The sequence below is a fragment of the Dipodomys merriami genome, unplaced genomic scaffold, assembly GCF_024711535.1.
Source record: "Dipodomys merriami isolate MVZ:Mamm:240054 unplaced genomic scaffold, mDipMer1.0.p SCAF_173, whole genome shotgun sequence".
NCBI lineage: Eukaryota > Metazoa > Chordata > Mammalia > Rodentia > Heteromyidae > Dipodomys > Dipodomys merriami.
In genome coordinates, this window is record NW_027203082.1 from 2,337,038 (window position 1) to 2,408,925 (window position 71,888).

The 71,888-nt window shown below is 43.4% G+C and overlaps 1 protein-coding gene and 1 long non-coding RNA gene across 2 annotated transcripts; both read left to right on the plus strand.

The window, feature by feature from the left end:
• The first annotated feature begins 16,027 nt into the window (after positions 1-16,027).
• LOC138829502 (uncharacterized) lies at positions 16,028-58,864 on the plus strand. Its single transcript, XR_011372633.1, has 3 exons — positions 16,028-16,352; positions 31,526-31,633; positions 56,348-58,864. It is a non-coding gene; the product is annotated as an uncharacterized lncRNA (long non-coding RNA).
• Positions 28,122-30,755, plus strand: Sox2 (SRY-box transcription factor 2). Its single transcript, XM_070025873.1, has one exon. The coding sequence runs from the start codon at positions 28,629-28,631 to the stop codon at positions 29,592-29,594; it is 966 nt and encodes a 321-aa protein (XP_069881974.1). The 5' UTR covers positions 28,122-28,628; the 3' UTR covers positions 29,595-30,755.
• Positions 58,865-71,888: the final 13,024 nt, after the last annotated feature.

The following is a 71,888-nucleotide window of genomic DNA, read 5'->3' on the forward strand; positions in this document are numbered from 1 at the left end:
GAGCTACATCTCCACTTCTGGCTTTTTGGTGGTTAATTGGACGTGAATCTGATGACTTCCTCCTTGGGCTGGTTGACCCTCAGATCTCAGCCCCTGTGTAGCTAGGATTGTAGGATTTCACCACAAGTGCCCAGCTTGTTTTAGACTTTTTTGGGGGGAGGGGGTGCAGTCATGGGGCCTGAACTCTGTGCCTGGGAGCTGTCCCTCAGCTCTTCAGCTCAAGGTTAGCGCTCTACCATTGAGCCACAGCGCCACTTCCGGCTTTTTTCTTTTTGCTTATGTGGTGCTGAGGAATCAAACCCAGGGCCTCAGGCATGCAAGGCAAGTGCTCTACCACTGAGCCACCTTCCCAGCCCCTGTTTTAGACTTTTAAACACTTGCAGAAGTCAGGTACTACAGGTTCAGATCTGTAATCCCGGTTGCTCAAGAGGCTAAGATCTGAGCAGAGGTTGAAAGCCAGCCAGGCAGAAAATGAAAGGTGGAGTGGCACTGAGTAGAACTGAGATTCTTGCTAGTTTAGTGTGACAAAAAATTATTTATTCACTCCTTCATAAACCTACAGTATGCACCAAGCAGTATACTAGGTGCTGAGAATATCAAAAGGAAAAAAAAGATACTATCATTTCTTTAAAGATGAGACAGAACTATAGCCGTGCTAATGGCTCACACCTGTAATCCTAGCTTCTCAAGAAGCTGAGAACTAAATATTGCTGTTCAAAGCCAACCAGTGCAAGAGGGTCCAAGAGACCCTTATCTCCAATTAACTAGCAAAAACCCAGAAGTAGAACTATGGCACAAGTGTTAGAGCACCAGTCTTGAGGGAAGAAGCTAAGCAAGAGCTTTAAGGTCTGAGTTCAAAGAAAGAAAAAAGGAAGGAAGGAAGGAAAGAAAGAAAGAGAGAGAGAAAGAAAAGGAAAAAGAGAGAGGAGGTGGTGAGGGAGGAAGGAAGGGAGGGAGGGAGGAAGGGAGGGAGGAAGGGAGGGAGGAAGGGAGGGAGGAAGAAGGAAGGAAGGAAGGAAGGAAGGAAGGAAGGAAGGAAGGAAGGAAGGAAGGAAGGAAAGAAAGAAGGAAGGAAAAGAAGGGACAGAACTATAAACAAACAAATAGTGGGAAAACAATTTAAATGTAACATTTTTACAGGTACAGTAGTAACATCAAAAAAATAACCATTAAAAATTTCATTTTTGAGAGTCATTGCTAACCTGGCTTTCTATAGCTTTCTGAATATATCACTCATAAGACAAAACCAAAAGGAAAGAATATGTCTTAAGACTTTAGTATCTGAATACTTTATCATAGTTCTGTTGCTTGGAAAACTTCATTTTGACAACATGAAAAGCTCTCTAATATTTTGTTTTGTCTTGTGTCTGTGTGTGTGCCAGTACTGGGGCTAGAACTGAGCTTTTTTGCCCAAGTATGGAACTTTTCCTTTTTTGTGTCCTCATTCTCCAAGAACAAATGGAGGAAAGGATTTCCAAATAGTGGACTGGTGTTTCAACCAAGTTCCCAGTCTTCGCAAGACATACCAATTTGAAACAAAAGGAAAAAAAAGAGAAAAACTTTCTACTTACATTTAAAGCCCGAGTTGAGAAACTATGGAAAGAATCCCTCCTGTTGGACATCTGTGAGATACCTTAGCAAATAAAAGCACGCACGCCAGTGTTTCTTTTCCCTTACTCACTTTTGTTGTAGTTGCTGTAAATGGCTTGGAACATGCAAAATATGCTAAACAAGAAACCCAGACCATACCTGAAGAGTTAGCAGTTGAAAGGCGCAAAGACACAATGGATTTAAAAGCCTCTTGAAGAACAAACAGGCTTTTGCTCCACAGATGCCAGGCAGGTCAGTCTGTGGCAGGCAAAGAGTTGGAGAAACTGCTTTAAAAACCTATTAACTAGGAATGTGGAAATGCAGGGAACAATCCAGAAAGGAAGGAAGGTGCTCACTCTTCAAAAGGTTTTTAAATGTGACCATACTTTTGTTGTCTTTTTGCTACAATAGAAAATGAGGATGGTGCACTGAATGGCTAGCCAGCTATAGAAGGTAGAACAAATAGAAGCTGAGTAAAGAAGTCAAGGCTGCTAGACACCAGTGGCTCATGCCTGTAATCCTTCCTACTTAGGAGGCTGGGATCTGAGGATCTAGGTTTTAAGCTATCCTGGGCAAGAAAAAAAAAATCCCTGAAACTCTTATCTCCAATTAAATAGCAAAAAGCCGGAAGTGGCTAAAGTGTTAGAGCACTAGGTTTGAGAGAAAAAGCTCAGGGACAGCATCCAAGATCTAAGTTCAAGTTTCACTACTGCCTCCCTCAAAAAAGAAGAAAAAAAATAAAAGAAGGAAGGAAGGGAAGGGAGGGAGGGAGGGGATCAAGGAAGAAGGAAAGAGAGAGAGCGAGAAAGAAAGAAAGAAAGAAAGAAAGAAAGAAAGAAAGAAAGAAAGAAAGAAAGAAAGAAAGAAAGAAAGAGAGAGAGAGAGAAAGGGAGGGAGGGAGGGAGGAAGGAAGGAAGGAAGGAGAGAGAGATCAAAAAGAAGGAAGGAAGGAGAGAGAAAGAGAAAGAAAAGAAAGAAGGAAGGAAGGAAGGAAGGAAAAGAAAAGAAAAAGAAAGTTAATTTGTGCATTGGTTAGGGCAAATCATAGCAATGATTTCTGAGATAAGTATAAAATGTATTGCCCATGCTCAATGCTCTATCACTCTTTCGCTCATACATTTTTCACAATCCCACAAATACTTGTCTATGTTGTCTTGGCTTCAGATATTAAGGAGTTACTAAATTAGCCAGCCTACAAACAGGAATGGAGAAAAGGCATAGAACTTAGAACTGAACAGCTGACAGCAGATTCTGCAGGTGTAAGCTGGGACTCTGCTCTGCATTTTCTATGTAGCAGTTTTCTCAGTCTGGCCCACTGTGGCCTGATTTCCTGGCCGCTGGAGCATAAAACTGAGTAATATGGGAATGATTTTCAGAAATCTTGTTCTATGATCCTATGAACTCTGCCTTTTCAAAAAGAAGCAAGCTCTTTCTGTGTTGAAACTGATAATGATACGCATTGGCAGCAGCCTGGTTAAGATTCTGATTTCATGTTTGGAAAGGAAAATGCTCTAGATATTTAAATTAGAAGTGATGTACTAACCTTCATTGTACAAAGAATCAGCCTCCTGAAATTGGTGTTAAGACATGTATGAGTGTGTGTGTGCGTGCGCACACGTGTAAATATATAAAGTATCATGGCAAATAATAAGGATATGACAAGAGGAAAAGGAGAGAAGAGAGATATAGGCTATATTGGCATGCATGTTTCTGATAAACTAGTTTGTCGTATCCTCTAATTATTCCATTTGCCAGTAATGGACACTCACTTCAACATTATGGTAATTCTTCCAAATTTTTCTAGCTGTAAGGTAGTAAGAATATTAATTGTACCAATTGGAAACATTTGATCTGAAGCCTTAACAAAACATTGCATCTGTAAAGGACATCAGGATGTTTTTGCCTGCTGTGGTAACACTAGATGATTGGATTGATTATAGGATAATTCATTTGATTTATTTGACACTGGGAAATATGCCCTAAAAATGTAAGTCCTTTTGACCAAGCTGTATCTTGATGTTGGTATTTGTAAGAAGAACAGAAAAACTAAGAGGGCTTGGATTTTTTTTTCTAGATAAACTACAGAAAGGACAGGTAAATACCTTCAATAAGAAATGGTTAAAATAGGAGCTAGAATTGACTAGATTTAGGATCATCTCTTTCTTTCAGGACTCCTTTAAGACCCTAAAATTCTATACTCTCATTTGTCCAAGGCCAGAAAGTCTATCATTTTGAATAGCTGAAAGATTAGCTACTATCAAAAACACCAGGCCAATGTTTAGCTTACATTGTCTTCTCTCATCTTTTCTGTAGGGATCTAAAATTCCTAGGAATTTTATTGGTAAATTCCATTTCAGAACACAATAAAATTAAAGAAACAGAAAAATGAATGTATACCGTAAGTCTAACTGTCATGTGTTTATAGGCCAGAAGACAATATAGAAATCTAAGTTATTTATGCTTTAATGTGACCAGCTAACATACTGTTTTCTTTTTAAAAATTTCCTTTGAGGGGGCTGGGAAGGTGGCTCAGTGGTAGAGTGCTTGCATAAGTCCCTGTGTTCGATTCCTCAGCACCACATAAGCACAAAAAGCCCGAAGTGACACTATGGCTCAAGTGGTAGAGCGCTAGCTTAGAGCTGAAGAGCTGAGGGACAGCGCCCTGGCCCAGAGTTCAGGCCCCATGACTGACAAAAAAAAAAAAAAATCCTTTAATGTGCTTATAATCAATAGGGAAGAAAAATGACATTTTAAAGACTGATTTAACTAGATCACTGTATCTCTCTAACCAATAGAACCTAAAAATAAATATATGTTTTTAAACAAATAATGCTTACAATAGGATAATGCATGACTAGATTTAGGAAGACAGACATAAAACTCAGCAAATATTCACTCATAAGTCCATGGGGATTATAGGGAAGACACTTAGGTGGCACAGAGGACACAGAATGGCCAAGATCTGTGCCTCTTGTTCAAAGGCTTGATGGCACAACACTAGTTACTCTGAAGCAAGAACACATTATTATCTGTCATTAGTCCATTTCAGTGAATCCAATTTTTTTAGTCATTTGTTTCAGATTTTGAAAAGCAGAAGGCTAGGGCAAGCCAAGGAAGCTACCTGGAAGGGCCTCGCTTGGATTAGGGCATTTAATGAAGGAAGAGGAGGGCAGTGAGCACCAGCAGGGACAGGCAATCGCACAAAGGAGGAAAGAGATGAGAGCGTCCTGACTGCACACTGCGTGCGTTGCAGAGGGCGGATCAGAGCCGCTTCTCACGCCAAGAAAAGAATTTTCAAACTTTAAAGTGGACCTTAATGAAGTACTATTCTTATTAGCCAAGAATAACGTCTTACAAACATCAAGATAGATACACGTAGATAAATGTGGCTCTGATCCATGTACAAAGCCCGAAGTCACGTGTGTCTCCTTATAAGCACCCACCTGTGTGAAGTTTGTTGTAGTCCAATCATTTTTTAAATAATCTTATTGTTATTATTAAGATGTTGGACAGAGGAGCTGCCATTTCATAAGTCAGGTAATGAGTACAGTTCCTTTTTAAACAATATCACCCTTCTTTTACTTCCCTCCAGGTCTACCTCCCATCCCTGTCCAATCCATCACTGCTGAAGTTTGCCCTTATATCTGATGTTTCAGAAGTCCTGATTCTACTATTCTGTTCCAAATGTTTACAACATAATAGAGAGAGAAAGGGTAGTTGGATGTGTATACATACATATGTCCATAAATATATGTATATATCTGCATATATACATATATATGTATACACACATGCACATATATATATATATGAAAATAGAACTAGGAAAATTCAGGGGATGGGTGGTATTGGGAGAGATAGGGAGAATTATGAAAGGGTTGATACTGATCAAGATGCATTGTACTGACTAACAGATATGTTGAAACCCTTTTATACAATTACTTAAGAATAATTTTTTAATTAAAAAAAACTAACAGAAAAAGCAAGAAGTCTTTTCAGGAGTCAAATTCATTGCTCCTTAAGGAGTCAAATTCATTGCTCAAATATTTTCCAAGTTTGAAAAATTGTTTGTCCTTCTCTCCCCCTTTAAAACTTCCAACTCTGATGGCTTTTTCCTCATCAGTGAAAAATTACAACATGGAGAAATATCAACTGAACACACTTCAACAGATTTCAAATATGTTATTTGCTTCGTGTTTTTAATGTCTTTCAAAGACTCATTTCTTAAAACAGATCACTTTGTTTAGGAAGGACCAATACTCTCAAGCCCTAAGTCTGAATTCTGGTAACAATATTCTCTTTTGCCCCTTCCCAACCTTACAGAAAGCCCTTTTTTCTGTCACTATCTATGGAACTGTTATTTTTTTTTCAGTCATCTTTATGTTTCTTTCTGAACCCAGCTGTCTGCCTTTTATGCCCATGTTTACCTCTGGACACAGATTATAAATATTGAAATTTGTGACTCTGTTTTTGAGAAGTATCTATGCCTACACTTTACAAGGTTATCCTGAGAAAGGATGGTATCAAACATCTCCAACTATTGCTCGAATACACAGCCATTTAATTCAATTCTATATGTGTTAACTGAATGCATTCAAGAACACAATTCCCTACTCCTACTGTTATGGAGCATTTTCTGTTCCTCTTCTTTATTAATGCTTTCTGTGGCAACATGGGAACTTTAGCTATCTGTGGTCTAGGCTGAGCTGCACGTTGGACAGTGAGAATGACCTCTGCCCCTACAGTTCTTCCTGGCAGTGAGGAGAATTGACAGCACGTTTTCAATTTCTCCCTTGTCTTTGCTTGAACATACTGGAATTGCAACCTCTGACAAAGGTAGCACCCCTTTTGTAATGGAAACAAAAGGAGTGTGTAATGAATTGGTTAAGATTACATTGCATGTTTAGATGATGAAATCCTACGGCAGCTAACTTCTTTCTTTTCTGTAGCCCGTCCTAGTCTTTCAGTGAGACATTATTGACTAGCATCTTTCCCAAATCAGGTTCTTTGGAATACAGTTTCGCTGCTTTGGGTTTGTTTTTGTTTTTTTTTTAGGCTAAAAACAACTACAGTACAGGCAAAGAGAATCACATAAGACACAATAATTCCCAATATCTCAATACAACCATTGTAGATGAACTGTATGCATGAGACACAAGGAATTAAGGGTACTTGTACTTAAATGAGAGGTGAACCCTAAGATGGAAGGACTACAACTTTCTTTGCCATTTCTCTGCAAAGTTGTAGAGCTGAGGAAGAGTGGAAAAAGAAAGGCTATTTGTAAATAACCACTCATAGAAGGTGCTGGTGGCTCACACCTATAATCTTAGTGACTTAGGAGGACTGGATCTGAGGACCAAAGTTTAAACCAGCCTGGGCAGAAAAGTCTATAACATTCTTTTCTCCAATTAACCACTCAAAAGCTAGAACTGAGGCTCAAGTGGTAGAGCACCAGCCTTGAGTAAAGAAACTAAGGGGACAACTCCCAGACCATGAGTTCAAGTCTCAGTACCACACAGAAAGAAAGAAAGAAAGAAAGAGAGAGAGAGAGAAGAAAGAGAGAGAGAGAGAGAGAGAGAGAGAGAGAGAGAGAGAAAGAAAGAAAGGGCTATCATAAAATGAAATTTTAATTTTTATAGAGAGACAATCAATTAATGCCACCATTGTGTGGTAAGCGCAAGTGTTTTCTATTAATAACAAATCACATAACTTTTGGTTGTACTAAACACCAAATTATTAGCCTCATTCTTCTTTATCCCTAATTTTTCTTCTTTTGCTTGTTATTTAATCTGTATTTTCAAAAACAAAATTATTTATTTTTTTGCTTTAAAGATGATATATACACAAATTGGTAGCAGAAAATATTTTATATGTCTGTTTTTCACAGAATGATCAGATCATTTATTCAACTTTTAGATTAAAAAAAGAGTTATATTCATCTCAATTAGTTTTTTGCCAAGGACTGTAACACTAATTTTACTCTTTCTAAAAATTAAATAGCAAACAGTTTATATAAGGTGTTGATAATTACCTATATTATTGTGCTACTGTGACAGATGCTAGCAAAAAAAAGCCTCAAATGCCTACAGCTGTGCACTCCATGACATCTAGCTTCCACTCAGACAGAAGGCTAACAGATGTTCTGAACTGTCACTTTGCCTAAATGTTTTTAAAATCTAAGGACCTGCTTTCTAATTCACCAGGGTCTGGTTGGGTCTCACGGAGGTCCTCAGACTTCGCATCTGTGACAATCTGATGGCACTGATAGGTTAGCCCTTGTGTTCGTGCTCTTATTTAGTAAATAGACTAGCTTTTATGTGGCTTGTGGAGTGAACACCGCTTCTATAGGTATATATGTAAAATCCTTTTCTGAAACGCCTAGGGATTTGAATTATCAGTAAATATGGAAGTTTGCTGTGATATGTAAAGGAAGGCTAAATTTTATGCACCTTGGAGGTAAAATGTGAACAGTTTTCATTGATGATTTCCAAAAGTTGTATTTGGGGGAAGGGGGGGCAAGTAATGAACAAAGTAGTGTTCTATTTTTTTATCTGCATTTTAACAATACCGCTTGTAACAATAACTATTAATTGTTCATCCTTTTAGAATAATAGAAGAAAATACATGCCATTCAGAAAATGTGCAGCACATCTTCTCAAGCTTAACACCTTAATATGTCCTCTTTTCACGCTACCTTCAGATCCTTCCTACAGAATTCCTGCCCCATGCAAAGTCCATCAGTACCTGATTTGCTGCTGCTCTTAATTTTAACAAGCTGCATTCCTGTAGTACATTCATTTAATAGTTTAAACATTCTGTTAACAATCCGGTGTTTGGCCTATCCTGTTTCTCCTCCATTCTGTACAGAAATATAACTCCAAATACTACATCTTTCTGGGTTTGTTTCTAAATTAGTCCCCACACTTAATTATGAGGATGAGAGGGATGCCTTATTCCTCTTTGTTATAGGCTAAGCTCTCAGTAATCCCAAACAAAAGAGCCAGTTCTGGAAGATATAGGATTTGCTAGCAGGATTATGGTCTCATAGATAATGATGTGCAGTCAGCAGAAGCGAAGCTTTATTTTAATTCAAATAAGCTAGTAAACAAACCACTGGCGAGTCTGCTGGTGAGAGGAACTGTCTGCTATTGCCACATTGGCAGCGAAATTATAGAAAATCTATTATACCCTGTTCACCATATGTTTAATTTAATACAAGATACAAATTAAACTATCCATAGTGCCTATTAAATTAACAATTCTTTTTACATTTGAATGTCTTAAAATAATTCCTATTGACCTATTAAAGGGTAGTTGTGATATAGGTGATTATCTAGGGGGAAAGGTAGTTAATAGAAAGGAAATAAATTTTAATTACCTCCCTCTCTGAGAAAATACAAATATAAATGTTCACTGGTTTGCAGTTGTTAATTGGGTTAATTAGCAGTCATGTGCTGTGTTAGTGCTATATTTTCCTCCCACCCTTTTAGCTTCTGAGGCTGCGGTTTTGAGACTGGTATTCCATTTGACCTATGTGAATCTAAACTCATGAAATCATAACTTGATTCAGCCTAGCTAGCCAAAGGATAGCCTTGGGCCAGATGCCAATTGAAATCTATATTTAGAAAATTGAATTTAAAGCTTAAGCCCAATTTTGGACTGGAAAAAGGCAAAGATTTGCATTCCTACCTCCAGTTCATCTCCCCAAGGCCAAAGATCCTATGAAAAACCAGAATTTAAGAAGCTATTTTTAACCAGGTGCTAGTAGCTCATGCCTATAATCCTGGCTACTAAGGAGGCTAAGATCTGAGGATTGTAGTTAGAAGCTAGCCCAAGTCTCACAGTCAGTGAGACTTACCTCCAACTAACCACCAAAAATCCAGTAGTGGCTCAAGTGGTAGACTGATCAGCCTTGAGTAAAAAAGCCAAGCAAGAGCACAAGGCTCTGATTTCAAGCCCTAGTACTAGCACAATCAATCCATCCATAAATAAAACAAGAAACTGTTTTAGCTGAACTTTCTGGCATGTGGCTATAATTCCAGCACTCAGAAGACCGAGGTAGGAGGATAACAACTCTGAGGCTAGCATGGACAATATAGCAAGGCACTGTCAAGAAGAAGAGAAGAGAAACAAAAATAAAAAGCTATCTTCCAGAAAAGGAAAAATGTAGGCTCTATAGGCAGAAGCAATTTTCTCCTGAGCTCACACCCAGCTAGCCACCAATGATGCTTACTTGAGTCCATTTGAGTTCGGTCTCTAGATTCCAGAAAACAGACTGTGTTTCAGGGTTAGAGTAAAATTTGAAACGCAGATCTCCTATTTTTCAGCTGTGAAGCCATCAACATTTAACCCAGCTGGATCTTCCCTCACTCTGCTAAATAATGGTGAAGTGTAATAATTCCAGTTTTATTGAATTATTATGAGAAGTAAATAAGAGAAAGTATCTGATAAATAATAGATACTAATTAAAGATTCGTTTCTTTCTCTGTCACTCCCAAGCGAATAAGTGTTGCTCTTTCTTCAAGGGAAAGAGAGTGGTTGGTGGGATGGAAATGGGAGAGGTAAATAGCAATTCTCCCTGGAATCAGTTTTCCTGGATCATTAAATCCTTTCTAGACAAACCACAAAAGGCACAATCCTTTTCTGTCAACCTGTGCTGCAGTACACACTGCCTGTCCTTGCGTCTGTGAAAGAGAGAAGTAGGAAATAATCACTTTTTAACTTTCTACACCCAGATCATCACTGGACCTACAACTGTGTTCATGGCTTACATAGTATGTAAATCTGAGGACAGAGAATACAAGCTCATCAAATTCAATGATATACCAGTCATTATAATGGTGCATAAAATAGACATGTGGGGAAAGATCCTCACTTCAGATTATTCTTGAAATCTAACAGGTGATACTACTGTGTGTGTGTGTGTGTGTGTGTGTGTGTGTGTGTGTGTGTGTGTCCATCACAGGGCTTGAATTCAGGGCCTGAGTGCAAAAATGCTCAAGGACAGCACTCAACCACTTGAGTCACAGCTCCACTTCCAGTTTCCCGGTGATTAACTGGAGATAGGGTCTTACAGATTTTCCTGCCCAAACTAACTTTGAATCCAGATCCTTAGGTCCTAGCCTCATGAATAACTAAGATTACATGGAGTCACCAGAACCTGGCTTTTATTTTTAATTAATATTTTACACACATGCAAAAAAGTTAATTTATCTTAAACTAATGCAAAAAGCACAGTAAAAGATGAGTGAAATTAAGATAGTGCTCTCTCTCTCTCTCTCTCTCTCTCTCCCCCTCTCTCCCTCTCCCTCTCCCTGCCCCCCCCCCTCCCTCTGGGGTATATGTGTATACGCCAGTATGTGGGCTTGAACTCAGGACTTGGGCACTGTCCTTAGCATTTTCACTCAAGGCTAGTGCTCTACTACTTGAGCCATATTTCCACTTCCCACTTTTTGCTGGCTAATTGAAAATTAGAGTTTCAATACTTTCCTGCCCAGGCTGGCTTCAAACTGCGATCCTCAGATCTCAGCCTCCTGAGTAGCTAAGGATTATAGGCATGAGCCACCTGCACCTGGCTCACGTGGTCTCTTTCTCTTTCTCTCCTCACTATCATGTTACTCAGAAGTTGAGAGGAAACCTTGGTATTTATGGAAATATTAACTACATGGATAAATTAAGAAACTGAAAAAAAAGATCACAAACCTCATGCCCTATTTTCAATGCTTAATGCTTTGAAACTAATGTTTTAACACATAAAATGATAATATAGGGTTGTTTGTAAAACTTTGCTTTATCAACAACCAAATTTAAAGGAATCTATTGCCTTTGCCTCGTTACCACACAGTTATAAAGCGTGCCTTTCCACCGTCCCTGTTGTCTATCAACATATAACAAATAGAACCCCGAGTTCTAGAAATATAAGGGTGGTAGGAAGGCCTTGCTTGTCCTTGAGCCTGCCCTCACAGTGATCACGCTTTCCAAGGCCCTGTCTTGCAGTCCCTTGCTGATTCTTGTTTCTTGACTACCATCCCATGTCCCTGCTTCCCCAAGGGACCAAGTTTCAGCTCTCCCTGGACGATCTCTCCACACATCATGGACTAAGAACAAACCCAAGTGGCCACACTATGTGCGGAAATGGCCACACTGTGTGCTCGGAGGGGAACTAAACCTTCCCAGAGTCGCTGAGGGATTTAAGCATAGGGAGCTCCTATCCTCCTCACCCACCTGCGAAGGCTTGTAGGGAAATGTGGCAGGAAAGCCAGAGGTTGTCGATGGCAGCAGGATCCAGGTTTTTATTCCTAGGGTACCTGGGTGGAGGAGTCTCCAACTCCAAGCCGGGTTGACTAGGCCCCGCGGAGCCTGGCCAAAGTGGTGCAGAACTGTGCTTGCCGGCAGAGAGAGAGAGCTCCTGGAAGGGCGAGAAGAGGTAGGGGTGCAGTTTTTAGGGGCAAGAGGGAACCCAGCCTGGCGGCCTCCAGCCTCCACTTTTCGAGGCCAGACACGTTGGAGAAGGCTGCCTGTCCACAGGGTCCAGAGAACCCAGAAGGCTGGGCTTTGGGGGAACCGATGGACCAGCCTCAGCTCTGGGTGCTGGGTGTCTCGGGCTATCACTCGCTACGGGGAGGGAGATGAGGGAGGCTAGAAGGCCGAGGTTCGGGTTAGAGGTTTATTTAAGAGGCTCTGCAGAGCGAGGTGTGCAGGTCTCTCTGCACGCGACGCACACACGGTTCGGTTGTGGAATCTAGACTTGGGATTGGAGCAGCGTCTGGGGGCGGGGGGCCGCGGGTCGGGTCTTCAGGTGCTCGTCAAGTGGGGCGTTGGGTTGCTTTGTTTGGGGTCTAAGTGGATAATTGGATCGAGTTGGGCCAATTACTTGTCCTCAGTCCCGGGGCGTGTTTTAAGGCATCCTCACTTCTGACTTTGCTGCAGATGTGGGAAGCCACAGACCCTTTGATCTGGCGTTGCGGCTCCTCGGATTGGGTGCGGGTACGGGGTGCGGGGTGCGGGCTGAGGCGCCTGAGCTCGAGATGATCCGCCCTGCCCGCGTGCATTCCCCATCGAGACCCGAGACCCCCAGACCCCGCGCCCGCCAGCAAGCCGAGCCCGGGCCCCGACAGCCGAGCCCCGCTTCTTTCCACGTGGAGGGGTGGGTGGCGGCGGCGCATTGGCGGTGATTGGTTCCTTAGGAGAGGGGGGCTCCAGTTTGACAGCCGTGCCATCCCCCTGCGAACCTCCAGATCTGTGTGGTCCTCCGCGGTTTGCAGGAAAACCCAGACCCTGGTCGAGCGTATCGTGTTTCCGTGTAAGCAGCCTCGGCGGTTGAAAACGAGATCCCGGGGGCCGCTTTTGCTAATCCGCTCTGCCCGTGGTGTGCTTAAATCCTGTCTTTTAAAATCTCCTCTCTTCGCTCTACTTTTGTTGGTTGTTTCACTTCCTTCTTTTCTGCTTTCTTTCCTCCCTCCCCTCCTCGACTGCTCTCCTGAATGGCTCGTGCAGAATGGCACACACCTGCACCCCACTCTTCCCCAGGAAGGCATGCGTTCGCAGAAAGGAGGGAGGGGGTCAGTACGGACTGCAGTGCTCCTTTGAACAGTGACATTTCCATTTCAGTCACCTATAAACATCATAAATGGAGTCTCAAAAAAACTGATTCTGGCTCTTCCTCCCACCGGAGACAGGGCTGCAGATTCTCCTTTGGGCACACAGAAAATTGTCCTCCCCCACCCCTTCAAGTCCTCCTCCCCACCCTCCTCGTCCTCCTCGTCCTCCTCGTCCTCCTCGTCCTCGTCCTCCTCCTCCTCCTCCTCCTCCTCCTCCTCCTCCTCCTCCTCCTCCTCCTCTTCTCCTCCTTCTTCCTTCTTGTGTTCCCAAGGCAGTTTGTCAAGTTGGTCCTTTCTCTGACATGACACTTTATACATTAGTTAAAAGTTAGTCTTCTTCCAATATCAAGTAGAATGCCATTGCTTGACTGGTTTTCAGGTGCTATACCTAAAAACAAAACAAAGCCAAAAAAAAAAAACAAAAAAAAAAACTAGTCTTCTTTATCCCTCTCAAGAGACTGAGGCCCACAGATCTTAAACTCCCTTAGGACTAGGCCATGCCCCAGTAAGTATTCATTTGCTCATCTGGACTCCCTCCAGCTACCCACTGAGGCCTTCCTATCTTACAGTCTCAAGTCTAGCCCAGAACAGTAGTTCAGATTTGTCTTGCAATCCATTGTAAGAAGAAAGAGAGAGGGGGGAGAGGGGGAGAAAGAGTTATCAAATTGGAGTATTCTTCAATCTTAATACTAAATATGTATATATGTGTGTGTGTGTATATATACATATATATATATATATATGATAAAGGAGGCCAGAAGGAAACCCTCGGCTGTTTCAGTGGTCACACTTTTATGAAGACACTTGACATCCCACAGTTGCTTGGGGAAATGTTACTACCATGAACTTGAAAGTTTGCACAATGCTCCTCCTCCTTTCCCAATGCCCTAAGTAACAAATGGCACTGGACCCCATCCAGGAAAGGGCACTCGAGTTTCCTCTCAATTTTCCCCTTACCTCCAACACTCACAAAGGCACAGGGTTATGAAATGACTAACTTTTTTATTTTTAGTATTTCTCTGACTTTCTTTTTTGTGACTGATATTAAACTGTTTATCTTAAAATACACAATGAGTTGTTGAAAAACAAATCACCAAAAATGGTCTAATTTCCTATTTTGTTGCCTTTGTTGCCTTTCTTCTTCAAGTTTTATAGGAAAAGCTTTCCTGGGTGATCATCTCCCTTCCTAAATGATGTGTTGTAAACCAATAACATCATTTTTTTTCCCAAGGGGACAGTAGAAGTTGCTATCAGCTTTGTTGAGACACTCATTTAAATGTTGATCTTTCTTTTCTAGGGAAGGTTTGTGGGAAGAAGAGGAGGAGGAATTTGAGCAGAGATGGGGATGGGGCAGAGGTAGAGAACCCATTGAAAACTTTTTTTTTTAAGATGAAAGGCATTTCTCCAGACTATTATCTTGCCACAAATAACAACATACAGAGCAGAAGTCAAGAAAGTGGATTGCTTGTCTTTGTGGCCTATTGGAGGCCCAGAGAACCTTGGCACTAATTCCTACAGAAAGGTAGACAAACCTAGTCAGAAACTAACAACTTCCCCTGCAGTAACCCCATTGGGTGGTGAGGGCTTACTCAGAGTTGACCTGGAGCCTCAGCTGGCTTGAGGTATAGGGGACCCCAGTGAAAGGAAACTGCAGGATTGTGAGGGGAGCAAGCCTGTGGGACTTGGGGAGCTGCCACTTGTAAGTGACCACCAGCCCATCCCCACTTCTAGCACAGCTACAGCCAATGAGTCAAAGCTAGCAGAGGGATGAGTCAAGGAGGAACAAAAGTAGGCCCTATTGGATAGCAGAGACTCACCTTTAACTTGTTCGACTCACCCTGGGCTCCATCCTAGGTTTTTCTAAAACTGGAGACTTTTAGCCAAAAGGAGGGTGAGCATGACCTGAAAATAGGCCTCACTCCCGCCCCCCACCCCCAACACACACAGCCCATCCAGCCTGCATACACTAGTAAAAGCTCACAGAGATGAGAAGAGACATCTCAGATGAAAGAGGTCCAGCGCTGTGTGTCTGGCTCATCCAGCTGTGTATGGCCAACCAGGGAGCTGGGGGGAGAAAGAGGAAAAGCCTCCTTTTCCTCAGTCACTCCAGCTGAGGCTGCAGTCTCTCCTACCCTCCCCCCCCCCATGCCCCAATCAGAACCAAATAGAATTGAAACTCCGTTGCATTTGCCTGTACTGAGCCTAACAAGTCAGAATTTGATAAGGTTACTGCACCACTGATACAATTGTGGGTTTTTTAAGCTTCCTCCAACAGACAGATGTTAGAGCTGATTAAGAATCGGGGAGAAAACCTGCAGCTGCACCAAGGAATAATCTACTGGACAAATATTTTAATAAAAAAATATGAAGAGATCAGCCCGACCTTGCAAGGTCTTCTGCTTAAAAAAAAAAATCTTTATCAAACCCCTATTCTATGGCTTTAATAAACAGAACCCATTACCTCACGCATCTTTTGTTGGCCCCTATACAAGAGAGAACAAAATGGTTATTCAGGGGAACGCTTTCGATTTTTATTGTGGGTACCCGGCACAAAGAGCCGTGTTATTGTATTTAAAAGAACCATCTGTAGCAGAAACAATGGCATCAAATTATCTTTGAATACCCACTGAAAAAACATAAAGCTTTTTTTTTATTCTTCTTCTGTGCGGTGGGGGGACAGAGCAGTGTTAGGATAACTGACTTTTTTGTTGTTCTCTGGGTGCATTCTTCTCCCCCTCTGTCTCCCCCTCACCCTCTCTCCTCTCTCTCCCTCTCCCTCTCCCTCTCCCTCTCTCTCTCTCCCTCTCTCTCTCTCTCTCTTTTAAAAAATCAGCCATTTGGGGTTTTAAGCCATAAACGATTTTTCTTGTTGCAGGGGATTGCTGTGCAAAGCTAGGCTAGGTCTGGAGGCTGGTGTAAGGCGATGCGGGTGGAGGCAGGAGGCTGATGGAGAGGGAGACTGGGGGGAAGAAAAGCCGAAATGGATTCGCGGTGCCTGGGATAGAGGACGAGAAGGGGAACTGCTAGCTCCTTCAACTCGTTCTGTCCGGTGAGAAGTGATCAAGCCTGGCTGACAAGAGGCTCAGGGAGCCCTCACGTACTTTGCTTTTTTACCTGCCAATCAAACTGCTACAAGACAACACCCTGATCTGGCATGGACATGTAAGTAGCTTGGAACCCAACTTTGACATTCACGGCTAACTCACTCCTCCCCATCCCCCCCAACACACACACACACACACACACACACACACACACACACACACACACACACTCACCTTCTCTCATTCCGCTTTCCTTCTTTCTGTCTTTTTCTTTCTTTCCTTTTTTTTTGACCTTTAAGGGATCTGGAAATATACTCTGTGTGGCAGTCATTTAACACAGGGAGGCTTAAGTCTAAAAGCATTAAGTTTGGGAATTAAATGCTAATTGAGATTTCTTTAACAAATGCAGAAATGAAATGATGTTATTTTATTCTCTTGGAACAGTTTTAGTACTGAACCTAAATGCTAAGGGTATCTGTGTCTTTCTTTTCTCTATTTTTGTTCTTATAAAAATGGAGAAATAGCTCTATGGAGTCCCCAGAGATAAACCCTATGAAGAACATTTCAGGCTTCCATCTTTAAAATGTTAAACTAGCATTGCACCCCTACAAAGAGTCTTCTCCAGACCCAGTGTGGCTGAGAATGAGTGATTTGAGTCAAGAGGTATATATCATTCGTGGAGTTTCTGCTATTGCAACCGTCAGCTTACTATTTTAGGTTGGTAAGGGGTGGGAGGGCGCTTGCAAAAAAAAAAAGAGAGAGAGAGCAAGGGGGCCATGGCGAAATCTCGTTCTTTATGAGAGACTGACATAGAAAGAGAGGGAAACGCAAGGGGGCAGGATATGCAGGAAATATTACCTGAGAGGAGGAATTACAGAGCTTGACGAAGCTGGAAGCTGAGAGGGCTTCTGTGGGATTGGGGAGGGGGGAAACGATGGGGGGGGGGGGGCTTGCTCCCTGGCGCCCTCTAATGGCAACTTGGGCGATGTTTTACTTTCACAATTCTGTGCTGAGAAGGGCAGCTGGGTTTTTGTTGCTCTCGCTAGAATTTTTTTTTTCCCCTCCAAAAACTAAAGACTGTGAGTTGAGTAAATTGATTGTTTGCAGCTCGGAAACGTATGTCTATGCCTTTAAAATCATCCATGCTCTCTCTCGACCATCACCCTCCTCCCACAACTCTCTAAGTCTTAGACTTTAGTAGAGGTGGAGAGGCAAAGGGCAAATTGATGTATGGATGGGTGGTCCACACCCAATTGGGAGAATGGGATCCATTTCCTACCTGAGCCACTGTTCTGACTCTCCTGAGTGGGATGTGGAGGATGATGTGGAAATTGCGTATTCTGACACTGACTCATTATAATCCAATTTAAAGGGGCTTCTTGTAAACTATGTTATTTCGACATGTGGTGGTCAGAGGGCTGTCCTTCATGCCTCCTTTTTCTTTTCCGTTTTTCCCCTCTTTTTCTTCTTTCTTTTCTTCCTCTTCATTTTTTCTGTTTTTTTTTTTTAACTTTTGGTAGATAAAGGTTAATCTTGGGCTGAATGATAGAGCTATGATTGGCAAGGGAAAAGGTGTTGAGGGCAGGTCGCGCTGTCTTATTTACAACCCACTGCTTGCTGTCGAGTCTTTGTGAGGACTGGAAGGCTAATTTAGTGCACCACAGAGTTAAAGGACTGGTAATGACTGCTAATTTTATTTCAGCCTCATGCATCCCCGACTGCTGTAATTAAAGACACGCTATTTAAATACAGGTGAAGCTTTTTTTTTAAGGTGGGGGGGTGGATTACAATTTTATTTAGAATTCTTCTCTTACTTAGGTGCTATACAATCCAACATCACACTCAGATTATTATTGTTGCTGTTCTTAGTTAGATTTGCCTCTTATCATTTATACCTGGCTTTGAAAAATCCCAAGTATGAAATGTCTCCATCCCATAAGAGCCCCTGTTTAAAGAAAGCAGGAGAAAGGGAGGCAGAAGAGTAAGTATTTAGGGGCATTTAAATATTTGAGTTTCTTCCCCCACCCCACCCCCTTCAAATTAATAGAAGGGCCTTTCGACATAGCTAAAAATACTTGAAATTTGGGACAGGGTTAACAGGCCAAGGGGATCAGTGCCAGCTTTTAAAGTACTTCTAAAAAGATCCTGTGAGCAGATGGAAAAAATATATTTTTTAAATTAAATAATTTGCCCACACACACTATAGCTGCAGTATTAAAATTTTCTCAACCGACAGGAGTTTCTTTATAAGAACATCAAAGAACAAAAAGCTCTACAGTTTCATAGTTGGTTAAAATTGATAACACCCCCCCACATACACACACACACACACACACACACACACACACACACACACACACACACACACACACACACAGAATTCAGTCTTTAATCTCTTTGTATCCAGGAAGACTAAAGCTCTGTACTCGACCCCGCGCGCGGCTCTCGCCTTCCGGGGCTGGAACCCGGCTCAGATGAGAAGCGACACTGAGCCGCAGCGCAGGTTCGTGCCCAGCGCCCCCTGTCGGACACAGTAGGAGATGCAGAGCTCCAGTTCAGGAAATCGCTAGAATCTTGCTTTAGGGTTAGAGAAAACTCTTTATTACCCTCGAAAAAGGAAACGAGGTGTCTACACCAGTTTTTCTATCCTTACAGAATAATATGATCTTAATTCGATAAAAAAAACTAAGCACTCTTTTAATTCCATTTTTAAAAGATACAATCTTCCTCTTCCTCTTCCCTTCTTCCTCTTCCTCCTCCTCCTTTTCCTCCTCCTCTTCCTCACTTTCCTCCTCCTCCTCTTCTTCCTCCTCGTACTCTTCTCATCCTAGCCAACCCCCAGCCCGGTTTGAGTTCTGGAGACACACCTTTTACAGGTTGTGCGATGCTAAAGGAAAAAAAAAAAAAACTGGCAAGAGAAACAGGATAAAAATGAAGAACCAAGCAAAGACTACTTCTCTCGTTTTGTCCCCATTTCAAAAGAATAAAATGAAGATGCTCTGGTTGCTGTTTTGACGTTTTCAGTAATGTCTTCTGAGGTCCTGCAAGTATTGCAAAAGTCTCGGCGTGAACAAAATAATTTGCTCCTAGTTACTTATTTTCCGAGTGATATTAAAAGTCTAGTCTCTGTTTCCAAAGCTTTCCTCCTCCAGAGCCAGTTCTGCCCAGCTTTTCACCTTCCTGGCACACGGCTAAATCTCATAGATTGTCTAGAAAACAGGTGTCTGGCTTTTTTTTTAATCCCAGTGCAAGATTTCAAAGAAGGTAAAATCAAGAGTATTTCCCCTGAAATTCAGCATTTCGATCAAGAAAAGAAACTATCCTAGAAAAACAGGAATCTTTTTTGTTTTCTTCAAAAACTAGCTGTCTGCATAGGAAAGAGCTGTAACTTTCTTTGGTCTGAACTACTGGGCAAAAAGAGCCTTTCAGTCTATCAAAATGACCTGTCCTCTAAATTTGAAATGATAGCAAAGTGTGTGTGTGTGTGTGTGTGTGTGTGTGTGTGTGTGTGTGTGTGTGTGTGTGTTTAGTCGTTTGAAAATCAAACAGAAACTATTATTGTGCTAAATAAACAAAAGGAGGAGTTCAGAGATGTACTTAGAATTTTAACTTGAGCTTAAGGCTTGCCTTTTTTTTTTTAAGTTTACCTGTTGACGAAAACTAGCTTACTTTTCCAAATAGAATGGCTTTTTTAAGAATAGTTCATATTATAGGAAATGAAAGCTTTATATTGCCTTTGTGTTTTATTCCCACTACTTCCTAAAATTAGCGGCTCTGGGGTTATATTTTCAGGGGACCTGCTTCTCTTGGCGATAGAACATCTTCTCCAGGTTTTTGGCTCAGGTTATGTTTGCTATTTATTTTTTTATTTTTACTCTAGTAGGTTCAAATGCAGTGGCGGGTGGAGAATCATAAAGCTCGATCCAGAATTCTATCGAAGTGGCAGGCACGCAGGATTCCCTGCCTCGGTGCCCCATCACCGTCCTGTGCCCTAGGTAGAGGCCGATCTCCTCTGGCGACTCTCAGTGGGGCGCTGGCTGGGTACCCTGCGCGGGCTGGGCGGGTTCGGACCCTGCGCGCGCTGACGAGCCAGCTCCCACGTCCCCGCAGCGCTCCCGAAGCCCAGCGGGTGGGGAGACTGAAGCCCGCCGCCACAGCTTAGCGACCTCTCCGAAAGGGTGCACTTGCCTATTGCTGGGATATAGAAAGAGGAATTTGCGATCGCAGGGTCATCCCCTGCTGCTCTCCAAACTGTGGGTGCTCGCCCCCACGGAGGCTGGCAGGAGGGAGGAGCCGCACCTGGCTAAGGGCCGGCTGCGAGCGCCTAACTTTCCCAGGGACCTGGCGAAGGGACAGCCCCACCCCCACCCCTAGGTGGAAGGAGGACCGAGCCAGTGGGTGGCCTGGGACAGGGCCTGCCGCCCAGCACCCCGGGTGCTGTGTGACTTCGGTGGTCGTCAGTGGCCTGCGTGAATCCCACCACCCCAGGAGGAAAGCGACGCTTACACTTTTGGGGGTGCTGGGGGAGGGGATCCCGGGGGCCGGGGCGCCTGAGGGGCACAGCTGGCCAGCCACCCCGCGGTGCTTCTCTTCCCCAGCCACCCTGCACCCTTTAGGGGCGGGGTGGGCGCTTTGGGTCTCTGGTCCCAGCCCGCGCGGGGTGGGGGGGGTTGGCTGGTGGCCCCTGCTTTGTAAATAGCCCGGCCTGCCAGATTCCGTGGGCCTTCCAGGCCGCTGGGCCAATGCAGTTTAGGCCCTATTGCAGCCATGCCAAGTCTCAGCCGCCTCTGCCTCTTCAGCCCGCTTTCACACCTTTCCTGGTGAAGCCAGGAAGAGGAAAAACATTCTCAACTCCAGCCTATAGAGCCTGGAGCTTGGCAAGGTTATTTGGAGATGGGGGTAGGGGTGTGATTATTCAGAAGACCAAGCAAGATTTAAAGAGGGAGTTTCTTCATTTGGTTAAGTTTACTCCTTTAGATTGTGCTTTTCATTCTGGAGAAGCTTTTAATTCCAAAGATCCAACCCAGAGACAAAGGCACTGAGGAGAAAGCCTGGCTGGGCTCGAGGCTCCCGACGCTACTGCCAGGCCTTGAGTCCTAATCCCAGGCCCAGCAGCTACTGTGGGTTGCTGAAGGGTGTTGAAACCACAAGTACAACTTGACACCATTGAGCCCACAGTGCTTGTCAATAATCTGTGAATTAGGTGTAGAGATTGTCACTGTAGATCATAACAGTTTCTGAAGGACTCATTACAGCCTATCGTGTCAATGATCTCCAAATTAAGGAGGGGGCGTGGGGTAAGAGGGAAGAGGAGTGGGAAGAGCCAACAACAACAACAAAAAAAAAAAAAAAGCAAAGGAGAGGGTGTTGAAGGGAGATAAAAGTCAGAGCCCCAGCTCTGAAGGAGCCTTTAAAGATTATCAGGCCAGTGATCAGAGAATTCCTTTGGGATGAGTTTGCAATCCCAAATCCATCTTAGCCAGAGCTGGAACAGGGGCGCTAGGGGGCAGAGAGAAGTGGGCCTCTGGGAAGGCTACTTCTCAGACATTTCTTTTGAGGCCAGAAGAGCTTTTAGAAGAGGGCTCCAGCTATCTATGGGAGGCCAAGAGGATGCCAGCCCTCCCAGAATGGGTGTCCACTTTGATTTCCAGCACTTGGCCAGGCAAGCCACAGCTGCACATCTTTAAGAAAAAGTGCTAATAGTTTTATTTAAGGTTGACAGTGACACCTCCCCCCTCCCCCCCCAAAAAAATGGTTTTCTTTTAACTTCTTTTTGTGACCCAGGTGAAAAGCGGTCTTCCTTTTCCTTTGATAGTAGTTCTGTCCCTAACACATGAAACAGATCTTATCTTTTTCCCCATCTTGCTTTTGGGGATGTCCATCTCTGGCACAGTCTTCTAAGAGGTCTGTCACTTGTGGTTTGTAGTAGGTCCAGTTGTACTTGAGGAAGGAGAGCTTGTAATTGACACAGGAGTAATATATCTCATAGATCTCCAGAAGAGAGAAGACTGTATTCCATCTCTGTATCTTGGAAGGGTCCAGAATGAGGCAGAGGGGTCCTATTTTTTCTACATTGCCATTGCATCTACCCCAGCCCACAATTATGCCCCTTGATGCAGATCAGAGAAACACTTAAGGGAGGATTAGTTTTGTGTTTCCCACAAAAGTTGTCAAAACTCAATGAAATGATCACAGTTGGAGAATTTAAAACAATCCTCTCCCCTAAAATGTGGATGACAATCCTAACCACTGGAAATTAGAATTCTGAGGAAGTCCTGTCTCTTTGCTGTGATTAATGGCACAAGACACTGTGGTCAATCAGAGACATATGCATTTGGACTGTTAGCAGTGATTAGAGGCACAGAAGGATTCAGAGTTGGGAGAAGGAGGAGTACCTGAAGTACCTGATGATTTTTTCAACTCTCTTCTAATTTTTATAGTCCAAATCATAGACTCACAGTGCAACTGAAAACGTCCTGTGGCATCTCTTTACTCGTTTTTACTTTATTGTTTTTTTAAAAAGATAATGTTTTAAAACTAAGTCATTTAATGGACAAATTAGAATCTTCCCTGGGCAACAACTTCAGCATAGGAACCAAATTTTATATTAAAATTGCATGATAAATCAAGAAGTGGAAATGAAGCTGTGAAATATGACTTCCTTTTTTTCCAGGAAACATTTGAGCTAGCATATCTACAAGATATACAAATGTATGCAATACAACAAGTAATGTGATTGTTATGTACAGCCAAGGAGACGAGTGATTATGCATTACTTTTGTGGTTATAATTTAAAGTCAGAGGAAAATACATTTAGTTTTCAAACTACTGGATTCTTTGGGGGGAAAATGTATTTATTTCATCAGTGAGAATTAGATGAGAGAAAGAGGTCTGCATTCCTTAGGTTTCAAGGGTCCTTACAGCTCTTGAGTGAAATGATTTGGTGAAATTGGGTCTGGATTGAGACGGGCGTTTGTTATCCCCTTGTTCATTTGTTATGCTTAATACCACTTCTGGAAATTAAAGACAAGGTACAGGAAGAAAAAAAATATGATTAAGCAATTTGAAATTACCGATCTATCAAGCACCATATGCGTGTCTATGCCTCCGGAAATAGAAAGAGATACAAGTGTGTGTTTGTTCTTTGTGTCAGCTAGAAACATTTATTATAGTTCCTGTCAATAATCCTTCACACTCCCAAAATCTGACAAATTTGACATGAAAAGAAAAGGGGTAGAAATGTAGATGAAAGAATTTCTACAGTTTTGAACATGGTGTTATAAAAAAAAAATTTAAGGTGGCCCCTCTGTGATTTCTTGTGAGGAATCCTTCATAGGCTAAAGGAAGTTTAGACTAATGCAGTTTGACTGAGGCACAATTGAATTTTTAAATTTTTTTTTGCTCTAAGTTTTCATATTTAACTTATCTATGTATATTTCCTGTTGATTATTTTTAGAAATTCTGCTGCATTTTTCTTAGGGGAAAGAATTCCTCTAATGCATTTCTTTACTTTCTTCATTTATCTGTGTTTGTTTCTTAACCTTCATGAATCAAACTTTGGTAATTCTAGAAGTCTCATGGAATGCTCCCGTTTGGAGTGACTGAGAATTTCTGTGACTTACAGAGGTGAGGGAGACATTTTAAACCTTTGTTCATATCAGTGTCCTTCTGCTGTAATCCTCGGTGCTCTGGTCTTAGGAGGTAGATGTAAATAGAATCTCAGCACCATTCCCCAAAACACTAAGAATTTTCTCTTTATCTTTGGCTCTTAAAAATCAGAACTTTCTTGTTTTGCAGTTTCTGTACTTGGTTTTTCAGTTTTATTGGACTTACAGAGCACATTACTGGTTTGTTTCTTCTGCTGCTATGAGAACTTTCCATGGAGCTTCCAGGAAGGATAGGAAGGAATGTTCAAAAAGGAAGGAAGGTTAAAACACACACACACACACACACACACACACACACACACACACACACACACACACACACACACACACACACACACACACACATTTATTTGGCCAAATCTGACTCCTAATATACTTAACCAGTTCTAGAATTAGAAAAGTCCTTCTGTACGTTTTCTTCTATTTTCTCTCATCCCCCCCCCTTACGTAATGAAATTAAAACTTTTGGAGCCCACAGTTGACATTTTTCAGAAAATTGAGTTATCAAGGCAGTAATTATTTCACGGGGAGATAAGACTCTCATGGCCCTAACTGTCAAATAGGGCCCTTTTCAGATTTTAATTACAAAATAAAATGAGTCTGCTCTTCCTCGGAATGGTTGGTGAGTGGTTAAACAGAGCTTTCCCCCAATACTGGTGGTCGTCAAACTCGGCTAATTAGCAATGCTGAGAAATTCCAGTTAACAAGGACATTCTCCAAGACTCTGCAGGTTCCCTGCCGTTTGCCTTCATTTCCATAAGAAGATTAAGAGAGGAGGGGAACGCACTCAAATGCAGATGCAGAAAAGGAGCGGTTTTTTAACAAGCATCATAATAGTAAGATGCTTGGCTAGTTCTCACCTAATTACTGCAAGTTAAACCTCTATTTGCCACTAAGCAGAAAAAATAAGTCTACAGTGCTCTATCTCCACAAAATTGTTGGCTTCAGATACACTACTTGAGGAGGCATAGGGAGAGTTTAGGAGAGAAAAAAAAAATCAATGGGAAAAAAAGATTATTAAATAAAATTAAGTTACACTTAGCAATGGAGGCTTTTTGGCTAAAGCCAATATTAGAACAAATAAATTCCGAATGTTCCAGGAGTATGCATTTTGTTCCTGATTACCAATATTGCTCTAAAAGTGTGTCGCTTTTTTGCTTCCCATGAAGGCAAGTGTTACATTCTCTTTAGATTAAGCACTTCCAATTTTTATAAATGGTGCCAATGGCAACATTTTCAGTTCTCGGAGGATGAAGCACCCTATTCCAAGTCTTTTTTTTTTTTTATTGTCTAGTAGACAGTGGTGAACTGTAGCCATCTATTATAAACCTTAAACAGGATTGTTTCTGTCATCTGTTGGGATTATTTTTATAGTTATTATATTTAGGGGCATTGATGGGGCTGGGTTGAAATTGAGTAGTCAGTGATCAAATTTTTTTAATGAATGTGAAAAAATTGTTTCAGCTATCACCATCTTTAATCTTCTTTTCATAGCACATTATTATGCACAAACTTCAGCCACTGTTAGTTTATTGCCTTGATAAGTACGACAAGCTTAATTAAAATAAAGCTGTAAATAAACGCAACCAATGATAACACAATTGTAATGTATTTCCATAGCTTATTTATAGGCAATTAACAAAAGACCTAGCCAGCCCCTTTCCCCTCTTAAATGCATTAGTATAGAGCTCAGGCTGACACACGCATCTGAGAATGTGTAAACGCTTTTATTTATCATCCCAAGGAAAAAAATCTGCACGTATTACTATCCCCTCCCCTTGTAAAACAGAGAGATGGGTTTAGAAGATTTGCTTCTATACCATCCATTGTTAATATTTATTTTAATAAATATACACCACCATTAGCCATTCCCACCCCTCTTTTTTTCTTGAAGCTTAATTATCCAAAAGCTTCTTTTTTAAGTTTTCAGAATAATGCTATTAAGCACCGACCACTACATACACAATCATAAAGTGAATGCTTAGATTGCCCTTTGTGGCTCCTGGACAATCATAATTCATTCATATGTTGAATCTCATAATTTGTACCTATTTTTTCCCTGTAGTTCAACCTCCCACTTATCTCGAGGTTGTATGTACATTTCTAAGTTAAGCAAATTAAATTTGATTCTTATGATTTGGTACCACTGCTTATATGATATGTTAACTTTTCTTTTGTTTAGATTATGTGTAATTAGTTTGATCTTCCATCCCCCTCATTTTTTTTCCTTCTTACTTTAATTATTTCCACACACCTTCTTTTAAAGGTAAAAGCAACAATCTTGGAAAGGCAAATCCACCAGCAGGGGGCGCACCAGCCACATCCCTGAAACCAGCTGCGAAGAAAAGTCGGTGGCCGCCTTAAATTAAACCCTCCAAATTTTTTGCCACCTTTCCCCCCCCCCCCCCTAATCTCCCGAGATACGTGTTTAGCTTAACATTACACCTCGGATATGCAGAAAACACGGTTTTATTTTCAAGAGAACATAATACATACGCGTTTCGAAAAGGCCAGTTTCCTCCTTTCTAGTTCCCAATAACTAAAACAAGCCATAAACTTAAGGGGGGGCGGGGGAGAGAGAACTTGCAGAGGGGAGGGGGGGATTGACTCGAAATAATTTCTTTTAAGTTTACAGGATTCTTTCCCACAACTTTCCTGCCGCTCGGGTCCGCATCTTGGCTTTGCGTGTGGCAGCACAGGCAAGCCTGGGAGGGCGGGAATTGGGGGAGGTGGAGGGGGGCGTCGGGGGAGGTTAGTAAGGTAGCAAAACAATGCGGTCGGTAAAGATAATAAATGGAACGTGGCCGGTAGATACTATTCCGTACATTTCCTTGGGGTGAGGAAGGGTAGATCAGGGGAAGGGGGCGGACAAGTGTTCCTGGAGAAAACCAGCAACCCCAAGGGTTTGCACCATTTATACATATATATTTCTCTCTATATATATTTCTTCATCTATAAACGTATAAAGAAATGGCATCTTTCTCTCCCTCCTCTCCCCCTCCCCCCCCTTTGTTGTCAAGTGCATTTTAGGCACAAAGATCCCAACAAGAGAGTGGAAGGAAACTTAGACGGGGCTTTGTTTGACTCCGTGTAGCGACAACAAGAGAAACAAAACTACCTATTTGTAACGGACGCGGTGCCATTGCTCCGGGCTTTGAGCGCCTACCTATTGAGATCTTTACGTCGGGACAATGGGAGCGCGGCTAAAGTGACCCTCTTGGGTCCCGGGCGGGCGGGACTCCTGCGCCCCCGCCCCCCCCGCCCTCCCGGGGGCGCCCTGCACCTGTGCCGGCCCCGCGCCCGCCCCGCCCCCCGGCCCCCCGGCCCGCGCCGCCCCCGCCGTCCCGGGCGGCAGGGGAAATGCCAGGGCGGGCTGTGCCCGGATCCTGGGAACTCTGCGTGGGAGGGAGCCGAGCGCGGCCCAGATGCCACCTCCGCGAGGCCGTGGGATGCCAGGAAGTTGACGTTACTCTCCCGCCCCCGCCGCCCGCACTTTCTGAGGCCCGCACCGCCGAGCCCCCGTCTCGGGAAGGAGAACCGGGGAGAGTGCCAGCGTGGCCTGGGCTCCGACCGAAGGCAGACCACGGTGGTTTCCTGGGCCACCGAGCTGGGGGGCGGAGGGGGGGGAGCGCGGCCAGGCCCAGCGCGCGCCCTGGGCCAGCCGCGCGCGGGATGCCGGCGAGGGAAGGACGGGGAGCCCGAGTCCGCGGGGGCTGCCAGGCCGGAGGTCTGCGTCTGACTGCTCGGCGAGCCGGCGCTCGGGACCCCTCGAGGGCCCGGGAGTCGGGGGGGGGGGCGACGAGGACGCACATCAACTCCTGAGCTGAGCCATCCGGTGCGCCCTCCGCTCCCGCGCCCCGGTCCCCATTTCAGCACCAAAAGAAAAAAAAAAGTAAATCAATATTAAGTTTCAACGGGGGGGGGCACGTAGTCTTAGTGCTGTTTACCCACTTCCTTCGAAAAGGCGTGTGGCGTGACCTGTTGCTGCGAGAAGGGATACAAAGGTTTCTCAGTGGCTGGCAGGCTGGCTGTGGGAGCCGCCTCTCCCCCCCCTCCCCCCCCCCGCACGCCTCCCCTCCCTCCCCCTATCCCCCCCCCCCCCCGCCTCCCGCACGGCCGGCGGCGCGGCAAGCCCCGCCCCCTTTCATGCAAAACCCGGCGGCGAGGCCGGGCTCGAGTGGAGGAGCCGCCGCGCTCTGATTGGTCGCTAGAAACCCATTTATTCCCTGACAGCCCCCGTCACATGGATGGTTGTCTATTAACTTGTTCAAAAAAGTATCAGGAGTTGTCAAGGCTGAGAAGAGAGTGTTTGCAAAAGGGGGAAAGTAGTTTGCTGCCTCTTTAAGACTAGGACTGAGAGAAAGAAGAGGAGAGGGAGAGAAAGGAGAGAAGTTTGAGCCCCAGGCTTAAGCCTTTCCAAAAAAATAATCATAACAATCGTCGGCTGCGGCAGGACCCGCCGGAGGAGGAGGGAAGCGCTTTTTTTTTTTTTTTGGATCTTGATTCCAGTTTGCTTCGCTCTCGCGCTCTCTCCCGCTCGCTCGCTCTCTCTCTTTCCCCCCCAATTCTTCGTCTGATTCTTCTCGCGGAGCCCTGCGCTCCCGAACCCCCCGCCCGCCTCCCCTCCTCTCCTCCGCCACCCTCCCCCCGCCCGCGGGCCCCCCAAAGTCCCGGCCGGGCCCAGGGTCGGCGGCCGCCGGCGGGCCGGGCCCGCGCACAGCGCCCGCATGTACAACATGATGGAGACGGAGCTGAAGCCGCCGGGCCCGCAGCAAACTTCGGGGGGCGGCGGCGGCGGCGGCGGCGGCAACTCCACGGCGGCGGCGGCGGGCGGCAACCAGAAGAACAGCCCGGACCGCGTCAAGCGGCCCATGAACGCCTTCATGGTGTGGTCCCGAGGGCAGCGGCGCAAGATGGCCCAGGAGAACCCCAAGATGCACAACTCGGAGATCAGCAAGCGCCTGGGCGCCGAGTGGAAACTTTTGTCGGAGACGGAGAAACGGCCGTTCATCGACGAGGCCAAGCGGCTGCGCGCCCTCCACATGAAGGAGCACCCGGATTATAAATACCGGCCCCGGCGGAAAACCAAGACGCTCATGAAGAAGGATAAGTACACGCTGCCCGGAGGCCTGCTGGCCCCCGGCGGCAACAGCATGGCGAGCGGGGTCGGGGTGGGCGCCGGCCTGGGCGCGGGCGTGAACCAGCGCATGGACAGCTACGCGCACATGAACGGCTGGAGCAACGGCAGCTACAGCATGATGCAGGACCAGCTGGGCTACCCGCAGCACCCGGGCCTCAACGCCCACGGCGCTGCCCAGATGCAGCCCATGCACCGCTACGACGTGAGCGCCCTGCAGTACAACTCCATGACCAGCTCGCAGACCTACATGAACGGCTCGCCCACCTACAGCATGTCGTACTCGCAGCAGGGCACCCCGGGCATGGCGCTCGGCTCCATGGGCTCGGTGGTCAAGTCTGAGGCCAGCTCCAGCCCCCCCGTGGTTACCTCTTCCTCCCACTCCAGGGCGCCCTGCCAGGCCGGGGACCTCCGGGACATGATCAGCATGTACCTCCCAGGCGCCGAGGTGCCGGAGCCCGCCGCCCCCAGCAGACTGCACATGTCCCAACACTACCAGAGCGGCCCGGTGCCCGGCACGGCCATCAACGGCACACTGCCCCTCTCGCACATGTGAGGGCCGGACAGCGAACTGGAGTAAGGTGGGGGAGGATTTTCAAAGCAAAGCAAGGGATTTTAAATGGGAGGGGTGCAAAAGAGGAGAATTAGAAACAGCTTGGGAAAAAAAAAAATCCTGGTAACGCTCTGAAGGAAAAAAAAAAGTCTCATCACTTACAGCAAATGACAGCTGCAAAAGAGAAGAGCAATCCCATCCAAACTCACGCAAAACCCGCGAAGCCGACCAGAAAACTTTTATGAGAGATCCTGGACTTCTTTTGGGAGGGGGGGGACTATTTTTGTACAGAGAAAACCGGGGGTGGGTGAGTGGGGAGGGCGGGGGAACGGACCTTGTATAGATCTGGAGGAAAGAAACTACGCAAAACTTTTTAAAAGTTCTAGTGTTACGGTAGGAGCTTTGCAGGAAATTTGCAAAAGTCTTTACCAATAATATTTAGAGCTAGTCTCCAAGCGACGAAAAAAATGTTTTAATATTTGCAAGCAACTTTTGTACAGTATTTATCGAGATAAACATGGCAATCAAAATGTCCATTGTTTATAAGCTTGAGAATTTGCCAATATTTTTCGAAGAGAGGCTTCTTGCTGAATTTTGAGTCTGCAGCTGAAATTTAGGGACAGTTGCAAACGTGGAAAGAAGAAAGTTATTCAGATTTGGACATTTTAGTTTTAAAATGGCACAAAAGGAAGAAAAAAATTAGAATAAGTACTGGCAAAACCATCTCCCTGGTCTTGTTTTAAGGGCAAAAGTTTTAGATTGTACTAAATTTTTTAACTTACTGTTAAAAGTAAAGAAAAAAATATGGCCATGCAGTTTGACATCGTTGGTAATTTATAATAGCTTTTGTTCAATCCCACCTTTTCATTTTGTCCAGATTAAAAAAAGAGAACAACCTGAGATTACTGTGTTTGAAATATTTTCTTATGGTTTGTAATATTTCTGTAAATTTATTGTGATATTTTAAGGTTTCTCCCCCTTTTATTTTCCGTAGTTGTATTTTAAAAGATTCGGCTCTGTATTATTTGAATCAGTCTGCCGAGAATCCATGTATATATATGTGAACTAATACCATCCTTATAACAGGTACATTTTCAACTTCAGTTTTTACTCCATTATGCACAGTTTGAGATAAATAAATTTTTGAAATATGGATACTGAAAATATGCTTGAGTCTTTCATTTATTTGGATAACACCGATTATACATGTCCTTTGGGGGAATTATACTGTGTTCAGGCATGGAAGCAAAATGCCAAAAAAAACCTTGGTATGACCAGGAACATGTGCAAACATTAACTGCAGAGAGAAAGATGGCTAAGTGATTATTGATGTGCACCCTTGGGGGAAAAAATTGAAATGCGTATTCTAGTTTCTAGAATAGAAACTAGAGGCCTTTATTGTAAACCCACCCCCTCCTTTTCTAAGCAGCCATGAATGAGCATGATGGGGACTTAGATTTAAACTAATTTGTACCACTTGTTGCCAGAAAGGAGTCAATTCTGAAAATTTTCATCTAGCTTAGCAGATGAGGTATTGAGCCAGATCACAACCAGGTTGGCTAGTTTTGTTTTCATTTTCTTCACAGCACAATGGCCCTTTGAAACCTGGTTATAGGGGGGAAATGATGCTTTTTGTATCTTATTGGAATAATTGCAAAGCAGACACAGCAAAGGGTTCCTCGGCTGGGAGGGTGTCTAGATGGTTCTGGCCCTGCTATTGTCTACGAGGAAACAAGTGGTTTGCTTCCTTTGTTCCTTGACTTCTTAAACTTTCTCCTACATTTTGCTGTTTAGGGGCAAGGGAAAGCAAAGAACGTCTTGCAAAAACTCCCAGACTTATCACCGATATAGTTTATATATATATATATATATATTATTTATTTTCTCCCCCCCCCTTTCTCTCCCTCCCTGAATTCCATTTCTTAAATTGGCAGCGCGGGTCCAAGCCTGTAGCCCCAAATCGGATAATCTCTGCAGCTGATAACAAGCAAAAGAGAAGCCAGGCAACAGCCATATTAAAGAAGAAAACAATCAACTCTGAGGTAGATATTTTACTTTGTGGTCTAATCACATTTGGAGATGATTATGCTTTTGATCTCTTAACTGTTTTACTCGAGTGATAGGAGTCAGGGGAGGGGAGGTGGAGGCGAATAAGATCGGATATGTTGTTTTCGTTTGCCCTGGGAAAGGTAAAGAAAGACAATCGTAGTCCTGAGTGAGAGAGGTAAAGTTGGGGGAAACATCGTGGTCTTTGAATTAGCGATGCTTTGGCCCTACAAGCAGCCGGCGCTTTGGCAAAGCCTGGGGGAACTGGTCAGGGACTTTTATTCTTTACTGCTTGCTTCGACCATCCTTCCCCGACCCAAAGGCACCGAGAACCAAGAGTTGGGCACTCTTAGGAGGGCAGACTTATTTCTCACAATTTGCAGCAACTTGCAATTTGTCAACTTGGAGCAACTTCGGAGAAGTTGGAAGCCGCGGCCCTTGTGTAGAGTACCCGCCGGCACTACTGAGTTAGCTCATCTCGGTTTGCATCGTTTCCAAGAAAAGTCTCGAGGTGTTGCTAATGTGAGTTCTGGGATGGACCTAGGAAAACCAAACTCATTTTCTGTATTTGTGTTTATTCTGGATGGCTGTATTCTACATGTATATTGGTTTTTCGTCTTTATCTTCATTTCTAGAGTAATGCTGTATTGGCAAGGGGGAAGTTATTATTCGAGTTCCCGACTAGCCAGGCATTCCCCTCCCCTAATTAATGCAGAGACTCTAAAAGAATTTCCCCCGGCCTGGTCAGCCATTGTAATGCATATAGGGATTATTCACGTGATAATGAGCACATTCGCCCGATCTGGCTCACATTGACGAATAAAAGAAACTTTGAATAAAGATCCAAAAGAACGGAGCTTCCAGAGTGGGGAGGATATTTTTGGAATTTGAGCCAATCAATGATATAGAATGTGTATATTTGGAGTGGGGGGCGGACATAAAGCAGAAATATATACAGGTTAGAGTAACTTTTATTAGTCTCCCCATTAAGAGAGCAAGGGGGGGGGGAGATCGGGCTAAAAAGCAACATTGTGACTAAATGCTCACATTCAACTCTTATAAGAGGAAGGAGCATAATATTTTGGAAAGCTGTATTAGGTTGAATGATTGTCTCTCTACTCCCAAAACAAGGGAATTTCTATTTCCCCTCCCGTCCCTCCATATCTCCAAACTAAACAGTTGAAGAGTATAGAGGTCAAAGTATTTGGTTTGCAAATATAAATGCCTTTGATAAACTACATCTGAAGTAAATGATACATACCTCTTTGCATCCTTTGATGAGTAAATAGTTTCCCAAGGTATGTCATTTCATGGCTAGATTAATATTGAGCATATAGTGTTTTAACAGCATGATTTTCAAGGAGGGTAAGGCCATGAACTTGCCTGGAGACAGTTATCTCCTAGCACTGAAGATGGCTCTGCAGTGTTTTGTTCTTTTTTCTTGGGATATTGTTCTGCTCAATGAAACCTTAATTTTCAGTGAAAGGGGGTGAATTTAAATGTTTCCTTAACCTACACACAGAGTAGAAATGTGCAAAAGGATGAGATTATAGTCTATTCTCACTACATTTTTTTTCCTTCTCTGAGCACCCGCCCCCTCCATACTTTAAATAAAGAGCGTTAAAATATTTTGCTGAGCTGTAGTAGATTAGCAAGGCTGCTTTGCCAATACTGGGAAGCTGGTATTACAGACCATCCCAGGGGAGAATGGCTCACATTAACCACTAAATGAATATTTGACAAGGGCTCATTCGGAGGTATTATTACTATAAACGTGTCCCTACTGGACTTTTCAAGGGTCAAAGAGCAATGCTTCAATTAATTATTTAGACTGCTAGTAGATTTGGTTGTAATAGCTGTACTTATTTCTGGAAACCCACACATTCTTGCAGTAGGAAAATCTCAGGAGGGTTTTCCCCATCATCAGTATCATCTTAGATTAAAAAACAGCCCTAACACACATTGATGTTGGCTTTTTTCATAAACCCCCCCTTTTTTTTTTTGGCCTGGGGGAGGGAGTCACAGTTCCTTTTCTATTTCATGAGCTAGGGGGGATTTTTTTTTATTGTTTGCTTAAAAGTAAAACAAGAACAAAATAACATCGTAATTTTCATTTCTAGATCATATTTTGGTTTAAAAGGAAAACAAGATTATAACTTAATTTCCATATCACACCTGGCAAGACCTTTCAGGGATTTGAAATATGGAGGGCAAGAAGAGGATGTTTACTTATACGTTTTATCTTTTCTAAGTAGCAATGTCCCACGATTTCAGGGAATCAAGCAAGGCCCCGGATTTAGGCAGGAGACGCATTTGTTTGCTCGTAAAATCCGGGGTTTCAAATAGAAGATTCTACAGGTGGAGTACCCTGAGTCATTGTGGCAAGAGTAGATCAGGGTGCTAAGTGGTCCCTCTACCCTTTTCCATCCATTGGTCTGAATACTGCAAGGTGTAATGGCGGGGGGGAGGGATTGTATTTCTGCTGTGTCATAAGTTCTTCCATGACCCTAGATAAAATGGTAAAATGTAAGGGAATGATTTTGAGAGTATGGTTTCTTGACAATAATATAAATTGAATGAATAAGAGATAAGCTGGGGTGGGGGAGCAGTAATTACAAACTCAATTCATTCAGCTTTTCAGAACTTTTGTTGTGGGAGCTCCATTGACGGGTTTTGAGCTGCCAGTTTTCTCACATTAAAAGGAACTGATCAGCGCCTCAGGGGGACAAGGAATACCGCTTAACTGCATGGTGATGGGGGTCTTCATTTAGAACCATTACAAGAAGAAAATTAAATAGTGCCTTTGTGTGTACAAGGTTTACTTTTCAACTGCTAATAGTTTATAACTAACTGCTCTGAGATTGAAGTTTTACTGTGGTTTGATCGCCTGCTAGTTGACACTGCTTATTTATTTATTTATCTCTTGTAATTGAAAGAGCTTTACACACACACACACACACACACACACACACACACACACACACACACACACACACACACACACACCTGTCTTCACGTCTTGCTCTTGGAGAGTTTTGAAAAACAAGTTCTCATATTTTTCTTTGTGGAAGACGTTTCCTTTGGCCATAAGTTCATTTAGCAAAGACTTGAGTTCACCCCCCCCCCCACACACACACCCATTATTTGCATTTCTGTGGGTTTTCAGCGACTTTTCCTAGTTCTCAGAGGTAAGGTTTCTTTTCTGGCTGCAACTAGGGTTGGAGATGGGGATTGATTTAATATTCTTTGCTTTCTTTTCTTTCACCTAAGTTGGAAGGTGTCTGAGTGGATCTCCCTAGGAACCCTGTCTGTAAGGTGAATCCCTTCAAGAAGGGAGAAGGCGAGAACATTCTAACCTTTACTATGAAAATCTGGATTAAGTTCAAAGGAAGGTCTAGATAAGAAGCTGAGCGTGCAGCAATCCAAAGACAGGGAAATTGCCCAAAACAGAGAATTGAGTTGGTATCTTTAATAGATTTGTTTTTTCCTGCTTAAAAACTTCCCTGGAAACCTGAGGTCAGATAACCACCATCTTTCACTTTGGAGGGTACTGTCCAGTTTTACAATTCTTGGTTTTTGTTTGTATATTTTGTTTCTGTGGCTTTTAGAAAATAATGAATTTGACTTTCTGGTTTTGATTGAAGGGACTTCTTTGGGGGAAGAATGGAAATAGATTCCTCACGACAGACAACTGTCTTTTTGTAGCCGTGTCCAGCTGTATTTTATTTTATATTTTGGTATAATGGTAATATTCTGATTCCTTGAGCGCCGTTCTCGGTCTCTTTGCAAAGCAAATAGAACGTCCTTTTATTTCGGACCGCAAAGCTATTTGCCGGTTCTTGGCATTTGGGCTACAGATGCTTGTGCGACTTTGCAAAGCAGTGTCAGGTGATAGCAGAGCTCACAGGAGGCCTGGCTTTGCACAACCCTACCCGCCTGCTTGTGCAAAATGAAGTGGGCACTGTTTTGTAAAGATTGCAGCGTTTTGCACGATCCCTAGCCTCCCTCTCCCGGCTTGGGTGCACGGCTGGGCTGGGCGCGCGCCGGCCTCCCGCGGGTGGCCCTCGGGAAGCGCGCCGCGTGCCCGGTGCCCAGCGGAGCCGCAGACAGCTGGAGGCCGCCGTCGACAATCGCGCGGCCGGGAACCTGACGTCCTACGGCCCCCAGGGGGCTCCCCAGAAAGACGCTGTGTGGGTCTCCAGTTCTCTTTGCCCAGATTCTGCTCAAACCGCCCTACGCGGCTCCTCGTCCGGCAAGTGCAGAGAGTCTCCGGGGTTGTTAGGACGAGTCCTCTGCCTCCTGGGCAGAAGCCGGAGCCCACGATGACCGCATGACCTCGAAGCTGACTCTAGCTCCCAAACTTTTCAAAACACAGTGTCGACGAATGCCCTCCTTGCGTGTCACGCACACCAGTTCTTTTCTTTTAAGTTCCTTCACCCCCCCACCCCCACCCCCCGCGCTTGTAGCTAAATCTCAGCCTAAGAGTCTGTATTTAGTCCTTCCCAATGAGAGGCCGCAGACCGGGGTGGGGTGGGGGACAGCTGTGGAAGGCACCGAAGCGTTCTGGGGTGTCCTGAGAACTGGGGTCCTCTAGGAACGGAATGGATGGGAAAGGGGGAGAAGCAGGCTTCCCTTTCTCGTTTGCAAAGCAGGAATATACAGTTAACCTCGGAGAAGAGAAACGCCAAGTCCTAGACACAGAATTTAGCCTTCATTCCTAAATGTGACTTTTCGTACTGTCCAGTGGAATTGGGGCGACAGAGAAGGGACGCAATTCCCACATTAGACTCCAAGATCGAGGTAGAAACTCTTAGTTCCTCTTTCATTCCTGTTCCTGGACAGTAAAATCAGCCCAGAAAAAAAAAAAAAGAAAGAAAAATCACCCTTAGCACTTCTGCAGTGCCCTGTCTATCCGAGGGTTGATCTAGAAAGTTGTTTGGCAAACTTACCATCCCTAGGTGTCTTCCTGAAGGGAGGGATACTGGCATTCTGGGCAAGAGCCCGCCCCCACCCGCGGAAGGCAGAAAAATAATTACAGTATTAAAAGGAGCTGTGAATTCTTCCCAAGGGTTCTTATCGCTGGCGGCCAGGCCAGAAGCGGGACTGCGCCCCCACCCCCCACCTTGTGACGTCAGGGCCTGCCGGGCCTGGGGATGGATGTAGTGCTTTGAGTGTTCCGGGAAAGGGCCGTCGGAAGGCTTGCGGGGCCAGGCCAGTGGAGCCGGCCTCCATCACCACCTGGCCCTGGCTGGGAGGCTCCTAGACTCCTGACAACCTAGAGCCTAGCCAAATACACACATAGCCGGACTTCCACAGAGACCACTCACGGCCAAGGTCTATGGTTTCCCAGAGCACTTTTTCCCAATAGATACTTTTAAAGTACTTTGATTAGGTACTGAGAATTTGTTATGGGAGCTGAACAAGTTCGTTTTGTGGTATTTGTTCTGTTTTCAGATGCTTGACAGATCACAGTGAAAGCTTTCACTTAGCTTTATCTGACCCCAAGTTTAAGCAGCCATTTAAGATTTAAAGCACTTCCCAGAGTTTTTCTAGTTCTGCACTCAGCAAGATTAAGGTAGTTGCTCCTGGCTTACCATTACCATGCCTTTTCCATCTTCTCTTTCTCCTCTACGCCCAATACGTTATATAGCTTTTGGAATCAAGTATTACTGAGAGACCATCATTGCACCAGGAATTAAATTACAGAGACATTTGGTATATAGAATGTAGATACAGTTTATGGATAGATGGATAAAAATTATTTGTTGGTATAGAACACCTTGGTGTTTCAGGAACATGCACTTCCCAGGACCTCTGTTTAATTTTCAAGTCACTCTAACTCATCGAATTCCCTTCCACTGGGAAGGATTCTGGCAACTAGGCTTTATATTCTGATATTGGTCCAGGATCTCACCAAGTAATGATTTAGCCACACTTAGTCAATATTTTGTGTGCACTCAGTTTAATATTAACTCACATCCAGGTCGATTTGACTATCACACTTAACAGCCTAAATCTGGATGATGACACATTATAGTTTAAACAGATGGGAATACTATGTGGCAAACCTGTGTTATTCTCAAGGTTCTCTCCTTGCTGTTTCCTCATTTTCCCATCTCCGAGGAAGACACTTTAAAATCAAGTCTCCCTGTGAGAGTTTGTTTACTCCAACTTCTGTTCAACTAGACCAACATTCTCTCATCAGCTTTCCAAACACCCTCTCATCAGGTTTGTGAAATGATGCAAAAAACATCTTAGCCTCCAAAATAGCAAAATAAATGTGAACATATGGAGAGAAGACTTCATTGTTAGGAAATTGATTTGAATGTTTAGTTCACACTTCAGCCTCAGTGCTTCCTTTCCTACCCACTTTCTCCCTCATTGCCGTCTGGTGCTTGGGTACTCTACATCTATGAGCAAGCCAGTTTCTTAGCATAAATTATGAATGCAGATCTGGGGGGTCCTTCTGATAAGATAAATTAGGGGCTAGACTCTTGTGCATGTTTCTATTTTTATTACCATGGAAACTTGTCTCTACCTCTTAAGCAGTACCATTTTACAAACTTACTATCTCCATAAAAACTATGGAGATACTTTCAATAGGAAAACAAATCAGGTAACTCCCCCCCTCCCCCCCCCCACACACACACCGGGAAGCCTTACAAGTTAAGGATACAAAATATTTCATGGTTAGTTGTATGAACTTCCAAATTAGCTGCATATAAAGTATTTAAATTTTTTTTTTGGCTGTCACTGGCTGGCAATACTCATTTTTTTTCTCTTTCTGTGGTGTGTGTGTGTGTGTGTGTGTGTGTGTGTGTGTGTGTGTGTGTATGTGTGTTGGTTGGTTTGAAAAGCAGGAAGAAATGTAATGAATTGAGTGCTGTCAGAGATGTCTTCTGTTTGAACAATCTGCGATGGGCTGAATGGCAGGGACTCCCTCATCCAGTGCAGGTGCAGTAGAGCTGGGGAAAGGGGGAGGGGGGGCTCCCTCTGTTCTGTCAAAAAGCACCATTCTCCACAATAGACCACACACTGACAGCCAGCGTGACATCAACTCACACTTTCATACTTTTCCCCCTATCCATAGTTCTGAGTTCACAAAGTGGCCATACAGTAGCCTTGGTTAGGTTCCTTTAATGAACATTTTGTGGCTCCTATGGGCAACATTGAAATCTGCTGAGCCCTGGGAAGAACAAATAGATTTTTAATAGTGAGTTCCAAACCAAAATGTATAGCTATAGATATGAAAAGTAAGCTGGTCTTTCCACTCTTTCCCAATCCCCATGTTCACAAGCACTCCAGATGAGCGAGCTGTGATCTGAAAACTTTTGAGTTAAAAGTTCTTCTAAGATTACTTAGGCTCCAAGCTCCCCGTCTTCCATGTCCTGTGGGATCAAACAGGAAAGGAGAGAAAGCATGAATTTCATGTATTTATTTAAATTTAAAAGGACCTCTAGTATTTTATTATGCTGTATGAGAGGGCTAATCCTGCAAATGAACGGACATTAATCTTGTGGAGTGGAGTCCTGTCCCCCTTTGAATTGGTTTTTTACTGGGGAGGGGGGAGGAGAAGAGGGTTAGGAAAGGCTGCAACTGTTTTAAAACTCTAGACAAAGATGCGACTACCCTTTAGCTGCCCCGCCGGCTGCAAGGGCCAGACCTTCTATGATTTCGTTGTGTGTGTGTGTGTGTGTGTGTGTGTGTGTGTGTGTGTGTGTGTGTGTGTGTGTGTGTGTGTGTTTACACTTCTGTAACCCAGGCCTTGGTGCCTCGAGTTTTAAACAGAATTATTCAAGAAGGGGAAGGGCTTGCCTAGAGAAAAGATTCTAGTCAGTTTCTTCTCCTCCTCCTACCCTCGCTGCCGAATCCTCTCCCATCCCCACCCCAGTGCCTTCTTGGTCTAGGAGCTGAACATTTTAGCAGAATCAGGGAGAGGGGAGCAGAGGACTGAGCAGACAAGGACAGTTTCCCAAACCCTATAGCCCATCCAGAGCTCCGGACGCCGTGTATCATTAGCTGACTTCCCTCGGAAACTCCCTGAAGCATAACTCAGAGGAAAATGGATTCTTGTATGTATGTCGAAAACTCATGTAGCCACATGCACTTTCCAAACCCAAATTAAAAACATCTACTTTCTAGCAACCACCCTGGCAAAACATGTGTATCAGCCTCGTAAGCATTCCAGTGAGTGAAGGAACTGGAAGAGACCCTCCGCCCGGCCCAGGGATTCGGCGGGGTGGGGCTCAGAGTAGAGGGATTTGATATGCCGGGCCAGTAAAGGCAAAATTCTTTAAAACCTCAAATAACACAGGCAGAGATCACCGGTGTCCAGTTAGGTCAAGCTGGTGACTACAGCAATCGGCCGGGTCGCCTGCAGTGGGTATGCCTATGGCGCCTACTGAAGTCTAGGCCTAGCTTGTGTGGGGAGCCCCTGCCCCTCAATCTGCTTACTGTCCTCCCGCCCGCCCGCCGCTACTGGATAGCCAGCGCATCCTCCGGCCCATATACACCCACAATTAATCTTTCTTATTAAAGCTTCCATTCTGTCCCCAAGGGGCGACTCAAACCTATTTAGATTTCCTTGCTTGGCTGCACAAATTTAAGTGGGCAAAGAGTTATAAACCTAATAACAGAGGGCAAGAGAGTGATTTGTGTAGAGAGGATGCATCTAGGGGTGTCGGGAGGCTGTGGGCCGGGCCCACCTCGGCATTCACCTCGGGATGTACGACGGGCCGCGGGAGGGCCAGTGAGCCCCTCAAGCACACACCTCGAGCCACACCTGCACCCCTCGCGGCGCCTCGGCGGGGCCCACGAGGACCCCGGCAGGAAGATGCCACCTCCCGAAGTCTTACAAACCCCGCCCAGAAAGGCGGACTTCTCTGAGTATCCCAAACCAGGGAACTTGCAGGAAATCAGGAAAGGTTTGCCCTGTTTGGGATTAATTGAGAATAATTAACACTGGAGACCGTTAATCACCACTTTCCCGCTCTCTCTGTTCTTTTGGATCTGCAGCAGCGTCTGCCCCGTTTGCTCCCACTGCCAACGGCGGGGTGGGTTTGCTGGTGAAAGTAAAGACGTCCTGGTTGCTGTCACCCAGTTCGGCTGTACTTACACACACACACACACACACACACACACACACACACACACACACACACACACACACCGCTTGCATATTGTTTGATTACTAATTCGAGTTAATATGATCTTTATGGCAACATAACAGTGGATAATTGGCCTTTTTTCCTGAACAACAATGTAAATCACAATCGCTTTATTATTTAATAACGTCAAACGCTTCGTTGGATTGGCCCCGACGGAGAAGACCTTTTCTTTCTAGACAGTATTGGGAAGAACAATGAAGATGTAATTGTGGAGATTTCATAAGTTGGCGCTCATAAATGAACAGCTTCGATATGGAAGTTCCAGCAGATGTGGGCACTCTACTGTCGGGAACTCTCTCCCCCCCCCCCCCAGGACACGGTCTACTCATTCTATTGGAGGGCTCTTTTGGGGGGGGCAGTTCTGGTGATAGTGGTGGGGGTCCTCAACCTAGCAACCACCTGAAATTTCCAGTAGTAATTAGAGTTTTTATTGGCCTTACTCTTCAAACCTTTTATATTGCCGATTTAGCATTAAGGCATTAAATTCGCACACCAAAATTGGCGCGATATCCAGATAGCCCCTCTGCCACTTTGGTTGTTGGACACCGAGAGCTGGAGCTTAGGTTTTGTTTTTACTTATTTATTGTCGGTCTTATTTGGGTTTTGAGGATTGTTTTCTGTTGTTGTTGTTGATTGGTTGGTTGGTTGGTTTTAAAACGGAATCTGTGTCAGTGCCCTGAAATGTTCTTGTCTTAGATCGAGTTTTTGCAAGCAATTATTTTACAAATGATTGGAAGATTGAGTCAACCCTTGAGACCCCTCTCCCCGCCAGTGCTAGCCCCGAGAAGGAAAGTGTCCCTGCTTCTCCAAGGAAGAAGTAATCACCCCACCCCCACCCCCGCCCCCCAAGTCCCACAGTTCTAATGGCATTCTTCCTGGTGGCTTTTGTGATCCCTGGAGAGCCGGCTGTTTCTGATGTCTTCAGACTTGGGTGTCTTTCAGACTTTTTCCAATGGAAAGCCCCCGCTATTTGAAATTTGGGTCAAGGAGAAAGACTCAGAGCCTACAGCAGCTTTGTTTCTGCATGTGCCCACGTCTCCATTTTATTGAACTTTTATTGCCTGTAGGGAAGCAGCATAATTTACTCCCCCCTCCCCCTTTTCTAAGATAAACAGGAGGTGCGAAACGCTTGGGCCGCACACGCGCCCTGAGGCCCCCGCTCTCCCTTCCTTCTCTCCTCCAGCAACCTTGCAGCTGTCCCCAGTCAGATCTGGGTGGCACACGTACCGTTCTCTGTTGCCACACGCATATTAAAAAAAAAAAGCACCCATACATTTTGACCATCCCCCAGCCATGTCTGCATGTTTTGGATGGGGGGAGGGGGTTCTAGTCATTTTCTAATTGCACAATTTCCCTTTCTGAGACTAAAAAGAAGGAAGGGTTGAGAAATCGAGGGGGATCGCAGAGGATTTTTCAGAACGAGCCTGGCCACAACTCTCCTTGTAAAAAGTAGTATTTTTTTTGTTTTTGTTTTAACCAGAAGGAGTGCATTTGGGAAAGTTTTTAGCACAGGAGTTGGGCTCTGTGTTCTTCTGCTTGGGTCTGCTGGCCCCCCACCCCCGCAGGACAATGGCCGCTTTGAGGCGCGCCGGGGTGGGGGGCGGCAGCAGGGGGGGCGGGCAGCTTTCCTCCTCCAAGAGGCCCGCAGCTGGGGGAGCACCGGGCAGGGAGCGCGCCGAGCAGGAAGCAAAACCATCCAAGGACCCTGCTTGCCCACGGCCGGACCCCGGACCGGGGCAGGCTTTGAGGTCCAGGAGCCCGAGCTACAGGGGGAGGGGAAAGGGGAGGAGAAGAAGGAGGGAGGGCGACAGGAGTAGGTAACAGGTTCGAGTTTTGTATCCCCCCCCCAACATTTGCTTTAGGTACAGAATTCTACACCCGAGATTTCCCTAACCCCTCTTGCTCTCACTCTTGAGCAGATCTTTGGTAAATGATGTCTCCACTCTGGGCTTTAACACTACATTCACTCTCCAGATTTCACCTTTTGCCTACGCCCAGCTCTGTCTCTGGAGCCCCCCCCCCTTTCGCCTCCCTGCCCCCCTCGGCCAGGGACTCTGCATTCCTTTTCAGTTTGGGTGTTTTTCTCCCCCAAGAGAATGCCGGTGCCCTCATCATCTAGGAGAAAGACCCTGGGGTCAGCACAGTGGTGGAAACGGTGGTCAGCTGTTTCAAACCGTCTCCCAAACCAGGTGTCAGGACCACGTGCTGTGCCTTCGAACGGCAGCCGCGGGCCTGGGCCCGGCGAGCTGCGGCCGCCGGGGGCTGGCTGGCGCGGAGGGGCGCGCGGGAAGCGGCGGCGGGCGACCGGGGCCCCGGCGCTGCGCCGCACACCCCGCCGCGGCGGCGCGGAGGGAAGCGAATTATCCAGAGCGTGTTTGGTCTGGGACTGCTTGCGTAGTCAACTTCTGCTTTTATTTGTTTGTTTGTAATCTCATATTTAGGCGAGCCAGGACGGTGGCAGCGGAGGGAGAAAGGACGGGATGGAGGAGGGGGCTTGGTGCTAACCACACCCCTTCCTAATGAGTTAATTTCCATATTTGCGTTCTCCCGCTTCTAGCGCCCTCTCCCCCGCCCCCCCCTTCTCCTTCTTTCCGGACGCCGTGGTGCAGTAGCGCGTCTTGCACGGCTCAGACACCTCCACTACTTTGGATTGAAACAAAACCAAACAGAACAAAAAGCTCACGGTAAGAGCAGAAAATTGGTCTATTGATAACATTCCCTCCAAGTGTTGATCTTGGCATTCCCCCCCCCGACCCCCGCCGCCGGTTAATCCCCACCCCCAAATGGGTCGCGCACGGCTTGCGGAGGGCTTGCAGACACTCCAGGCAGACAGCAGACACAACTGACGTCGCCCCCGCCCTGCCCCGCCTCCAGCTGTCCCACCCGCTCGGAGCTCGATTCATGCCCTACTGTAGATGGTGCCTTGCACGCCCCCCCCCCCGAACGTGAGGGCATCGAGATCAGGGTCAGCACTGAAAGGGGAGAAACGGCCCCCAAAGGAGGGGACCCAAAGTGAAAGTCTCCAACCACCTGTGCCCAGAGCGCGCCGAGCCTGGCTGGGCCGCGGGCCGGGGCAGACGCGGGTGAAGCACGCCAAGTGCGGTTAGGCGTCTGCCCTCCCCGGAGGCTCAAAGTTCCGGCAGCCAGAGTTGGAAAGTTTGTGGACGAGCTCTTGGTGAGAAACGCAAGCAGTGGGATCCATCTGCTTCTCACCTGGTTCCCCACTCGTGATGGTGGTGATTCCGCTTAGGAAACGGGCAGAAGTGACCTTCCCAGTTGTGCTCCGCGCTCCGATCCTGTCCTCACCCCTTGGAGGGGGGTGGGTAAGGGGGTACCACGCCGAGTGCCTTAGGATCTGGGCTCCAACCTGAGCTCCAAAATAGCTTGCTTGGCCAATTGTGAGCTGCAGCAATATCAAAGTGAGCTGTCCCAAGTAACTCTCGCCTAGAAAGCTGGGAAGAGCTTAAGCAGCTTGCTTTAATGATGATTTGTAGCTCGGCGAGGGGTACGGACAGCAAACACCCCGCAGGTGTGTGCCCTAACACCGCCATCCGGACTTGAATGTAGATTACTCCGGCGATCGTTTGATCGGCCCTTTGAAACTCTTTACAATTGCCTGTGACGAACGGCCAGTCTCAGTTTTTCTCTGGGTAATGCCTTGAGGGTAAGTCCTCAGGCCTTTTTAAAGATCTCTAGTATATTAAAAGGGGGGAAAAAAGAAAAACATTCGATTTTAGTTTAGAACTCATCTAGTTCTTTTAACAGGCACCACCCAAGCCTGTCAGTACTTAATGAGGGGTACCTGTTACCATCGCTGAGCTTCTAGAAGATATGTGGACACATGTATTTTCTCTCTGTACTAATAACTTTCATTTTTTCTTTTTATTAATGCGTGTACACTCCATCTTCATCAAAATGACACATTTATTTTCTTTAGTTCCAAAGGGCACTTCCGGTTGATAGATGTGTATATGGGTGTTTACTATAAACACCTTATTATTACTGTCCTTCTTTATCTTTTTCTTATTTAATACCTTTTCCCAGTTCTCTCTAAATTATATCCATGTAGGGAGAAGTTTAACTTAAGCGCTGGAGTTTTCCATAGGAAAAATGCTAAAATTTAATCCTGACACACACACAATTTCACACCAACCTCCAACACCAAAATGAAAAAAAAAAACCAGTCATGCTGTCCAACCTTTAATATTTACTTAGAGAGTATTGACATAAGGGGAGGAAAATGAACTTTTGTCTGAAACATACAACAAGCGGCACTTTGATTTCATAAAATAAATGTCAACAATTGCAAGGGCTTATCAAACCAGGGTGGGGGTGGAAATGCATTGAATTAAAGGCCCAATTCTGCCACTTCAGACTACAAAGGGTTACACATAAATAAGTGCAGAATTTGCCTATTGCAAAAGTTTTCTCAGTGCTTTCTAAGTCACAACAGGGGAGGGGGAAAGCTGTCGTTTATTATCCAGTTCTGGGCAGGAGCAGACCCCAGTACCAAGGGGCTCTTAGCTTTGGCCAGCAGAAGAGGGGCCTTTCAACAGCAGCCCCCTTTGTTCTCCTGATCTCTTTCCCAATTTCAAGCTTCACTTGCACATCCCAAGTTTGTGTGTTAATGACGCTATTACCATCTGGCTCGCCCTACTTTCCAAAAGATATAAATCTCCCAGCCCCATTGCCTGCATTATTATTTAAGTGCCACCATAGCCAGAAGAAAAAGATGCTTTCAAGGCTGCAGATTCTCTTGCACTCACTGCCCATCCCTGGCATGGCTCTTCCACTATATTTATCGACTGTACATTGTGGGTAGGATGCTTGTGGGGAGACTCACTTCCCAAGAGCTGCCCCTCCAAGCCAAACACGACTTCTTACTTGGTGGAAGAAAGGCTTGGAGTGAATTTCCCCTGAAAGCATTTTTTTTCTTTTTTGCTTCATTTGAAGCGAGCAAAATATCTATGCCAACATATTTTGGCGGCCTTGTACATCTTTTGTTTCCCAGGTTTATAAAACTACCAGAGCAACCTCTAGACTTTGAAGATGTGCCACTCTTCAGCCCTGTTTTCAGTAGGGAAGTAGATTTGTCTCCCTATTAGAATGGAAGCAGGGTGAGGAGAAAGAAGTCCAGGAAGCCACTTTGGGGAGCTTGGGTATCCCTTCAAAATTCTCAGTTTTAATAGTGCCCGCATAGATGTGTGGACACCATATAATTTACACTTTCCTTGCTGTACATCTAAATCCACCTCTTTCTTCGATTCTTGCCTGGGCAAAGTAATCGGTGATTTGCGTGTTTCGAGCACAAAAGCTGAGAAAATACAACAAAAGGAGTTGGGCTGGCTTGTGTATGGCTCTACAATGACTCCATTTATCTGGCCAGGACCCAGTGAATAGGGGAGAGGAGAGTCGGCCTCTCAACGCGTGGGCTTTTGGTTTAGGCTCTTCACTGATTTTGAACAGCTAATTCCCCTTTGCAGGCTCTGAATGGTGTGTGCTTCTGGACCATCCTCTGGGTGTATCTCCTGGTGATCCCCTCCCTTCCTCTGGCGTTAGGGTCATGGAGGTGAGCTTCATCTGGATGAACCCAGCTAACCCAACAGGTGGAAAGGAAATGGACACTTCCCAGGTTTCTAAGAGAAGCTATTCAAACCAGCAGATCAAGCGCTCCCCCACCCCCACCAGCCACACACCTTAAAAACAAATCTTGCCAGACAGAGAAAGCATCTTTAAGGCAAAATAGATTCTTGGGAGATGAAAACACACACACACTTATTATATATTCCTAATACTTTGCATCAACAATGCCCAAAACAGTGATTAATTTAGAGCAAACTGGTATAATTGTTTGCATGCAAAAGCCACCATTTTTATTTCCAGTTCATTTTCCTGCTTTTTATTTTCCTTTTGCAACTTGGAGGGAAAGAGAGAGAGAGAGAGAGAGAGAGAGAGAGAGAGAGAGAGAGAGAGAGAGAGAGAGAGAGAAAGATCTTGTTTAGAAATTTGTATCCCTACTTTTTCCTTTGGAGAACATTATCGAGTTGATATGAACAAATTGCAGAGGATATACCATTTAAGTAAGATGCACTTTTAATCACTCATCATTAAAATGGTTATGTTAAATATACTCAATTACATGCATGACTTAACTCTAACAGTACTTCCTATTCTCCCAGCTGCTCACGTATTCCTTAACGATAGTCTGCGGTAGAAACTTGATTATGCTGAATCCATTTCATCAGCCTAATTAATGCCTCAGTGTGGTCCTGGGGTCTGAATGAACCTTTTACTGTCATTTGAGGTTAAAGGCAGTGTTGGAATGTCGAAGTTTTTTTTTCTTTCTTTCTTTCTTAGTTACTCACAGGATACTTTAGGATTTCACTAACCAAAGTAGATAGAAAGACTGTAAAACATGAAAAGCTTTTCAAATGGGGGAAATCGGGTTTGTTCTTTATCCATAGTTCCATACCATGTTTGTTTTTTATTCCATAGGGAATCTCCAAATATTTAGTAAAATACAAAGTATCACCTCATTATTATATCTTAAAACTTCACTGCAAAGTTGAAAATAGATTTACAAGCAGTGGCTGAATTCATTTCTTTTTACTCATCAAAGCTCTGTCTGCTCCCTCCCTTCCTCCCTCTTTCCTCTCTAGCAACTTTTAGAAGAAGGTCCTCCTTCACTTCAGCTTTCATCTTTTACAAGGGAGAACTCCTGGCTGGTATTCATAAGAAACTCCAATCACCTCCCAAATGGGTGACTACATTGGGTCTTTTCAGGTGTAAATTCCCATCTGAATGCATTTCAACCTCACTGACCCCTGCCCCCCCACCACCACCCCTGCTCCAGCAGAGCAGAGGCTAACCTGCACCCCTACAACTGACAGGGCAGACTGAGGTCGGATTTCCCCACCCCCACCCCCTAAACAAGACCCGCTAGTGCCTGCACTGCCTCTGGGGGAAGGCCAGATAAACATCCACACCCAGTGAGACACCTTTTCACTTTCTTTGCTGCTTTGTTTTACTTTCTGTTTGGTTTTGCTTTTGCTTTTTGGTGGTCCAGGGGTTTGAACTCAAGGTCTTTTGCACTTGCTAGGCCAATGCTTTACCAGTCGAGCCATTCCTCTAGCCTAAGAATCACTTTTTAATTTGTGGGTGTGCATGTAGATGCTTGGCCTTATACCCAGGGCTTGAGTCCTGTCCTTTAACTTTTGTACTCAAGGCTGGTGCTCTACCACTTGAGCCACAGTTTCACTTCTGGCTTTTTGATAGTTACTTGAAGATAAGAGTCTCATTCATTTCCTGCCCAAGATGGTTTTGAATCTCAATCCTTAGAGATCAGACTCCTGAGTAGTGAAGATTACATTTTCTTGGGAGTCAAGAAAAGGAAAGAAGATAAAAGAAGGCTGGGATGGAGCTCAGTGGCAAAGCACTTGCCTAGCAAGTGTAATGTTCTGGGTTCAATCCCCAGTACCAAAAAAAGATAGGAAAAATGAAATAAATGAAGTTAAAAAAAAAAAAAAGAAAGAAGAGGAAGAAAATGAGATGGAGATATGTCCTGATTCCCTCAACAAGTGAAATGTGATACTTTCCCTTTGAGTGTCCAAGCACAAACAGTTCATCCCAGCAGAACTTCCTTCATATAGGGGATCAGGATTTCAGATTTGCAACTAAATTGCCACTTGCAACTTCATGCTTGTTATGCGAATGTGCAAGTCTGTAGCAACAGTATTTTTTAGGGTTGGAAATTCATTTTATATAGTGACTTATATAATGACAGACATTACAAAAGAGACAAATTCACCAGGAACGCTAGCACAATACTCCTCTGGCAAATACTCTGGCCATTTAAACAGATCAATGAGACAGACATGTTTGTAAAATTAACCTGAGAGCACCTAGGCTCAGGGAACTGGGTAATGAGGCAGGCGCTGGTGGTCAGATGCTTGCAAAGATTATGATGCTCTTACAACCAGCCTTGATGACTCACATCTGCAATCCCAGAAATTGAGAGGTTGAGGGTAGAAGCAGGAAGATTGCAAGTTCAAGGCTAGCCTGGGCTGCCTGGGAAGATCTTTTGGGTTGTTTTTTTTTTTTTTAATTAATGCTCTTACACATTCATCTTTTCCCTCAGCCTGGGATGAGATTCAGTCATTTCTGATTATTGTAAACAAAGCAAATTTACACTCTGATTAAATATCCAAGAAGAAAATTGCTCCCATTGGTTATCTCTGATGGGTACCAGTGTTCAGTTACTCCTAATCTGGTACTAGGTTGCCTAATTTTTGTTTGTTAGTTTCTTTGTGGGAGGTCCTGGGACTTCAACTCAGAGCTGGGGTACTGTCCCTGAGTCTCTTTGTGCTCAAGGCTAGTGCTCTACCACTTGAGCCACAGCACCACTTCTGGCTTTTTCTGAGTAGTTTATTGGAGATTAAGAGTCTCAGGGACTTTCTTGCCAGGGCTCTCTGAACCATGATCCTCATATCTCAGCCTCCTGAGTAACTAGGATCTCAGGTATGAGCCCTGGTGCCTAGCTGTGTACCTAATTCTTACCTCCCATCCCTGGTTCATGTCCACAACAACACTTTTTTCTGATATAACTAATTTGGATTTCTGAATGGGCTTTGGCCTTTTCTGCATGGCATAGGTTCCAAATGTCAGCTTGCAGCTATGGAAAAGCTTTGAGCTACAATAAGGAGTAGACGACACTGTTCACTATAGTTCTATTTGGGACTAGATTGGAATTGCTAAGAAATAATCTTAGTAAAATGAGTTGGGGAGTTCTAAAATCTGATAAAATGAAACTGCTTTGAAATGAATTTTTTGTTTTTTCTTTTATTTATTTATTTATTTATTTTTGCCAGTCCTGAGGCTTGAACTCAGGGCCTTGCAATACCCCTGAGGTTCTTCGTGCTGAAGGCTAGCACTCTACCACTTGAGCCACAGCACTACTTCCAGCTTTTTCTGAGTATTTTATTCAAGATAAGAGTCTCACAAACTTTCCTGCCCAAGCTAGCTCTGAATGATGGTCCTCAGATCTCAGCTTCCTGAGAAGCTAGAATTATGAGCATGAGCCACTGGTGCCCAGAAGTTTTCCTTTTTATTTTATTTCATTTTATTTTATATAACAGTCCAAGTTGTCCTGTTTTCTTCCAGAGCCCAGTAGAAGCAATTTACCTGACTTGATGCAGTTCTGAAATAGTGACAATTGAGCTAATTAATGATGATATTCCTTCATTCAGACCAACACATTTGGTGATGGTCAATGTGGAAAATAGAGGCTCAAACAGCCTTAATTTTAGAAAAGACAAGTGTCATGTATCCATTATTTGACATTTATTAACTGACTTCATGTCAGTGGTTTGTGACGGCCTGATCCTCCCTCCCTAGAATTGTTCAACTTGTTTCTGCTCTGTGTAGGCCCAGGGTGACTCTAACATGTACCATGGGACTCTCTTTCAGAGCAAATTTATTAATCAGAAAATATTTTGACTTGTATATTACTGGTGTATAGTATATCAAGGTCATGGGCCTTCTTAATAAGGGTTTTGTTTATCATAGCAAGTGATCACACTACACTTACCCACTTCAAGAGGCAGATTCCAGTAGGTCCACTCCGTAATAGTTTTGGTTTTACTGGCACTGAGACTTGAACTCAGGGCCCTAAACTCTCACTTGGCTTTTTCATTCAAGGCTGGTTCTCTACCACTTGAGCCACACAGCCCTTTCTTGCCTTAATTGGAGATAAGACTTTACTAGATTGTCTGCCCAGGCTAGCTTCATACTTTGTTCCTCAGATCTCAGCTTCTTCAGTAGCTAAGATTATGGGCATGAGCTCTAGCACCCAGCTCCAGTAACATATTTTAAGTCCCTCTCTAAACTAAGTTTTCAATAAATAGATAATACAGACATGGATAGATCTTCTTGTTCCTATGTGGTATAGTAGCATTTGTCTGTGATATACTGCTGAGATGGGCTAAGAATGTCACCAAAAGCAAAGACATTGAGACTGAGCACTGGCTTGCTGAAGTTGTATGGATTTGTGTTATTTATTTTTATTTGTGTCACATTGTTTCCAAGCTGAAGGATTTCTATGCTTCGGTGGTTCTAATCGTGTTGCTAGAGATGGTCTAGAGCTTCTAAGGGCAGACTTAGAACATGTTGGATGTTTAGTTTCAGATTTCAGCTTCAAAATCCAAACCCACATTTCCCATTGGTTTGAGAAAGAAAATACCTGATTTGAAATTCTGTTATGAACTGTATGACAGAGAACAAACGTAGAGGAGCTTAGAAATAGCTTTAGTTGATTGCCCAATGCAAACATTCATGGAAATGTACAATGAAATCCTCTCCTGTAGAACTAATATAAGCTAACTTTTTTTAAAAGGAGAGGGGGGGAGGGAAAGAGGGAGAGAGAGAGAAATAGCTTTGAATCAAATATCCCAATACATTAGCTTTTATACTTGTTTTTGAAAGAAGAAAGGGAACACCCGATATCTAACCAGGAAAAAGTCTGATTCCAATATCTCAGTCATTCTCAATGGTGCAGTCTTAGCAATTCAGAAGCCACGAAATCTAAAGCCATCAGAGTCGTTCTGGTCTTATGTCATCCACACAGCCATTTTTCAAACTCAGAAATGCCAGATCGTGTTATTTCTGTGTCCAGGGCTTGCTTAGGATCTGTGACAGCTGAGTTTTCCTATCGATTATGTGACAATATAGTTCATTTTAGAGTTCACAGAAATGAGAAAAGCCTCCAGTTGAGCAAGAAGAGCCTTAATTTGGAAGCTGTGTACGTAAACGCACAAATCGTAATTCGAACTGGAAAAAGTAGAATAATGAATTAAATTGTAAACCCAAACTTTTGAAGCTACAGGGATCTCCTAGGAGGACCGTGAATGGTCATTTAATTTGAAGCCTGCAATTGGTTCCTGAATTTACAAGGCATGCAAGAAATCTTTATGTACAAAATGCACATTTAGATCCATGTTTATGTTAAAGTTGATCTGAATTTAAAACACAAAGTGAGTCCACAATATGAAAGAAAAATCAGGGGGCACCATTGTGCTTCTATGTGTGTTGGCAGAGGCTGCAAACACCTTCAAGACCCTTTTCAGATTTAAATGGTTTTCAGTTTTTAAATGATTTAATATGCATACCTTCTTCCAATGTTTCCATATAAGAATATCACTCTTGTCTTGTAAACTAATTCTTAATAATTATGCATCAATTTCTCTATGGTAGGATCCAGGGTGGTAAACGGAAGTAACTTAACTCCAACATATCCTAAGGGTCCAGGATTTCAAACAAAAGAAAACCAGAGTAATATGACAGTAAATGGAGAAGACTTGAGAGCATTGACTTTCATGCCCAGAAGGGTTAATTGGCAGTGGAAAAAGAGAGAGGCTTCCATTGCAGGTTGCTTGAATGACAGGGAGAAAAAAGCAAGAGCCTTAGCCTGGGCGGGCAGGCTGGTGCACTGCAGTCTGGCATTGAACTCAGACCATCCGACTGCAGTCTGTACCCTGCTCATTCCATAACAACTCTTCCTTGCATTGGCTTATTGATGGGCTGAAAGCCATTCAGCGTCTTTCTCCTCATTGTGTCAGCCTGAATTTATTGCTAGCAATAACATTGCAATGTACATGGATAGCTGAAATGCAAAAGAAGGCCTCAGAATTGATACTTGTGCCTTTCTGTCCCTCTTCTGCTCTTCCTCTTCTAGGACTAGGGAGTATGACAACCATGATATAGGCCTGTCCTTTCAGTAGAACAACTAGAGCAGCTGTTGCACCCCATCCCTCTCTTCTGACAATCCTTAAAATTCAATAAGAAAGCCAGGCACCAGCAGGGCACCAATAGCTCACACCTCTAATTCTACCCATTCAAGAGACTGAGGTCTAGAGGATAGAAGTTCAAGGCCAACCCAGGTAGAAATGATAACAAAAAAAAAAATCTATCTCCAAAAGTAATCAGAATAACAATATACCAGTGGCTCACACCTGTAATCTTAGCTATTCAGGAGGCTGAGATCTGAGGATCAAGGCTCAAAGTCAGTCCTGTCAGGAAAGACTATGAGACTCGTCTTTCCAATTAACCAAAAAACCCAGAAGTAGAGCTGTGGCTCAAGTGGTAGAGGACCAGACTTGAGTGAAAAAGCTAAAGAACAGCACCTAGATTCTGAATTCAAGTCCCAGTACTGGCTTAGAAACAACAACAAACAGCTAAAGCAAGACTGGAAGCATAGCTCACATGGTAGAGTGCTAGCCCAGCAAGCTCAAGGCTCTGAGTTCAAACTCCACCAACTCCCAAAAAAGGAAAAACACAGGTACTGGTAGCTCATGTCTGTAATCTTAACTCTCAGGTGACTGAGCTATGAGGATGTTAGCTCAAAGCCATACCCAACAGATAAATCCCAGAGATTCTTAGCTAGCAAAAAGCCAGAAGTAGAGGTTGGCTCACATGGTGCAATGTCAGCATTGAGCTAAGCCAGAACAAGAGGCCCAGAGTTCAGATAAGAAAAAAAAAAAATTGTCTTTAACAATTTTCTAAGGGTCTGTGAAGGATAGCTGGAAGATGATGAGGCTCTCCCCGAGAGCAGCTTTAAACAGCAGGCAAGCAATGGCTAAGTTGCCCAAAGATGCCCCTTCTAACAGTAGGCCTATAGATATGTTCTAGAATAAGGTACTGGGCCTGTGGAGGGAGGAACTAGCTCTGAGCAAGCCTTAAAGCTAGGCAGAAAATGGGCAAGGCCAGGGCCTTTTCTTCCATTGGCATTGCCCCTGGAGCCTGTCTGGGCCTGAAGTATAGCCAAAGAAGAGCCTCAGAGCCATGCACCTGTGGCTCTCGCCTATAATCCTAGCTACTCAGGCTGAGATCTGAGGATCATGGTTCAAAGCCAGTCCAGGCAGGAATGTCCATGAGACCCTTATTTTCAATTAACTACCAGAAAACCAGAAGTGGTACTGTGACTCAAGTGGTAGAGTGCTTGCCTTGAGCTGAAGAGCTGAGGGATAGCGCCCAGGCCAAGTTTAAGCCCTCATTTTTTTTTTTCTTCTGGTACTGCAGCTTGAACTCGGGGCCTCTTGTTCTGGCTTAGCTCAATGCTGACACTCTACCACTTGAGCCAACCTCTACTTCTAGCTTTTTGCTAGCAAAAAAAAACAAAAAAAACAAAAAAAAAAGAAGTGCCTAACAGAAAGTGTTTATTCTGTCTCTGTGTGTGTGCATGTGTGTGTGTGTGTGTGTGTGTGTGTGTGTGTGTGTGTGTGTGTGTGTGTATTGTGTGTTTCCACTCATGCCAGTCCTGGAGCTTGAACATAGGGCCTGGGCCCTGTCCCTAATCTTTTTGCTCAAGGCTAGCACACTACCTCTGAGCTAATATGCTACTCCTGGCTTTTTTTTTTTTTTTTTTTGGTGCTTAATTGGAGATAAGAGCTTCATGGACTTAAACTGCCAGGGTTGACTTTGAACTCTGATCCTCAGATTTCAGTCTCCTGAGTTTTGAGGATTATAGATGTGAGCCACCTATGACTGGTAAGGCTTTATTCTTATTTTATTTTATTGTCGGTCATGGGGCTTGAACTCAGGGCCTGGGTGCTGTCCCTGAAGCTTTATTCTTTATTTCACACACTTTCCCCACACACTTTCTTCTCTCTATTCAACTGTGGCTTCTTATCTTTATTTATTTATTTATTTATTTTTTGTCGGTTGTGGGGCCTGAACTCTCGGCCTGGGCACTGTCCCTCAGTTCTTCAGCTCAAGGCTAGCACTCTACCACTTGAGCCACAGTGCCTCTTCTGGCTTTTTTTTTTTTTTCTGCTTATGTGGTGCTGAGGAATCGAACCCAGGGCCTCATGCATACAAGACAAGTGCTCTACCACTGAGCCACCTTCCCAGCCCCTTCTTATCTTTTTGTTTGTTTTTGTGAAGCTCAGCATCTTGAATTTGGACACTTAAATTTTGGATTGACTTTTTTGTCTAAGGCTGGCTCTCTACCACTTGATCCATATCTCTAATTTCTGCTTATTGCTGGTAAATTGGAAGTAAGAACCTCAGGAACTTTTCTACCGGGGCTGGCTTTGAATCTCAGTCTCCTTAGTAGCTAGGATTATAGGCATGAGCCACAAGAGCCTGGCTTAGCATTTATTATTTTATGATTTTTGTCACATGGGTTTGTGGAAAGTTTCTGCTTGTGTGGTCCCTAAAGTCAGATTCTGGAAGTGGAAAGTAAATGAATTTTACAATGGTTTGTATTCAGTCCCCAAATGACTTTGAATATGTTTGCTTGTGTCGATTCTTGAGTGGCTGGAAATAATAAGTGGCTTCTAGATTCTAGTCAAGGCTTCTAACAGTGCAGATAAAGCAGTTTGTGCTCTGGGTTACAAAGCAAGCACTCTACCACTGAACCACCTTCCCAGTCCTCTTCTTCCTTTCCTTTTCCTTTTTCTTTTTTGTGGATTTTCTTTTGTGCCTGAACTAGGGCTTGAACTCAGGGCCTGGGCATTGTCTCTGAGCTTCTTTCTCTCAAGGCTACCACTTGAGCTACAACAGTTTATTGGAGTCCCATGACTTTCCTGCCCAGGCTGGCTTCAAACCATGATCCTCAGATCGCAGCCTCCTTAGTAGCTAGGATTATAGGCATGAGCCACCAGCATTGGCTTTTCTTCCTTCCTTCCTTCCTTCCTTCCTTCCTTCCTTCCTTCCTTCCTTCCTTCCTTCCTTCCTTCCTTCCTTCCTTCCTTCCTTTCCTTCCTTCCTTCCTTCCTTCCTTTCTTCCTGCCTTCCTGCCTTCCTGCCTTTCCCTCTTTGTTCTTATACTGGAGCTTGAATTCTGGGGCCTCATTCCTTTACTTGGCTTGATTGCTCATTGTTGGTACTCTACTACTTGAGCCACATCTCTAGTACAGCTTTTTGCTGGTAAATTGGGCATAGAATTTCATAAACATTTCTGCTTAGGCTGGCTTTGACATGTGGTCCTTGTGAGCTCAGCTTCTAAATAGCTAAGATTACAGATGTGAAATACGAGCACCCGGCGTCACAGTACTTTCAATAAAAGTTTATAGAGAAAATTGATAAATGACTTTTGGTCATTTTTGTTATATTGGCTTTTTTGTTTTGTTTTGTTTTTTTTGTTTTTTTTTTTGTTTTTTTTTTTTGTTGTTGTTGTTTTTGTTTTTTTCAGTTGTGGGGCTTGAACTCTGTCCCTCAGCTCTTCAGCTCAAGGCAGGCACTCTACCACTTGAGCCACAGCACCACTTCTGGTTTTCTGGTGGTTAATTGGAGATAAGAATCTCATGGACATTCCTGCCCAGACTGTCTTTGAACTGTGATCCTCAAATCTCAGCCTCCTGAGTAACTAGGAATATAGGCATGAGCCTCTGGTGCCCGGCTACTTTTGGTCATTTTTGAGTATGTCTGTGTAGGAGGGAAGATGATTCTAACTTTGACTAGAGAAAACCAAACCAACACTAAGAGATATTGAATCATTGTTTTCTGTGTAAAATTCAACCATTGACTTAACTATTTTTCCCCTTTCAGATCCAACTTAGAAATAACGTTTGGCTCAAGCTAAATCTCATGTTTGGAGAGAGAATCTGGCCTGGTTTGCCTCATTCTAAGACTTATGTCATCTGCTTTCCAAACCCAGGAAGGAACTTCATTTCCTGTTGTTGGCTCCTTATACTTTGCCAGCTGTTGGCCCTTTCAGGAAGCTTGACCAGAAAGCCTGGCTGGGAAGGACAGTGTGAGTGCATCATAGACAATGGATTGACACCACAGTTTCAGTGACTCATCAGCGTGGTTGCCCACTTTGAAATCTCAAGATCTGTGTGATCTAATTGTAACACCTGTGTTTTAGCTGGCTGAATTGTATTACATGGCAAAACCACCTCAAATTATGTCCGTGACCATTAATTTCTATGGCTGTTTTCAACAGAAGACAAAGAAAGAAATGATTCCTGAATTGTCCTTTTTTGAAAAGAAAAAAGAAAAATAATTAGTAGCCAGACACTGCTGGCTCATGGCTGTAAATCCTAATTACTGAGGATGCTGAGATCTGAAGATCAGAGTTCAAAGGCAGCCTAGGAAGGGAAGTCCATGTTACTCTTATCTCCAACTACCAAAAAGCCAGAAGTGAAACTATGGGTCAAGTGGTAGAACACTAGCCTTGACAAAAAAAAAAAGCTCAGAGACAGTGCCCAGGCCCTGAGTTCAAGCCTCAGGACCTGTAGACATACAAAATCAATCTATAGGTGGTTTGTTGTTTTTTTTTTTTTTTAATGTGCATGAATACATAGATTTTGTTTTATGTGGAGGTCCCAGGGCTTAAACTCAAGCCCAGGGCTTAAACCACAGTTCCACTTCTGACTTTGAGCTACAATCCTCAGATCTCAGCCTCCTGAATCACTAGTTTTACAAATGTGAGATGTGAGTCACTAGTGCCGGGCTAATACATAGGTTGTGTGTGTGTGTGTGTGTGTGTGTGTGTGTGTGTGTGTGTGTGCGTGTGTGTGCGTGTGTATGTGTGTGTGCTGGTCCTGGGTAAGGGCCTAGGAGCTGTTCCTAAACTTCTATTCTCAAGGCTAATGCTCTACTATTTGAGCCACAGTTTTACTTCCGGCTCTTTTTGGTAGATAAGTAGCTAGGGTTACAAGTACGATCCACTGGCTCTGAGCATAAATATATATTTTTATGTCCATTTTATTCCAAGAACTTTGTGCTGAATAGGAGACAGTAAAAATAGATTCTAGCAAAATGGACGCTTAAAGTTAGGTTAAAAGACTATTCTGAAATTTAAGTATTAATTTTTGGAGTGACAGTTACTACATTTTCTGTAATTTACCTTTTTTTAATCTTAAAGATGAGAAATGATATCTAAACCAAAGACATTGTTTTGTTTTATAACTAAATAAAGGCATGCTTTTATTTCTATAACTTCTTTAAATGCAAATCAACCCTTCATGCTTGATTATTTGTGCATGTGCACAGACACACACACACACACACACACACACACAAGCAAAAGCAGAAGTACCTAAATGGGGAAAGAAGTCCTTTAAATTCCTAGACGTCATAGTAAGGGAGGTCCAAAGCAATAACAATATTAAAAGTCAATAATTTCACCTCTCCACCTCACATAATTCAAGTGATAAAGAACTTGTCTGGTATGTATGAGGCCCTGGGTCCAATTCTAGTACTGCAAAGAAAAAAAATAGTGAGGGTACATTCATGCTATTGAATACACATAGTGGGCAGGGATGGAAGGGGGAATCTGGGGGAAAGCGAAGGAATGGATGATGTTGTCCAAAAAAAAATGTACTCATTACTTGATTTATGAAATAGTAACCCCTCTACATAGCATCTTAATAACAGTAAAATTATAATTTAAAAAATAGTGAATGATTTCCTTTTACAAAATGTCACAGTACAGTACTGGTTTGGGCTTTTTGTTTTTGTTTTTTTAATCAGTCCTAGGGCTTGAACTCAGGGCCTAGGGACTGTCCTTGGGCTTCTTTTGCTGAAGGCTAGCACTGTACCGCTTGAGCTACAATGCCATTTCTGGGTTTTTCTGTTGATATGGTACTGAGGAATCGAACCAGGGCTTCATTCATGCTAGGCAAGCACTCTTACCACTGAGCCACATTCCCAGCCCTCAGTTATGACTCGTAAGGATCCTTTTAGAGATTTGTATATAGGGGGACTGGGAAGATGGCTCAGTGGTAGAGCACTTGCCTTGCATGCCTGAGGCCCTGGGTTCGATTCCTCAGCACCACATAAGCAAAATGAAAAAAAGCCGGAAGTGGTGCTGTGGCTCAAGTGGTAGAGCGCTAGCCTTGAGCTGAAGAGCTGAGGGACAGCGCCCAGGCCCAGAGTTCAGGCCCCATGACGGGACCCCCCCCAAAAAAAAAAAAAGATTTGTGTATAGGGCTGGGAAGGTGGCTCAGTGGTAGAGTGCTTACCTTGCATGCATGAGGCCCTGGGTTCAATTCCTCAGCACCACATAAGCAGGAAGAAAAAAAAAGCTGGAAATGGTGGTATTTGCATATGCCTGGTGTCAGTGGCTTACTCCTGTAATTCTAGCTACTCAGGAGGCTGAGACCCTGGGATCGCGGTTCAAAGCCAGCACAAGCCCGGCACTGGAGGCTCACGCCTGTAATCCTAGCTACTCAGGAGGCTGAGATCTGAGGATCGCGGTTCAAAGCCAGCCCGGGCACGAAAGACCGTGAGACTCCTATCTCCAATAAACCACCAGAAAACTGGAAGTGGCGCTGTAGCTCAAGTGGTAGAGTGCTCGCCTTGAGCTGAAGAGCTGAGGGACAACGCCCAGGCCCAGAGTTCAAGCCCCACGACCGACAAAAAAAAAAAAAAAAAAAAAAGCCAGCACAAGCAGGTAACTCCATGAGACTCTTATTTCCAATAAACCACTCAGAAAACTGAAAGTGGCACTGTGGCTCAAGTGGTAGAGTGCTCGCCTTGAGCTGAAGAGCTGAGAGATAGCTCCCAGGCCCAGAGTTCAAACCCCCCCAAAAAGAATATTCAAAAAGAATATTATTCAAAATCAGCTACTAGAGTTTCATTATACAATTATTCTATGGACAATTAAATGTTAAATTCATAAGTATTTTTGTTGTTCTACAGCTTTGGCACAAGTAGCATTTGCTACTAACTTCAAAGGGTATTTTATGACTTTTGTAGTTTTCATACTCATTGCTCTAAAATAAAAGTTACATGTGTATTTTTTCCTCTGAGTGTTCTTTGTTCTATTGAGTATTGTGAAGATATTACATGGATGCATATACTACTTGTATTACGTCATTTGCTACAAGATAAAATATAAAATAATTATAATAGTCCCTTACTTTTCTCCTAATTTTATTATTTTAAATCAAATAGAATGGAGATTTTTTTCTTTCAAGAATAACAAACTCTTGAGCATGTTTTTTTACAGCAGTCCCCTCAATAAACAGATCTTAGTTGAAAGCGATCATTCTCAAATAAAAGCAGAAAGATACTGGATTTTCCAAGTAAATTATTTTATTTAAAAAAACATGATAATGCATCACTCAAAGAATAGAAAGGAAACCAAAAAAGAGAAAAAAAAATCTCAGAAAAAACAGGGAGTTATCTACCCTAAATGTCAAATCTTGTAGTTTGAAATAGTTTACAGATTCTACTTTTTAGGATAATAATAGAAATCAGTATAGCAGGCATAAACAAGTTAAGGCTATCCCTTTATTTTTTTTTTTTTAAACTTTAACCATGATAGGCATCTCTGCAACTTTTCCTAAGTTTTTCCCTCCATTCAGTAAGAAGGATAAGCTTTTCGAGTACCCAGTCACCGTGGTAACTGCCAAAAAAATTCTCCTGAAGTTTGAAGAGGTCAGTTTGCAGGGTCAACAACTCTGCCCGCTCCCCAAGCTGGTCCAGCATGCTCTGTCCTGTGGTTGGAGTGTCAGGCCAGATCTGACCCTGGGAGGTGGACCATTCCTGCTCTGATATAAATTTTTTGAGTCAGTTCATGGCCTGGACTCTCCAGGTGGCCTCCAAAATCGATTTTGACCCCTTGACCCTGTCTGGCAGAGACACCGCATCCACCCTAAGTAAGGATTTAGCCAGAAATGACAGCTTCCACTGAGTGTTATTGGGGACAGTATAAACAGTTTGAAAAGCAAGCAAGGAGGTGTGAGTGCTGGAAAGCCACTAGAAACAAAGATAAAAACAATGTGAAAATTAAAGATCTGTATCTCCCACAGAATTCCTCTGTGACTTATTGGATTTTCCCATCCAGGTTGGTATATAAATAATGAGTCATAGAGCCTTACTGTTTTATATACTTGGTTTCCAATATGCAAATAAGGTAGGCAGATATGCAACAAAGCAAACACGGTAGGGACACAATATGTACAGAAAGGAGAAGCTAATTATTTTTAAATGTTTCATGGATAGAGTTTCTGGTACTTTGAATATTAAAATTTTGTATGTCTTGAAATGTTTAAAGTAAGAAAATAAGGAAGTTGAATACTCACTCTCCACACATAAAAACAAACCAAACCTGAAATGAAGATAAGCTTGTTGCAATTTGCTACTTCATCAAACAAATACAAGTGACAGAAAAATTATAGACATGAAAAGTTAAGCTGAAGTTCAGCTGAAAAGGAGGAGGGGGAACAACAAAAATACTGTCTCAGTAAATCATTCTAGTTTTTAACAGTTTAAAAAGGCACAAAAACTTTGGAAAATAAAACTGATGTATATAAATGATCAGTATTTCATCTTTTTTCCTCTCCTTTTATTTATTTTCTTTTTCAGAATTCCATCCTGCAAGTTTAATTTTCCCTCGGAAAAATGGATCTCTCTTTGAAAGTTCCAGCCTACAAATTCAGTGTGCACATGCAGCCTTGAAGCAAGACAGAACTGGAAGAAGAAAGACTAGGAATGGGTTGCTTTCTTAAGTCTTTCATGGGATTAGTATTTATCTCAAGTTTTCCTCTTTTCCCAGTTCTGTTGAAAATGGTGTCCTGCCCTGTGCTGGTGGCTCATGCCTGTAATTTTAGCTACCAAGGAGACTGATCTGAGTATCACATTTGGAAGCTAGCTCAGCCAGGAAAATCTGTGAGATTCCCAATTAATCTCCAGAAAAGCCAGAAGTGGAGCTGTGGCTTAAATGGTAGAGTGCTAGCCTTGAGCCAAAAAGCTAAGGGACAGTGTTTAGGCCCTGAGTTCATGCCCTAGTCTTGTCACAAAAAAATAAAAATAAAAATAAGTGGTGGTAAAACCAGTTGTACTTTGAAGGGCTTTTATCCAAGCTCTTTATGAAAATTAGATTCTAAGAAGGGGTGACTGTCCTATTGGGTCTGGGGACTGGGAAGATAGCAGAAGAGAGACAGAGGCCCTGAACTAAAACGGTGATGCGTGTAGACACAGGGCTTCCGGGTTCGTGGCTTGGCTACTCAGTACATTAAATCCCTACATAAAACTCATCCTCACAAAGCCTATTATAGTATTCTGAGAACAAATTGGACCATGCATAACTTAGGTGGAAGTGTAGATTATTTTCTGCTCAAGCAAAGTTAGAGATGACAGCAGCTTAACTGAAGAATAGTTTCTCATCTTAAGTGGATGGATTTCAAAGTTTCACTTTTTGTGGGTGGGGGTTGGGGAAGAGGGTCATTTGTGGGGCTTGAACTCTAAGCCTGGGCTCTGTCCCTGAGACTCCTTGTGCTCAAGGCTAGCAATTTACCACTTGAGCACATCACCACTTCCAGCTTTTTTGACTAGTTTATTGGAGATAAGAGTCTGGCTTTGAACCATGATCCTCAGATCTCAACCTCCTGAGTAGCTAGGATTACAGGCATGAGCCACCAACGTCCAGCTTCAGTTTGTTTGATATTTCCTTCTTCAGATTCACCTTCAAGCTTTCTTTGTATTAACAGACATCTTTGCAAACATTCTGTTTCTCTAATGCAGCATGTGTTTAACTGCAAATTATTTTCTCTGTCTCTCTCTGTCTCTCTGTCTTGGTCTCTGTCTCTCTTTTATTTCTGGTACAGAGGCTTGAACTCAAGGCCTACGAACTGTTCCATATTTTCACTCAAGGCTGGTGTTCTACTACTAGAGCCACACCATTTCCAGCTTTTTGGTTGTTAATTGTGGGCTTTGCTGCAGGAGCTGTTCCAAGCCCAGATTCTCCAGATCTTAGCTGCCCAGTGGCTAGGATTACAGGTGGGAGCCTTGTGCCTGGCTGCCCTGGAATAATGTGCTGAAATGGCAGATTTCTATCAGATCTTACACTGTAGTCAAGAACATGAACAAATGAGATTTTTTTCACTTCCTTTTTGGGTAATTGACCCACAGATGGAAGATTCTAATTATTTTTGTTTTTTACTTCTTTGAGAGTAAATATTTTATATTAAAGAACAAAATTTTAATATCCTATAGATTTATTTTTAAAGATCAAAGGTGCTTAGAGTATTTCACAACTAGGTTCGGACCCCAACAGACACCAAAAAGAAAGAAGAAAACAAGGAGAGAGAGAGAAGGAAAGAAGGAAGGAAGAAAGATACACGTTTGAGAGTGCAGTGTGGAAGTACACACCTATAATTCCAGTGCTCAGGAGACTAAAGATCACAAGTTTGAGGTCAGCCTTAGCTATACAGCAAGGCTTTGTGTCAAAACAAAAAAAGATATGTGGCTGAAAAAAAAGTATTCACTTAAAAGTGAATTTTGCCAATTGTCTTCTACATAATTTTGAAAATAGTATTCCAATCAGAAGGTGAAAGTTCCAATAGTCAAATGTGGGTATTCTTATGTAAATTATTTTTCTACTGAGATTTGTTTTTCTTTTTCAGTTCTGAGGATCAAACCTTGGCCCTGGTACATGCTAGGCAAAATCTCTACCAATAATCCTTTGATTTTTCTATGGACCACTATCTTTTATCGTTTTAGCTTCTGCATAAATGGAGTTATAGAAGACCTAAAAAGAATCTCTTGGATTTTTAGTTCTCATATTTTAAAAAAGTTTGCAGCTGGGTGCCAGTGGCTCACACATGTAATCCTAGGTAGTTAGGAGGCTGAGATCTGAGGATCACACATCAAAGTCAGCCCAGGCAGTAAAAGCCATGAAACTCTTGTTTTCTGTTTTTGCTTTTTGTTTTGTTTTTGTTTTGTCTGTCATGGGGCATGAACTCTGGGCCTGGGCACTGTCCCTGGGCACTTTTCAGCTCAATGCTAACACTCTACCACTTGAGCCACAGCGCCACTTCCAGCCTTTTCTGTTTACATGGTGCTGAGGAATTGAACCTAGGACCTCATGCATGTGAAGCAAGCACTCTACCACTGAGCCATCTTCTCAGCCCCTCTCCATGTGGCCCCCCCCCCCCTCCAATGAAATGCTTATCTCCAATAAACCACCAGAAAACTGGAAGTGGTGCTGTGGCTCAAGTGGTAAAGCGCTCACCTAGCTGAGGGACAGTGCTCAGGCCTACAGTTCAAGCCCCAAGATGACCTCTCCCCAAAAAAGCTTGCAAAGAACTGTAGGAATAATAAATAAAAAATTGTATTTATAAAACTTTTCTAAACCATTCCCCAATCCAGAATACAAAAAGATGAAAACATTTTATTTCCCTTGAGTTTTTAATTATATTTTTTAAAACATGTAACATGGGCATGTGAAAATTAACATGGAAATGTTTTTTTTTATTTTCTTAAATTATATAAAATTAAGTTAGTAATTTTTATATCTAGTTCAGTTAAGGTCTTGGCCCCTGAATTATTCCAGCAACCTGCTAAATTCAGTCAGGCTTTTTACATTAGGTAAAGTAAAAAGCCTCCAGGTGGGAGTAGATCATACCTATAATCCTAGCTATTCAGGAAGGTGACATCTGAAGGTCATAATTCAAAGCCAGCTAAAGCAGAAAAGAATGAGAATTTTATCTTCAAATAATAAGCAAAAAGCCAGAAGTGGAGGAGTGGCACAAGAGGTAGAACACCAGACTTGAGCAAAAAACATGAGCAATAGCTTGAAGATGGGTGCTGGTGGTTCAAGCCTGTATTCCTAACTACTAGGGAGGCTGAGATCTGAGAAGTGAGGTTTGAAGCCAGTCTAGGCAGGAAAGTCCACGTGACTCTTATCTCCAATTAGCCACCAAAAAGCTAGAAGTGAAGCTGTAGATAGAAGGAGTTCAAGCCCAAGACCAACACACATACAAAACAAACAAACTAGAATATGTCTTTCATCACCTCCCAGAAGTTGGGTAAATGAAAGAAAGAGAACAAGATAGAGGATTAGATGGATTAACTGACAGATAGCAAAGTACATAGCCTTTGCTTTAGGCAGTTTGAGTACCAACCAGCTCCTTCATTTCTATGAGTAAGACTTTAGTTTTCTGATTTGGAAAAAGTAGTGATAACAAGTCAGGCACTGCTGACTCACGCCTTTTATCTTAGTTACTTGAGAGGCTGAGATATGGAGAATCAAGGTTCAAGGCCAGATTATGCAGAAAAGTTCACTAGACCCTATCTCTACAATAATCAGCAAAAAGTAAGGCTAGAAGCAGGGCATAAGAGGTAGAATACCAGCATAGCAAGCATGAGGTCCTGAGTTCAAACCCAGTACAGCCAAAAAGAAAAAAGAAAAAGAATGTTCATTAGCTTATTTTAATAGAGTGAGTTCATTTGCAAACAAGGCTTGGAACACAGTAAAATTTTATAGGAGTTGGGGCTGGGAAGATGGCTCAGTGGTCGAGTGCTTGCCTTGCACGCCTGAGGCCCTGGGTTCAATTCCTCAGCACCACATAAGCAAAAAAGAAAAAATTGGCTCAAGTGGTAGAGTGCTAGCTTTGAGCTGAAGAGCTGAGGGACAGCACCCAGGCCCAGAGTTCAGGCCCCACTACTGGACCCCCTCCCCCCCAAAAAAAAGAAAAAAAATTTTATAGGAGTTAACTATTATTCTTATAAATACACAGGATATTTTTCTTTTGAGACAAGAAAGAGAATCTAATGTACTCTATAACTGCTACATAAAATCGTACAGTGGGGGCTGGGAAGGTGGCTTAGTGATAGAGCGCTTGCCTTGCATGCCTGAGGCCCTGGGTTCGATTCCTCAGCACCACATAAGCAGGAAAAAAAAAGCCGGAAGTGGCGCTGTGGCTCAAGTGGTAGAGCACTAGCCTTGAGCTGAAGAGCTGAGGGACAGCATCCAGGCCCAGAGTTCAGCCCCCACGACCGGACCCCCCCCCCCCAAAAAAATCGTACAGTGGGTTGCTACAAATAATAATTTATTCTTGAGTATAAAATAAGGGATGAGTCAGGGAAGGTATGCAGTACGTTGCCATTTTATAAGTGATTGGGCTGGGAATGTGGCTTAGAGGTAGAGTGCTTGCCTAGCATGCATGAAGCCCTGAGTTTGATTCCTCAGTACTACATCAACAGAAAAAGCCAGAAGTGGTGCTGTGGCTCAAATGGTAGAGTGCTAGCCTTGAGCAAAAGAAGCAGTGCCCAGGGGGGCAGTGCCCTGAGTTCAAGCCCAAAGATTGGCAAGAAAAAAAAAAAAGAACAATTCTGTTGATGTTCTAGGTGTAATAACAATATTAAAATTAGAGCATTAATCGTTTTTTTTTTTTAAATTTTGTGGCTGGGAGGTCCTTGAGCTTGAACTCAGGGCCTGTTCTTAGACTTTTTTTTTTAATTTTATTTTATTTTATTTGTGAACATACTGTACAGAGGGGTTACAATTACATGGGCAGGATAATGCATACATTTCTTACCAAGCATTGCAGCCTCCTCCTTTGTTTACCCTTCACATCCCTTCCCAGCCTCCCCCCTCCCCCTGTTCTTGGACTTTTATGCTCAAAGCTAGCGCTCTACTATTTGAATCACAGCTCCACTTCTGGCTTTTTGATGGTCACTTGAAGATAAAAGTCTTATGGACTATCCTACCCAGCTGACTTCAAACGGGGATCTTCAGATCTGTCTCCTGAGTATCTAGGATTACAGGCTAGAGCGTTCAGCACTGGCACGAGCGTTCAGCACCAGCAAGACACTAATCTTAAATAAATTAAACTGTTTGAAATCAGTCTAAATAAAACCTGGTGTTGTGTCAAGTAAAGAAGACGTTGTACTGTTTGTCTGTTTGGTGAAGAATGTTGTTTGAGACACTGCTACAATGATTTCTATCTTCACAAGGTGATAAAGTATACCAGCAGGGTATGGTGGCTTCCACCTATATTCTCTGCTGCCTGGGGAAACTGAGGTGGGAGGATTACTGAAAGAAGTTCAGGCTAACCTGGATAAAGTAGTCAGACACTATTGCTTTGAAAATAAATGAGCTGCTAAAAATCTATACTCTACAGTTTATCTCTATCCTACTCTATTAAATAATATTAAGATAATCAAACTTCTTTAAGTAAAAATGCATACAGATGGCAACTATACCACTTTAAAGTTTCTATGGGCTTAGAATGTATAATGTTTTACATAATAATATAAATACACCATAATAAATAAGAAGTCTCAGCAAAGTACTAAGGTTTGTCCATACGACAGCCTCACAAGGTATTGTGGGAACCTCAGCTTCATTGTGGGAATACCCTCTCAAATAACTCATGCTTCTAGGGGCTGGGAAGGTGGCTCAGTGGTAGAGTGCTTGCCTTGCATGCATGAGGCCCTGAGTTTGATTCCTCAGCACCTCATAAACAGGAAAAAAAACAGAAGTGGCGCTGTGACTAGAGTACTAGCCTACTAGCCTTGAGCTGAAGAACTGAGGGACAGTGCCCAGACCCAGAGTTCAGGCCCCATGACCGGCCAAAAAACAACAACAACAACACAAAAAAAAAAACCCAAAACTCATGCTTCTAATTCCAGCAGTATTTGGAATTCAAGAACAAAAGTGATCAGTTCCAAAATTTGAGTGTTTTGTGCCCACACCTGCAATCCCAGGCAGAGGCAGGATGATTAGATGTGTTGAGTCCATGCTGGGCTATATATAGTATATATTCTAGACCAGCCTGGGCCACATAACAACCAAGAACCTGTCTTAAAACAAAACAAAAGAAAAACTACCCAAGAGCTGGGTGCTAGTGGCTCACTCCTGTAATCCTTGATAATCAGGAGGCTGAGATCTGAGGACCTAGGTTCAAGCCAGCCTAGACTGAAAAGCACCATGAGGCTCTTATCTCCAATTAACCAACAACAACAACAATAAAAGGTTATTTTGTGATGTGTGTGTCTATGCTGGTCCTGGGACTTGAACTCAGGACCTGGGCACTATTTCTGAGCTATTTTTGCTCAAGGCTAGTATCCTACCACTTGAACCACAGAAGTAGAATTCTAGCTTTTTTTGGTACGGTGGAAATAGTTACATATTATATATGTAATACACATCATATATATTATTGACTTCTAACGAAACTTACCTCTTATTTTTATTTTTTAAATTTCTTAACTTTATTGTTTTAAATTATCTTTAAGTTGTTGGGCCAAGGGGTTTCAAGTCTATCTGTAAGTTCATGAGTACAATTCACCTCCATTAATGTCACCTTTCATCATTCTGTTATCACTCTTGATCATTCTTTCTCCCCCATAAATTTCCTTTCATTAAATTTAAGCCCTGGGGGCTCAAGGTTTGGATCAAGTATTAGAGTACTTGCCTAGCAAGCTCAAGGGTACAAATTCAAATCCCAGTACTGCCAAAACTAAAATTAAAACATGGAAGCCTGTGATGTCTATGTCTATCTGAAACTTTGAAGAGCCCTAGGAGATATCAATTATAATATTTTGCTACCAGGATAGTAATGTTAAAATTTAGAATCATTAAGGACATATTGTAAACTTGAAGCAGAGAATGGAAAATAATGAAGCATGTGGCATTTTTCAAAAGATATTTCTTTGGTATCATGGCATCATTTTGTTTATCAACCTTGCTTAGTTCCTGCTTGTGAGTTATGATAACATGTAAGATACTTAACAACAATGCTTATCAAAATCAGCTAGACACTATGCAACAATTGAACTGCTAATGACAGCCACCTCTGTGAATGGCATACAATAAATTACCTTTGAACTGGATTTTCAGTTGTAGTAGAGCTCTATTCTGCCACCCAGACAGCCCTATAAAGTTGCACATGTGGCCTTAATCCCACTTGGATGTGTGCCTCTCCTTTCCACCACTCTGGTGCTTTAGTCTTCTTGAATAAGTGAACAATCTTTGTTTCTGTACCTTATTAGGCCAAAGACCATAACAGCTAGTGATGGCTTCGGCCAGCCCTGCAGGCAGGATTCTCTGCAGACCCAGCCAACCTCCAACAAACCCCTTTTTATACTCCTGTTTCTAGGAAGAATTATGATGGCGGTGCCCTGCTGTTGATCAGTCAAATCTGTGGTAGGCCTAGAGATAAGTCCTATAAGTGTGGTGTACTGGAAAACAGCGGCTCCCATTCATTAGTAGCTTGTGTGTAATAAACCACCAAAAAATGGGGGATGGGGGAGGCAGCTGCAGTGTGTGAGAACAAACAACGCATCTCATTCTTGAGAGCCAAAACTTGCTGATTTGCTACTGGCAGCCTGCTCTCTCTGACGTTCTTTTGGATAGCATAGTAGGGTCCAATCTCTATTAGTAGTTTAACCACTAATCTGAGAGATCCTCTTTGTAAGTATATATGTATTATAGCAGAATGTTATCGTGAAAGAGAAAGAAGTAGTTATCAAACAGCTGACCTGACCAACCAAAATTCATGGGTCAAAGAGACACTTTCTTCTAGTAACAGATAACTTAAAAAAATGTCTTCACCCTTGTTTTATATTATTAGTTTTAGGAGAATGACGTTTCATGGAGAACATACTCAAAGTGGGAGATTTCCCTAGGCATGAATTGTGTCTGTTCGGTTTAATTATTTATTTCTTTATTTACTGGGATTGAATCTATGGTACTAGACAAGCGCTCTACTACTGAACTATTAGGGCCACCCCCCCCCTTTACCTTTAAATTTTTTTTATTTTGTAGCCTAGACTGGCTTTGAACTTTTGATTTTCTTGCCTCAGCTTCATAAATAGCTGGGATTACAGTTGTGCATCACTAAACCTTGCCTAATACTTTTTTTTTTTTGTCGGTCGTGGGGCTTGAACTCTGGGCCTGGGTGCTGTCCCTCAGCTCTTCAGCTCAAGGCGAGTGCTCTACCGCTTGAGCCACAATACCACTTCCAGTTTTCTGGTGGTTTATTGGAGATAAGAGTCTCACGGACTTTCCTTGCCTGGGCTGGCTTTGAACCGTGATTCTCAGATCTCAGCCTCCTCAGTAGCTAGGCGTGAGCCACCGGCGCCAGGCCTAATACATTTTTTAAGTACAACAGTCATCCTAGAGCTGGTGTAGTTGAGTACTGGTGGCTCATGCATGTAAATCCTAGCTACTCAGGAGGCTGAGATCTGAGGGTTGCAGTTCCAAGCCAGTCCAGTGAACTAGCAAAAGAGCCAGAAGTAAGAGTTATGGTTCAAGTGGTAGAGTACCAGCCTTTAATGAAAATGCTGAGTGAGGGCACAAGGACCTGAGTTCAAACCCCAGTACCTACACAAAATAAAATAAAACAACAAAACAAAAAACCCCAACTGTACCCACCTGTAATTCAAGAGCTGGAAAGGCAGGGGTAAGAGAATCTTTTTTGTTTTTGGTTAGTCATGGGTCTTGAACTGTCCTTGAGCTCTTTTGCTCAACACTAGTGCTATACTAGTCTGACCCACAGCACTACTTCCAATTTTCTAGTGGTTCATTGGAAGTAAGAGTCTTACAGGACTCTCCTGCTCAGGCTGGCTTTGAACTGCGATCCTCAGATCTCAGCCTACTGAGTAGCTAGGATTACAGGTGTGAGCCAGTGGCACCCTGTTTAGGGATAGGAGAACCTTCATATCAAAGATCCTATCTCAGTGTGTGTGTGTGTGTGTGTGTGTGTGTGTGTGTGTGAGAGAGAGAGAGAGAGAGAGAGAGAGAGAGAGAGAGAGAGAGAGAGAGAGAGAGAGAGAGAGATGCTATTAAGTAGCTAAGAAACATTGTTTTGCAAAAGTACTGCAAATTACTCATCTGCCTAAATCAAAATGTGGGAAGGAAAATAATACACCTGTTAGAGGAGGGAGAGAAACTTCTCATTTTAATTCAAAAAGGTTTAACCTAATAAAAAGGAAACTTGCACAGGACTACTTAATGAGAAACTGAACAATGCTGCCATTTCTGTAATAAACTCCTTTCCCCCACACCCTGCCCCCATCTAAGGCAGGTGCATGCATTGTGACATCCACACTGTGTTTGCTCCTCCTCAGCCCCCCCACTGCTCCTCAAAATTGGGGTGGCATACTGTACATTCTAGGCATGTTTTCTTTACCACCCTGAACTTGGGGTCAGGAGAGTGGCTATGGCAGAGTGGAAGGCATGCCAGTTGTTTAGGAATTCTTGCAGTTGTTTCAAAAGCAAAGGATACTTTTCAGAGCCCACATCTGCATCCGTCATATGTCATTTGTGCTAAGGCCTGTGGAGTTTTTGTTGGTTGACTTGACAGATTGACATGTAATGGCCTGGACTCTTGTGTGGCTGCTCCCAACAAAGTCATTCTGATGGCTGGAGTTCTCTAAAAATCAACTAGCCTGAATTACTAGTGATTTTTCTTTATCCTTCAAAGGAAAAACTTGTTGTGCAAATGTGCTTGCTGTTTGCCTTCATAATTTGGGGATTTTATTTTATTTTATTTTGGTTACATTGTTGAGAGTCCTAAATTAAGATGAAATAAAAGATATTAATAACACCTAAAAAGAAGTTTTCTAAACAAACCCATCCTTAAAAATTATTTAGAAATGGTTGAAGAGATTTGTGGCATTTTTATTTAAATCTTTTTTTTTTTTTTTATCTTACTGGGATATGAGAAAACTTGAAAACTTAAGAAAACTCTAAATCTTTAAAACTTCACAGTGTCAGCAATGAGAAAGGAACTTAGTAGAATATTGGTAAAATACAGTACTTTAATACTTTTTGTTTGCTTGTCTGTGTCAGTCCTGGGGTTTGATCTCAGGACCTGGGCGTTTTCCTTGAGCTTTTGTGTTCAAGGTTAGTACTCTACCACTTGATCCACTTCCAGTTTATTTTGGTGATTAATTAAATAAGAGTCTCACGGACTTTTCTGCTTCAGCTGAGTTCAAACCATGATCCTTAGATCTCAGGTTCCTGGCTTACTAGTATTAAGAGTCATGAGCCACTAATGCATGGATTTTTTTTTATTGTGAAAATACTGTACAGAGGGGTTACAATTACATGGGCAAAATAATGAGTACATTTCTTATCAAGCATTGTTGCCTCCTCCTTTGTTTCCCCTTCCTATCCTTCCCCCCCTTTGACCCCCCATCCAATCCTCCCCCCACACCCAAGTTGTAAAGTTCGTTTTAACAACTTGTACACCTCATTGTTGCAATGGATCCACCTGTATCCCTACTTAAACGATTTGTTTTTTGCCTTCCCCTCCACAAATTATACCAACCTGAGCTTTTTATGCTCAATGCTAGCACTCTACCACTTGAGCCATAGCACCATTTCTGGCTTTTTCTGTTTATG

What these genes read in the sequence shown, in the direction of transcription:
- Sox2 (XM_070025873.1), top strand. Translation starts at nt 28,629, where the DNA reads ATGTACAACATGATGGAGACGGAGCTGAAGCCGCCGGGCCCGCAGCAA.